This window comes from Scardinius erythrophthalmus (genome assembly GCF_964197995.2).
Source record: "Scardinius erythrophthalmus genome assembly, chromosome: 20".
Classification (NCBI taxonomy): domain Eukaryota; kingdom Metazoa; phylum Chordata; class Actinopteri; order Cypriniformes; family Leuciscidae; genus Scardinius; species Scardinius erythrophthalmus.
In genome coordinates, this window is record NC_138240.1 from 19,932,222 (window position 1) to 19,993,169 (window position 60,948).

Below are 60,948 nucleotides of genomic sequence, written 5' to 3' on the forward strand. Positions count from 1 at the left end.
CAGATTGGGTCAGGCCAATCACGTTGTGTATAGAGTAGGCGGGGGCGGGCTTAACATACACGACAGAGTTGCGACGGTTACCTGGCTGCTGCTACTTGAAAACAAAGAATGGCGGCTGCTGATGGAGAACAACGGTCTTTCGAATCGGCTTTGGCCGCGACTCTGGAGGACTTGGAGTTAAGTTTTTCTTTGAGAAAAGAGCAAAGAACGGCACTTAAGTCATTCTTTAAAAAAAGGAAGATGTTTTCGTCGTTTTGCCGGCCAGATATGGCAAAAGTTGAATCTATCAACTAAGCTCCGCTGTTGGGAAAACGCTCTGGTTGGTTGAAGCGCTGTCCTATTGCATGCAGAGGGAATTTGAAAGACAGCCGTTTATCCCGCCCCTCGGAGTGAGCCGTGACTATGGTGAGTTTCCAGACCTAACATCTTGATGTAGGTCTGGCTTGCCAGGCTACAAGACGACATGAAAGAGAACTCAATTCAGTATTCACGCACTGACTGAGATTTCTGGGTGTGCGCTTCATGAGTGTTCATGCACAAAACTCCTCTCACAGTGCATGAGTATGATCGAACTGAACTCCGAATAGAGTGCCCTTTCACAAATAATAAGCTAAATAACTAAAAATCAATACATTTCTTATTTTAATTCACCCTCTCAGCACCTTTTTTTTTTAAGAGCGAGTCGTCATTTACTCACCCTCATGATTTTCCAAACCAAAACTTTGTTTCTTCCATGTAACACAAAAGTAGAACTACTAGAGAATGTACAGGCCTCTCTATTCCATATAATGAAAGTGAATGGAAAACCAAGCTGTTTTATTTGGAAAAAAAAGTGTCCGGAACATTCTTCATTTATTTTTTACTGTTCCGCAAAGAAAGGCCTTAATGTTGTTCCAAACCTTTATGAGTTTGAGTAAAAGATGACAAATCTTTCTAACGAAGTCTAAAATGATGAAAGACATAAAAGAAAGTATTAGTCAATCAGATGTCAGAACTTGCCAAGCCAGAAAACTAATTTGGCTCTTTCCCCAGCCACCTACCACAGAGATAATCTGCAATGTGATCTTAGTGATTCTTCCAGTTCAGTTAATCAGGTAATGAGTCATGAAAGAAAGTAACAAGGAGAGTCTCCTGGTTTTACTGGTCTGGAGTGCACAGTGCAGTCACCTGGTTAGGATTAGGCGGTCGAGGTTGATCCTTTGTTGTTTGGCAATCCAGGCTGCACGGTAGAGCCTCTCTGCTGTCTTTAGCACTTCATTGTTGAGACGCTGGATGAGCTGCTTCTCTGATGCCACGTACAGCCGTTCCTGCTTCAGGTGGTGGGCCAGAGTGTGAATGTCTGGCTTCACCATCGTTCAGCTCAGCCACGGCGCTGCAAATAGACAGCAAAACAAGTAGGCTAAAGTAGAAATATTGAAAGAATTGTCACCAGAATATAATGTAAACACTAATGTAAATTCAATAGAAGAGATGGGCAAAGTATGAGTAACAAATCTGAGCAGTATAAACCACACTATAGCAGACATATTTATAGTGTATTACTTTGAGTCTTTTGTTAACTCAAGCATTGCGTAATGTGAAGCTGTGTTTGATCTGATGACAGATTTCTAATTCATGTAATAAATAATCATACCTTGTAGTTTGCATACATCAAGTCTCAAATAAAGAAAATAAAATGAGATGAACTTTTCATTTATGAACATTACTTCACTAAGCGATGGAAAAAATAAGTAATACATCAATGTATTTTTGGGACACATTTTTCTTCTAAATTAATAACACAGTTACCATGATAAAAAAAAAAAAAAATAATCACTCATTCCATGAGTTTTTTGGTTTTACCACCCACCCCGATGGGAAACTGACAAACTTGAGGAACTGTTTTCAAAAGGGGTTCAGAGACAATACTGATCAAAACACAATAGACTTCAGTTGGAGCAGATGCCATAATTAATTAGACATGAATTAAAAAAAAGAGGCTGTGAGTGACAGAAGAACAGACAATAGTCATTCTAGTCAACTGAATGAGATCTGTCTGTTGTTCAAGACAAAATACATCAAGTTGACTAGAATAAATCTACTAGACATTTTGCATTGACCTGGATAAAAGTTTCCACAGATAGTTCTCTAAATATGTCATTGTGTATTAAGTTCAACTGTAATGTGACACGTCTAACTTTCAGTAAACTGTGTTTAACAGTTTGGAGTTTTTTGGGTTTTTTTTACTAAACATTTGGTCACACTTTAGTTTAGGGTCCAATTCTCACTATTACCTAGTTGCTTATTAGCATGCTTATTACTAGAATATTGGCTGTTTATTAGTACTTATAAATCACATATTAATGCCGTAGTCTGCATGGCCATATTATAGATCATTTAATCCTGCCCAATACCTAAACTTAACAACTACCTTACTAACTATTAATAAGCACTAATTAGGAGTTTATTGAGGCAAAAGTCATAGTTAACAGTGAGTATTGGACTCTAATTTAAAGTGTGACCAAACATTTGTAAAGAGCTAGGTTATGTTAAAATGCATGTCTAATGCAAAAGTATGATGGACAGGACATTTTCATTCACATCAAATAAAGCTATTTTGGCCAAGGTTCTCAGGCCAAAGTTGTTCACATTTATACTTGTACTGACAAAAACACATTTATATTTTTCATTAAACATTGTTTACTTGCCAAATCTAGTGTGGATGTGTCACACACTAGGACTGGGTGATATGGATCTCTGTATTTTTTGGCTGAATGGAGATGCATGATATACATCACGGAGGGTATTTGGATGATAACATATAAGGCATCTCTCATGTTTTGGACAATTTGGATTATGCTTTTTCCTCGCAACTGCTCAATCCGTGTCCTCTGCAATTTTTCAAAAGCGCTCGTATTATCAAACTATTGTATATCGATAAACTGTATTGCCTCATCCTATATCATTTATAAAAATATACTGATATATCATACAAACTCAATATACTGCCCAGCCCTATGTCAAACCGGTCATCACTGGAATAAGAGGTATAATTACTTCTGGGAAGTAAGCAGAAGTATTTATCCTGCAGCAGGTTTGGTTCCTTTGGAGTGTAGTGTCACTACAACATCTAACCCTAAACTGGTCCCAACAAGGATTGAGTAATACACCCCCATTATAACAGCTGGACCGCACATCTCAATATTACACATAACTTATAGGACAAAAGCACGTGGGGCCTATTATGAAAGTAAAATCACTAGAGATAAAGTCAATAAACAGAGCTGCTGAATAGCGCAAATCCAACTGTGTAAGACAAACAATCAGGCTTAAACAGGAAGACTGCTCTATTTCCTCTGAGACAGGAGAGAATAGAGCAATTTTCGTACAGGGAACTTATGAGACTATAAACACGGGCATACAGCATAAAAAAATTGCACAAATTTTATAAGGTCCAAAGGGCATGCTGAAGTAAAGCATTTTTTAATTACTTCACCTTTTTAACCCAGAGTCAGCACACAGCAATGGCAACTACGCACTTAGCTTCGATGCGTTTCATTTAACCCCCTGAAACTGCCGTAAAAAGAAGCAAGGCATGAAATGCATCATTTCTGCTTATTGGTTTTGTGTGCAAAACTGATGCCATGCACAAACTCTGCCATAATCTTTGACCAAAACCATTCTACACCAATGCAGCTAAGAGTATTAAGGACTTTGCAACAGTTAAATCCATTAATAATCCATTGTTAAATCATTCACTATAATGACTAACAATGCAAAGACCACATAAAATGCTGTCTTTTAGACAGTATCCTTCACCAGTTATCACAGCCTGAACACAAACTATTCAGAAAAAAACAAACACATGCTCTCTGCATGCAATTTGCTTTTGGTCACCAATGTATTTTAGGGCCCAGTTCAAACTACATTTCTAATGTTACTGAAATACAAAATCCATCATATATAAGTGAAAGATAATGTAATGTAAAGTCAGTTACCATGCAAATAAGCTCAAAATAATACAGTGAAGGACCAATCAGAGTGAAGTGTTCCAGAACTATATAAAAAATAAATATGTAAATCAATCAGTGTTGTTAACTAAAACTATTAAAAAAAATGTTTCTGATAATTGAAAACAAGATGATAAAATATAAATATTAAATCTAAACTAGATTTTCAGAACTAGATAAACAGAAATGCAGCCTTGGCAACTAACTGAAATAAATACAAATAAGTAGGCTACTAAAATTACTAATACTTTTAATTCAATTTGAGTAAAGCTGAACACAAAAAAAAGACTAAATCACATAACAAAATTACTAAAATTTAAATGGTAAGACTTTACAATAAGGTCTCAATTGTTAACATAGTTAATGCATTAAATAACATTAACAAAGTGTAATAAATGCTGTAAAAATATTTTGCGCGTTGTTAAAGTTAGTAAATAAAAACATTCACATTTATGTTAATTCACAGTACATTAACTATGTTAACCAATAAAAATTCTGATCTTAAAAATGTAGTAGTAGATTGAGATTACCAGCCAGACCTGCAGGCACTTTGTTTTATGAATGGCCAAAAAAACAATATGTAAATCACATTAGTCGCCTTCGCCTTCTCACATAGCGGAGGGATGTAGACAAACAGAAAGCACATGCAAACATTCAAACAAGAGAAAATGCAGAAAATTCTAATAATTTCATGGACCGTTCCTGAGACACAAAGAGGTCTTTGTAAAGCACGGTTAGACAGGAGAACGTGGGATGAAGAGCAGCCCCGAGATGCCCTCGATTGAGCCGGGCCCCTGCGCATCCGTGTAGCAGCCCACAAATACACAGAGCGGAATATCAGTACATCCGCGGAGGCCTCTTGTACCACTCACTCCTGAATCAGCTCAACCTCTTGTCATCCTGCCAAATAAAGCACATCAATGCACTCACTGTGTTTTGTGGTTGAATGCAGAGGTATGTGGAGATTTAGCCTGGGGGGCAGAGGAAAAGGCCACCCTTTCACTTACTTTCTACTTCTATTCTGAGAAAGTTTAAGGTAGCTGTATTGGCTTTTGTGCTTTACTGTAAGTGTCAATATAGGCTTATAAATAGCAAAGGCATGTGCTGTGTTACACTGAGTAAGCATTAAATAAGCTTACCAAAGAAAATCTATGAATCAAAGCAAACAACTAGGTCTACTTTTCTAAAGATCTAAACTTAGCTTAGTTGGCCATATGGTATCAGATGGTAATAGCATTATATTACCATTCAAAAGTTTGGGGTCAGTTAGATTTTTCTTTTTAAGAAATGAATAAAGACCTTACACATAGTAGGCCTATAATGTTAACTTATAAAAGAATTCTATTTCAAATGAATGCTGCTCTTTTGCTTTTTTTCAAAATCATTCATACCGACAAACTTTTCTAAGAAAATATATTTTTTTAAATGTTTTATGACAAAAATATTTTATAATTTAGGCTAACCTCCAGTACTACAGAAACAGTGAGAGGAATGCTGCTTAGATAGCAAGATGCATCATTAAAATAAATAGTATCTCTATTTTGAACTATGTTTTGAAGACAGTAATGGCATCTCTTATTTATAATTCTTTATTAAAGGGATAGTTTACTCTAAAATTAAAATTAAGTCATAAATAACTCGGCCTGGTGTTGTTCTAATGCCGTACGCCCTTCTTTCTTTTATGGACCTCAGAGAAGAAGGCATGGATTGTATTTCGTGTCACGTTTTTGTATCTTGACTTCTCACAATTTGTGTGCTTTTTCTGGGCGAGACAGAGTGAATTGTTGCGCTAATTGAGTCTCAAGAACACGCATGTCGCGGAACCGTGCACTGAAGACCATCAGCCAAGGTCAGGATTTTTGTTAAATAAAAGGCTACATTGTTACATATCGTATAGCTACCCTCACAACACTTGGAATATACGCATGCCGCATGGATACCTTATGTCGCTATTCAGCTGGACATTTAATTTACATGAGTACTTCGTTTTCATTTTATGGTGAACTATCCCTTTAAGATTGACTTTTATAGTTCAATCATTTATTTTAAACCAGTAAAAAAAAAAAATTATTAATTGTGCAAACAGAAAAGAAACTAAAGGTTTCCAAATATCTATCATCAAAATGGTCCCTTTTTTCTCACACTAAACATATTAGACAAAACATCTGCAGCCATGCAGTGAGGGAAAGTATAAACTGGACCATAATAGGACCACAGAGAACTAAAAAGAGGCTTTTTAACTAACACGCTGCTTTTCTTGCAGTGCCAAATTTCTGGTACAGGAAGTTGAAGCAGCCAAGAGTGTTTTCAAGACGCAGTCGCCCTATTTCGATGATCAAAAATATCAACAAAGCATCAATGGATCTATGAAAAATGGAAACGTTTCACATCTTACACAAAAGGACACAGGCTGAGATGAATAAGTTAGTCTGCAGCAGTGTTTCTAACATCTCAGGGATGTTAGGTGGTAAGCATTAAGATAAGACGCACTGCAATCCTCTGACTCAGCGTCAGCAGCAATAAATTCACAAGCAACTCAAACCCAAAGATTAGTCTACTTACACTTTTTTCAGGTTTTGGACTGCAGCCGATGCTGTTTTTAGCAACACATAGAAAGGCACACTTTCTAAAAGCATTGGGAACAGGAGGAAGGTCCTTTTTTCAGTTCCTCTGTTCTCAAGAGCAGCATTTGGATTAGATCTGACAGCATTTGATCAGGTAGAGCAGACTCAGTCACTCTGAGGAGGAATGGAGAGAGAGATGGATGTGTGCTTAGTGTATTCTTATGCAAGAGAACAAAATGTCAAAACGTATTCAAGAACATAGCCCAGGGGATTAAAGTAGGGATGTACAGATAACGTTTTTAAAGGTCAAGTACAAATACCAATAAATTATTTTGGGGTACTTGCTGATATTTCAGTACTGTCATATCAATTACAGTCCAATGCTGTGACAGTTACAGTTCACTAGGCTACAATTTTCTTGTGATTAATTGACTGATCTCGCTTTCATTTGAATGAAGAGGGTACGGATTGAGCAAGCCGATAGCACTTGAATGCAACACACAGTACACTAACTTGGCATTAGACTTGGTGTCTTCCTAGTCTAAAGACATCAACCTTTCTCAAAACTTGTTAAACTCAAAACTGTACTTTTTATTTATAATTTTTTTTTACTTTTGACAAAAATATTCTTTGAATATAATTGTTATTTTACCATGTCAATTCATTTTATGCAAATTTACTCAGATTTCTGATCTAATTTTAGCTGATTAAATCATTTTATATATTAATTTGAATTTGAACAAATGTATTAATATTCAAAAGTTTGGGATCAGGAAGAGTTTTAATTTTTTTTCATTTTTAAAGTCTCTTAAACACACAAAAGCTGTATTTTTTTGATAAAAATACAGTAAAATAGTAGTAACGTGAAATATTATTAATATTTAAAATAACTGTTTTCTACTTCAATATACTTGAAAATTAAATGTATTCCTATGACGGCAAAGCAGAACTTCCACCAGTCATTACTACAGGCTTTATAGTCCTTCAAAAAATCATTCTAATATGCTGATTTGGTGCTCAATTTTTTTTTTTTATAATTATCAAATGTTGTTTTGTAGTGTTTGTTATAGATGTGTGGGATTAATTTTTTTTTGGGGGGGGGGGGGCAACAGGGAAGAAAAGATAAGAGCCACTTCTGTTTCATGCAACCTTCAATAATAGGCCTATTTGATAATATTTAATAGGGCTGCACAATTAATCGCAATGAAACCACACACAATTTTGGCAAAGGCTGCGATTATTTTATGCGCAGCTTGTCAGAGCAGTGCGGCTGCTCCATCTCAATGCCAGAGGGCGCTCTAAAGCAGACACGCCAAATACGCCCTGCGCAGAAGTAGATAACACACATCATTCCAGAAAATCCCTATCGGGCATCATTGCTGTACCATAATAAACAGAAGATTGAAACGCTTTGAGTAAACATGACTTATAAACACACGACTGCCTTATTCTGGTGTAAGAAGCCACATCATCTCACATAAGGATGTTCAACTGTCGTTATGAAGTGAGTTTGGAGAAAAAGGATGTTATTAAATGTCTTTTGTTGGACAAGAGGTTCATAAATGCTTATATATAACATAATAAAATGGTTACTTTTGAGTACCTGAGCACCGGAAACGAGTACACAGTTGTAACAATCCAAAGTTGTGAATCAATGACAACAACAAAAAAAAAACTCTGTTAAGGGAACATTTACATCAGTAATTTTATAACACTGGTATTCAAAGCATAACTCTCAGGTTAGGTTGGCGCCTTAACGAGGATCCGTTTTTCATTTCTTCTTCCTCTTTGCATCTGGTTGAATCATTGCTCTCAGTGCCCTTAAAGCACAGCATTAAGGAGCTCTGCGGGATATGAATCACAGGCTGGATGCAACATTACGCACTTTCACATGTTTACTACAATGCACAAGACCAAACCACTCATGAGAGAAATTACCCACACATTCAGCAACGAATGCAGTCTGACTCTGCAATGGACAGTATTGTGGAGTGACTGAGCAGATGAGAAATCCAGAGTGGAAGTATACAATTTTCAATTTCATGGCAATTATGAGCACAAAGAGACATCTAAGAAATAGAGGCAGCTAACATGACTAGCAGGGGATGTGATGTGGAGTGGGATACTCTTTCGGTGGCCAAGCATCCCAACCACATTTCCATTTACAACTACATAAATGTGCATGCAAAGAGATAACACTTGGTCAGTGGAACTCTACTGAAAGCCTTTTTAAGGTGTTCGGATCTGCATTTTTCCGCTTCTACTGGCATCTAACTGACCACTGAAAATCCCATAACCAAGCACAAAGTCTCTCTGAGAAATCTATTTCATTGCACCAGCCTGGTGAACATGAGTGTGGGAGTACTGTGCGGAAATATCTCCAACCCAGGATGCTTTCTGCTCTCTTTAGAAAATGTGAAACAATATCTCTGTGGTTCACAAAAATAGTGCACAAAGCAAGTTTGAGTACCTTGGCAAGAATCCGGAGATAAAATAACAACCACATGCACAGTTTAGCAGTCATCTTTGAGATTTCACAAAAAAGTCACCAAACACGAAGGATCTAAGAAACACCTGTGCATGCCATTACATGGAAACAAAATTACACCTCAGAAAAAATTGACTGTTGATGGAATAGCGAGCCAAAAATAGCATGCCTGCCAATAACCAAGTGACCAATCAAAACAAACAGAAGTTCACACACAGATGACACAGCCTAAGCCTCCTGAGAATTACAAATTCAAGCGGCTCTCAGAAACAGTCATCAAACTTCTTGTGTTGTAGATAGAGAAGTTGTTGACAGATCTGAAAAATGTGGTCATGTACGGAAAGAGGAGGCCAACAAATGATTCCTCAAAAATAAAGAAATACAGCAAATATTCCACTCCCCTAAAACTGTGTTTAAAAGTATTTCTGAAGTGGGCATTCATTAAGTCCATTTCACTATTTTTTCTTTATTTTAGCATACAACTGTCATATAAATCCAGTAAAAGTATTTCAATTACCATCAAGAAAATGTATTTTGGAATAGATATAAGCTAACCTAAAACAATAAAGTTGCAACTATAACTGTTATTGCCTTTTAAATAACTTAAAACTTTTTTTATATATATATATTATATATATAAAAAAGGCTATCAGTCATTTACTGGTTATCGGCCAAATAAAATAGGCTAATTATTCCATATCTGTATCTGCCAGAATGTAGGCCTAATAGGTGCATTCTTATTTAAAGTCATCATAGAGCTGCACGATTAATCGATAAACGATCAAGATCTCGATTCAAACACCCACACAATCTTATGATTCGGGATTGATCGCAGTAAACATTCAAATCTGCGTTGGTGCTGCCGCTGACCCAGAAAGAGCAGTTGTCATGTATAGGTATGAAAGAGCTTCACAAACAGTCTTTTCAACCACACACATTATCATTATTTCTGTTTTACAATAATTCAAATTACACAGAAGTCCTGAGATAAAAGTTAATAGTTTGGATATAAACACTGATGTCTATGGTATAGCGATCAAAATAGAGTAAATTACCTTTTAAAAGTAACTTTGACTTTAACTTTGATTAAACAAGTATGGGCTGCATCAGAAATCTCTTGAGTAGGTACTTAGCCTATTAAGAATAAATAATTACTTCACAACCGCTAAAAAAGTATGTTCTATATAGCCTAGTATGAGTGTGCGTAGCATGAATGTAATCCAGATGTACTACATCATGCACCATGCTGTCATTAATAAGTGACGTACCAGCGTAAGTTACGTCGCTTCACTGCCATTCACAAAGTCTCCCCATGGGATAGTAAAGTGTCTATCGTATGCCCACTTCAGAATCTCGCCAGAAGAAGTAGGTCATCCAGGTATTTTTTGCCTACTCTTTTATGAGTACTGTGTGAATTCTGGAGATGGTCCTCAATGCAGAGCATAAAATCCAGGGGGAGGAGTTGGATAAAATCCAACTCCTCCCACCTTACATATACCTAAACCTACCCGTCTCCACCCCCTGATCCCTAAACCCACCCCTAAACCTACCCATCTCCACCCCTAAACCTACCAATCTCCACCCCTTATATAAGATCCGACTCCTCCCCTCGGATCTTGTGTACTGCATTGAGGTGCTACTGGAATTCTGACATACTTCTTTTGTCACATACTGTTTTTAGCCTACAATATAGGATGTTTTTTGCCTACAAATAGTAGGGAAGTATGCAATTTCGGATGCAGCCTAAGTCTTTATGACTGAGTCATTGAATCATTCATTCATTTATTATTCCCCATTCCAAACGGTTTAAAAAAATTATATAACATTAATTACATATTTTTAAAAAAATACTAATTTTGTCAGATTCTCTAGTAAATTACATGTTATTTAGTTTAGTTGTCTATTCAACCCTCTACACTGCAAGTAAATCACTCCCATTTGTGACCAAATTTCACGCTAGACAACTAAAAAAATAATTAGCCAATGGCTAGTAAATTGCATGATTTCACTCGCCTGTGATTAAGTTACAGGTAAAAAAATATATAATTTACGCATCATAGTTTGGCTGAGAGCGCCCTCTGTCGCTTTCTCTCACACACACGCATTCGACGTAAAAGAAAGGGAGGGGCTTACACACACGGCAAGTGACGCATTAGATCCAAATACAGGGCTCAACAATAAGGACTGCCCGATGGACAAGAGTTGACGAAACTGTCACTGTCCCAATGAGGCCAGTGATGCATCATACTGAAAGTTTATCAAGTGAACACAAGTGTTTATCAAGTATTTTTGTGGAGAGCGTGCTTACTGCATGACATACAGGTGCCGGCACCGTCACTTGCATTTAACTTAAAATAGGCTTATGTGCTTTTGTAAAATAATGAAAACAAACAGGATGCGCTTTTTGCAGTCTTGGTCTCAGTCACATCACAAAACAAACTGAAACTCAGTTCATACTTGCCTCACAGACATGAGAATTAAATCTATAGAAAGCTTGAAATATCTAGGCTACTTTTAAACAGCTAGGCGTGTCCACTAATGCGGAGATGACGAGTCAGCATTCATGACTTAGTCCTAATCTCTACTGCCAAAAACACAGAAAACATTATCAATAAATTATTCAAATGTTTAGACAGTCTCTTTCTGTATTTTCAAGACATACTCATAATCATTAAGTTTGCCAATGCGCTGTTGAAAGCTTTATGTGTGTGTTTGAGCGCTGATTAGGCTATGTAATATATAGGCAATTAAAGGCTAATTATTATGATATATGACTTATTAATATAAAAGCGTTAAAATAGCATGAACAACTACAAGTCGACTAGAAAAATCTTTAGACGAGGGCAGCCCTAGATTTTCAATTTATCCAGAATCACACAGCTATAGCCTAAGTCATCATAAATAAATATAATTAGTTCTGGAACCATTGCACCAAACTGAAATAAACAACTTAAATCTCAGAAGAAGCTGAATCACATCCTAATATGTTTACAAGCACATGATGTTCATGAATTGTCAGTTTTCTCAGTTTTGCCAAATACCAACAGCAAGGCGCCAAGAAAAATATGCTAAGGGCCCCTCTGAAATTACTAGATGTGTCAGTGCACTCTCTTTCTCACTCATGATCACACACACACACACTATCTGAAGCTTCACACTTCCTAACTCCTGACCCTGCTGAAAACACATCCTGCTTGACCTCAGCATCACCTCAACAGTTTGTACATTGCCTCAGTCACATGACAGAAAACTGCAGCCTGTTAAAAATGCGAAACCTCCCACTAACACTGAAATGGTTCATCAGGACATAGAACTTCAACATAAGGACATTTGGCAGAGGTAGGAGTAAATTGGCATCACGAAACATTCTTATTGAGCTTTCAAGACAACAGTGAAAGAAGGTGTTGAGATATGAGCCCCAATAAAATAGATAATGCATCAAATAAACTCCAGACTGTTACTCAAAGAGCACCGCTAACCTAATGTCACAGCTTTGGCATGTGTTGAGGAGATGCAATGGGAGGAGCTTCATACCCTCAATATGAGGCTACAAAAGGACAGCCAAACAGTTGGGGGATGAACCAGATCAGAAAAGCAGTCCGTAATGTGCCAGCCACACACAGCTGACTGATTAGAAAACAAGAGCATTCTAGGATTTGGCAGTTGTCTAAAAGACCAGCAGCGCGTGTTTGAGCAAGCAAGCCGTATGGATCAGTTTCCCTCCCCTGAAATTACCCAAAAACCCATTCAAATCTTTTTGGGACGATTTCCATAGGCAATTAAAGTTGCAATGAAATGGACGTAGCAACAGATATTTTCTTCTGTACTGTGACTTACATCCAGTGATAAGGATTATCGAGAAAGAAAAAATATAGGGTGGGACTTGGTTCAATGCATCAAATGTTGAATGGATTTTGACATGGGTATTGCACTCAAAAATGAATGTGATCTTGCATTCAATTTTGGAGGGACTAAATGAGTGGTGAAGTCCTGCATAGATCACTAGAGAGAAGTCTGTCATTTTCACTAGAAGATCAAGTTATGGCAATAACAAATTAACCAACCATGGAAAAATTGTTCACAATAAGATCTATAGCATGCATTTTAAAAAAGATGGGGTGAAATTCATGCCGGCTTTTCCTACAAACTTGGCAATGTCTGTATAAAACAAACTTCTTGCTTAATGAACTGTTGTATAAAGCGACATCAAACTCGCAATAGTGCTGCTGGTCTCATTAACAGTTGAATCACATCAGTTCCCACTCCTGCTCTTGCCATTTTGTTTTTTTATCCATTTATTTTTATTTTAACATTGTTTTTTAAACAATGTTATTTTTCTTACATTTTATAATTCCTATGTAAAGCACGTCAAATTACCATTGTGTAAAAATGTGCTAACTAAACCTACCTTTAGGGGTAGTTAGGTCACTTATTTCCAGAAAAAAGTGACCAGTATGAAAACCCTAGAATTTAGAGATTTGCTGCAAACAACACTGTCGCAGGTGTGCATGGCTGAGCATTTGTCATCCATCATCACAGAAAATAATTTTTCACAATAATATTTTGATCACAATGGGAAACGTCAGTCATATAAGAGCCATCTGTAAACACAGAGATATAGCAGCGCGTGATCTAATAACGCGAGTGACAACAGAACAAAACATCGGCTGTAAATACATGTGCAATTCACATTGAAAGGAAATTATTCAAACCACTTAGGGCTTTACACTGTCAAATAAAACACTGTAGCTGGCATTAACACACCAGCATGACTGTCAATGAGAAGTGCATGACAACAACAAAAGCTGCAAGAGTCGGTGTGTCAGCGACCAAAAAGCAAAAGAATCATCGTGTTTTATAGCGCAACAATAAATGAAATCCCTCGTTTAATAGCGCTTTGAAATCTACAGTCAGGTAACAATATGCCAAGAAATCGAAATATGTTCCTGAAAGCTTAGTTTGGCAAAAAACGAGGTTAAAAAACAAAAAGTGACAACATGACCGAGACAAGCAGGCCAACAAGCAGCTAACGCTCAGTTCGCTAAAGTGTCACATTAACCAGCTCGAGACAGCGCACAACAGACTCACCGACTAATTTGAGGGCTGGGTATGACGTTTTAAATTCAGTCGCGACTGGTACGGGTCGGTTTTTCAGTCGAGTTCTCGTTACAGTCCTCCAAAGGTCCTAGCTGCGAATGAAAGAGATAAAAAAAAGTCCTCCGTCGTGAGATTTTCTCCTCCCTTTAGCAACAGCCACAGCGCACAGCTGTCATCAAACGGGGACGCGCGCCGTGCGCATGCGCATTTCAAACCTGCGCAGACCTGCAGCGTATGGAACTTTTTTAGAGTGTGTTTTTCGTTTTGTATTTACAGTGGGTTTTCCACCATTTATTTTAACATTACATAAAAACTATTTATACATTTAACTACTTTAGAGAGTTAAGGATTGACTGAGAACTCGAGATTCAATGAGACCATTAAATTGACAAACGTATTTTGGATAATAAATTGTTTGATCAGCAGGTGTCGCTACCATCATTTGATTATAGAACAATCGAAGATATGCACTATTTTATGGTGTGTTGTGGAACATTTAGTTATATTTTCTTTTTTAATCTTTCAAATATGACTGCCTTTCTGTTGATGTTGCAATAATAACAATAACTGCTCTTAAATTGCAGAGGGGTGCTGTCTGTGCCTGTATGCATAATAATAAGAACTTAATAATAAGAAATACAATACAGATGAATAGCATTAATTTCTTTATTACTGACAATATGACAAAATACATCCAATCATGTGCATAATGTTAATATCACATTTATAATGACATGTGCAAAGTGAATGTGAACAAATTAATAAAATCTAAATTATTATAAGCTTATGTGCAACTTTGAAAATCATAAACAATTTGAATCTTATTGTAATTTTTTTCAATGTACAAAACATTACATATGCCTTACTGTTCATTTGATTAATACAGTTTGACAGAGCTAAAATACATAGATTAGGATCCTAATCTAGAGATATATTTGTTTCGTTAGTTCAGTAATAACAAAAATCATTCTGTACAATACACTGTATAAAGATATATGATCAATAAGTTTTGACAACGTTTGTTTTTTACTTTGCTTAAACTCATCAAAATAAGTAAAGCAATTTTCAACTTTTTTTACAAGTTATACAAGATTCAACTCATGTTTCAAGTCAGTTTAATGTCATTTAAGTTGAAATGACTTAAACATCCAAGTTGATTGTACTTAAAAATTTAATGCAGCAACTTTTTTTTTACAGTGATGAAATGTGATACATTATAGCACACAGGTGATAAAATAAAAAGATTGAGAGAGTTTAATTTAATCTGTACCTCATCCTGTATATTTTGTCGCAATGTCTTAGTAATCAGCATTATACATTCACCTCCTCGGTGCATCTATTTTTTTTTCTATTTTTCTTGGTTGTCTTCAATAATTCCATGGACAAACAACACGGAATAGCACAGAAGAGAACACTTGTGCTCCTCAGCTCTCTCCGCAGCTGTTCATATTGAATCATCTTATCTTGTGATCTCTATCATTGATTCTGAAAGTACAGAATGATGCTGGTGTCTCCCCTGACGGCATTTTAATGACCTTTCCCAGCAATAGTATTTGGGTCGCAGACCTCTCTAGCATGCTGGCTTACCCATGCGAGTCCTGCTTCGCAAAGCCTTCTTGACTTTCTGTGCAGGAGGTAGAGAAGGAGGCAACGGCTCAGGAGGATGACTTCTCAACAACGTCGTAGCGCTGTTTTTGGAGGCGTTCTCAGCACCCCAGCCCCCCAGTGGCTCTGAATTGGAGCGGGGCCCCAGGGAAAGAGGTAGGCAAGTTTTAGGTGTGATAGTGGTCATTGTGCGGTTGAGAACTCGTCTCCTAGATGTTCCCAGGGGAGGCATGCTGGGAGGTCTCTGTTTCTTGGTCTCCATGGGATCGACTGTGTGGTTTCTGGGAAGCGCAGTGGGAGTTGTGCGAGCCAGCGCTTGTGTTCTCAGGCGGGTCTCCAGGCCGCAGAGCGCCCGCTCCGTGTAGCTTTGCATGTCGCAGCGAAGCTGAGCGAGCTCCTCTCTCAGATCCTTCTTTAATGTCTCAATGTTCAACAATATCTCCTCCAACAAGACTACACATAATTCTTCACCTCTCTCCTTCTTATTCTCCCCAGTCATTTGCTCTTCTACAGTCTCTTTCTGGACCGCCTGATCCACTGCGTTCTCCTCAGATGAGCTAATCTCAACTGTGTGTGTTGGTTCATGATGTTCCTTCTTGCTCTTCTCCAGTTCCTTGATTTGGTTTACAACATCCATTATGCCCACGCGTTGACCATCCAAACCGGCCTGCGTCCTGATCTGACTCCTCACCAAAGAGAAGACTGAATGGATTCTAGCCTCCTTTTCTTTGCCTGTAACCGCCTCTGATGCTTCATTCTTCTCCTCCATTTCTTCATGAACAGCAGGATCATGTTCCTCAGCTTCAACCTGCATGTTTGCCTCCTCCTTCTCTCTGTCATCTCGGCTTCTCCTCTTTTGCAACCACTTCTGCACAATGGCTGGGTTTTCTGCTGTCTGCTCATTCATGATGCTCGGCTTTCTTTGATCTCTTCTTCACTTTTCTTCGCTCTTCATGCTTGTTTTATAATCGTTTTATAGCTTGTCTCATGTTTTATTATCTCCTTGTTGTTTCTTCATTCTACTCTGATCTCTCTTATGACTTGTGCTGAGATCACATTGAGCTAAGAGAGACCAACGGCGCTGCATTTCCCCTGAGAACTGTATCTGTCCAATCAGCGTCGGCTACAGACTGTCACTGTTCTCTCGAGAAACATACCTCATGTCATGTGCATCAACATCTTTCCCCTAAACGCTCACATATGCTCATTTGCATTTCAGCTACTGCCAGTCTACAGCTCAAATATCTGCTCTCTATAGGTTTGTACTTCTGAGAACACATACGAGTTTCACACTTACATCAGATGGATTCATAGTAACAGTAGCATCGTGATCACAAATCAGTAAAGAGTTTTTTTTTTTTTCTGGGCCACACAAATGTTACTTTATTTCCAAACAGAAAACTGATGTAAATACTTTATGAGAGCTCCTCATAAGACGCTGAATTTATAATAAACATTTATATATATATATATATATATATATATATATATATATATATATATATATATATATATATATATATATATATATATACACTGTAATGAATTGCTGTAAAAATTACAGCATTATTTTACAGCAGCTGGCTGTTTTCTAATAATACAGCATATTGCTGTAAACTGCAATGCATTCTGGGGTCGCTAGGCGGTTTAATTCAAAATACAGAATATTGCTGTAAATTTCAAATCTTCTGAGGCATTTGTGATCTTCAACGGTCGTGTCGTCGACTTTCGGGTAGCGCAAGAGGAGTGCTTCACAACTCTGTGGTAAGTGACTTATTATTTCAGTTTCTTATTTTCAATGTTTGGTAACTCGTAGAATATGAAGGTAATGTTATATTCGCGGTCCATATTGGTTTGGTAACCCCGGATCACACATCCTCCGACCGCGGGGCGCGAAGGAGACTTGCGCCGGGCTTCAGCAGCGCGGACGCGGTAGTATTTTACACACCTCACCCCGGCGCTACAGCGGCTATGGGCAGAAAATCTATGGGCTCCTGTGTTAAGAATTACATGCTTTAATGACAACTGTCGGTATTCACACGAGCTTCGTGTTGATTAGCACACTTCGTCGTGATTATTTTATGGTGTAAATCAAATCAAAATCAAGCCATCTGTTAAAATGGGCGCCGAAATGAAAACGCCGTTGCTAAAGCCTTGCGTCAGATGCGTGTCATTATACGTTAAATTATAAATGATGCTGTAATAAGTTACCAGGTTTGTTGCACGTTTAATATGCCGGTGTAAAAATCCATAGTTGGCTTACATTTCAGTACGAAATGTGTTTTTTTAGCTGTAACCTACTCTGTGTGTGAAATTTGCTTATTGTTTGTTTGTAATGCCGTTTTTAACTTTATGAAAGAGTTCCTGCACTCTGAATACTAAATTATAGTTTAAATGTAAAAAAACGAAAAATAAAAATGGTATAGTTAAAAATAACTATTGTCACATGTTGTATTGTTTTAGGAGACACAGACAAGTGGGCACTGGAAGGCCAAGTTGTGTGTGTGAGGAGGGCTTTCAGCACAGTCTGGCCTTCCCATACTGTTCACAGCATATTACATATTCAATCAGGAGGAGGCAGTACCTTGGAGTTCATTCAAAGGTAATGATTGAATTCTTAACAACCTCAGTACCTGCATTTTACACATTTATTCAATATCAGAACTTGCCTTTTCTGTTGAGGCCTTTAAAGGGATAGTTCGGCCAAAAATTATATTAAACCCATGATTTACTCACCCTCAAGCCGTTCGAGATGCATATGTCAATCATTTTTCAGACAAACACATTTTCAGTTATTTTAGAAAATGTCTTTGATCTTTCAGTGGTTATAATGTGAAGTTATGGGGTCCACTCCTTCAAGCCAGTTATTTTCATTTATAAAGTTTTAAATATGTATATTTTTACGACAAAACCGCACGGATTACCCTCAGAAGGCCTTCGTTTATCCCCCTGGAGCCGGATGGGTTACTTTTGTGAAGGATGCATGCACATTTTTGGGACTTGAAGGAGGTGGATCCCATAACTTGACATTATAACCACTGAAAGATCTAAGACATTTTCTAAAATAACTGAAAATGTGTTAGTCTGAAAAATGATTGACATATGCATCTCGAACGGCTTGAGGGTGAGTAAATCATGGGTTTAATATCAATTTTGGCCGAACTATCCCTTTAACACAATGTTTCTCAACTCGAGAAGAGAGAAGAGTCCAATTTTAAAAACATGATTACAAGCCTCAAAAACTTAAAACCAATCTTAATTACATATTGTCTGTTTCCTGACCCTTTAGGCGCTTTGTATGTATTAATCCGGAAAGAGGAACAAAGAAATCAAGAGAAAATTTGCCATCTAAAACAACAGGGCAAATGGTACAGAAGAAACAGGTTGCAGTGAACCCACATGTTGCCACTCTGCCCAGCAAAGTGATGGATTAACAGTGGAATTTCTGAAATGTAAGTAGTACACACACACAGAGATCTATTTTCCCTTTAATTGTAACCTTTTAATATTCTCTATCTGTCTCTAAAGCCCTTTTCACACAGCGCGATGTTCCCGGGAAATTGCCAGAATGCCTTCTGTGTGAACGCAAACACGACCTGGGACTGATGCCGGGATCGATGCCGGGTTGGGGACCTAGTAACATTGCCGTGTTCAGTCCCGGAACGTGCGCTATGTGAACAAAAGCCGTAATAATGCCGTTCAGTCCCGGAACGTGCGCTATGTGAACAAAAGCCGTAATAATGCCGTGTTGTAGTGATGACGCTGAAGCCGGGATTGTTCGCCAGCTGTGAAACGGTACGTAATGCGCAAGTTTATGATTGAATCAGAGAAAAAAATGCACAAGCGTGGTTTCTTGAGAGAGAGAGAGATCGCAGCTCATAAGCAAACTTAAGACGCTGCTGAGACATTACAAGTCACATCGATGTCATGTGTCTTTACGTGTTGTGTGTGAATGCACTCTCTGATTCCGGAAAATCACTGGCAGTGTGAATGAACCAACTCAAATGAACCTGGATCAAATTTCCGGAATCTCTGTGTGAAAGGGGCTTAACTGTATCTGTCATCCCTGTATCTGTCTTTGACTGTATCATTATGTTTTGTAATATATCTAATATATATTGTCCTCTTTTTTCTTTTCAATGTTTCTAGCCACTCTTTGCATCCTGTGATGGAACAGCATTCTGGAGCTGAATTGTTCTCCATTTTTGATCAGAAGTTTGTTGGACTGACTTGGGGCCTTGTTGTTTGGACATGTTTGTCTGGTAATGAAGTGGTGAGTATTCACCCGTCTCTTTTTGTTTTATTATTATGATCATGTCGGTCAACTTGTGGTTTTAAATGTATGTTGTTTGCGTATTTCTTCTTTGTGTGAAGGGCCATGACGGCTAATTTGTTTCAAGTAATTTAAAAATATTTAATTTCATGTCCATTTAAAAAAAAAATACAATTTTGTGAATAAAAATGAAATCAAAATAATACAAAATACACTGTTTATGACTTTTTTTCATGCAGATTTTAAAGTTATAAATTTTTACCTGTTTTTCAAGATAAGTATGTTGAATTATTTTTTTTTGTTTTGTGAAGTAATAGGGGAATTAAGTTGTGCATTATATAACACTTTATGTATTTAAAAACAATTGTTTAAAGCTTATGTAGTTGATAAATAATTTACATTTAAAATTCAGCTGCCAGTCATTAATACACAAAAATCAGGAAAATATATTGTATACTCCATTTTACAGACTGTTAAAAATTACCTGTAAATTTTACAGTAAAATACTGGCAGCAGGGTTGCCAGCCAATTACTGTATTTTTTACAGTAGCGTTTCTGTAATTTAATTTACAGAATTTTACTGTAATCAGAGAATACAGTAAAATTCTGTAAATTAAATTACAGAAACGCTACTGTAAAAAATACAGTAATTGGCTGGCAACCCTGCTGCCAGTATTTTACTGTAAAATTTACAGGTAATTTTTAACAGTGTATATATATATATATATAGATAGATAGATATATAGATATATATATATATATATTAGGGCAGTCAAAAGATTAATCGCGATTAATCGCATCCAAAATAAAAGTTTGTTTACATAATATATGTGTGTGTACTGTGTATAATTATTTTATATATATAAATACACACACATGCATGTATATATTTAAGAAATATTTGCATACATATACTGTATATATATTTATAAAGTTTATATTATATATAAATATCATTTTTTTATATATAAATAACAAATTTTTCTTAAATATATACATGCATGTGTGTGTATATTTATATATACAAATTTAACTATACACAGTACACACACATATATTATTAAAAACAAACTTTTATTTTGGATGCGATTAATCCAAGATTAAGATTATATATATATAAGCAAATTATTTTAATGTTTTAGTTATTTGCATTTACACTTTTATTCAAAGCCACTTATAAAAGTAATAATTAAAAGTTACATCACACCTGATATAACTGTCCTCAGCAACAACATTGTCACTGCTAATGAAGTCCCCAGTCGGTTATAAGCATTTTGCTGTTTAAAAGGGGGGAGCGGGGGCTGTTACACTAAACGTTATGTTTACCATCATGATGCATTTTATAGTTAGAAGGGGAGTGACAGAGAGGAGTTAGAATTTTCTGTGTCAGTATGACAATGCAATTTAGGCCTACATTAATTGTTACCATACTGAAATTTAACTATCTATAAATGAATTTATAATACAATTTATAATAACTTAATTTTTTTTTTTTACTGTCTAATGAAATAGGCTACGAATGCACATTAAAAAAGGGAATTAATAGTAAGTTTAAACTAACTTTTACAATTCTACCTCAGAGAGAAAAACATGCATCAATCTTCATGACTCCTGTACTAAATCGTTAGCCATACTCGCACTGAAAACTACAAACGCAACTCAATAGCCAATAGGGTTGAAGGACCGTGTTCCTCCTCTTTTGCATGGGAGACAAACATCTAAAGTTACAAAAAACAAAACCTCACTAAAAAACCGCAGCAAGTCTTTTAAAACGGACAGAAATCCAAAGATCGATTATTCTGTTGTACACTTGACTGGTTTTGTATTTTTAGAGTTAGATGTTTACATTTGACTTGCTTCATAGACTGCATAGTTTTAAAACCATAATAATTATATATTATAAAGTATGTTATATTATAGATTCTAATAGTGTATCAGTCTGTAAAACAGTAGCTTTGTCAACAGCAGAGCATCATGCAGTGGCGCTCTCGTCCTCTATGGGCGGAGTCTCACACACAGCACTACAAATTCACATCTGGAGCATCTGCACTCACCACATCACCTCATTTCTGACACTGACCCAAGAAGAAGGTGTCTGCAAGAACCACTAAAAGATGGTAAAAACTTGATTTTTAAGACATTTTAAGATTTTGATGCATTTGATTTGCTAACTGACCAAACAATTCAAACAAGCCTAAATTTCTCATTTCTTTTTCTACAGACATCCTACACTGACAAAGGTGAAAAGGTATGATAGCATTATATATGCATGCTTTAAGAAATGTGTACAGATATTTTACTGCCACCTGCATGCTGAACTTTGCTCTGATTCTGATTTTACTTGTAGGCTACATCATTATACTCTTCAGACTCTAGATTAATTCTGCTTATAGAATTGAAGGTTAGTACATCACAGTCGTTTCTGCTTTTATATGTCAACAGCACGAGCAGGGCAGGTTTCTCTGCTTCGACCACATCACTTTCTGGGTTGGAAATGCCAAACAGGTAATTCTTTAACACCATAAGTTTGTAGATTTAGTTTGTTTTATTGAATATTAGAGGAGGTGTCCAGTAGGGAGATGCTATTGGCTCTTTTCAGGGGTGGAGGCAATAAGCTTGCAGAGGCAGAGACCACCATCCTCCACTCACTAATTTCTTCCATATTGAGACTTTTTGGGCACTTCTGTGATTTCCCCAGTAGATGGAGCCATTATCCTACTACACATTTTGAAAAAAACAAAAACAAAAGATCTTTCACTTTGAAGATTCAGTGAATAGTTTGTTTCATTTAGCCTATATGAATGTTCAAAATGTATGTACACCGATATAGATATCATTTTATTACCCATATTTTCTGTGATGAATTTGTTCAGATCTCCCCATCTTGTCATTTTCTCTGTTTTCCTCTCTGTGCTGTGATGCATCTCAGGCGGCATCTTATTACTGTAATAAACTGGGGTTTGAGCCCTTGGCGTATCGTGGGCTGGAGACAGGCAGTCGTGATGTTGTGTCTCACGCGGTGAAACAGGGGAAGGTGAGAGTCAGGTTGTGTCCATCCTCTTCATTCCTTATGCATTGTGAAGCCTGGCCAGTTTGATCTGCTTTGGTCTGAATTTTAAAAAGCCACATAGAAGTGATCGCTGATCAATGTTTTCTATACCCAGATTGTTTATGTCTTCACCTCTGCCTTGAATCCTGGTAATAAAGGTAAGACTGATAAATGAGTATTGCCATTTTTGGTGTTTGATTATCTTTAAAACCACATCCCGTACTGTATAATCTGTCCTTTTCCTTGAACAGAGATAGGAGATCACCTGGTGAAACATGGAGATGGTGTTAAAGATGTAGCTTTCACTGTAGAGAACTGTGACTTCCTGGTAGAGGTAAATGCTCACTGTAAAAAATCAATAAGTTTTGACAACATATGTTTTTACATTGCTTTAACTCATTAAAATAAGTTAAGCAATTTTCAACATTTTTTATGAGATTTTTTTTTTTTTTTTTACAGTGCTGATGGTTTCTCTCATGTTCTATCTGTTAAAAAACACCTGGGCATAATTTGCAGTAATCACCTATTGGTTTATTCATTTTCTCTTGCAGAAAGCAAGAGAACGAGGTGCCATTATCGTTAAAGAGCTTCATGTTGTGGAGGATAAGTTTGGCTCTGTGAGGCTGGCGGTACTTCAGACAGTATGTATAATCTCATGTGTTTATAAAAGTTTAAAATATAAATTAATACTTTTATTGAGCAAGGATGCATTAAATTGGCCAAAATTTACAGTAAAGATATTTATAATTTTACAAATGATTTATATTTCAAATAAATCCTATTCCTTTGAACTTAATATTCATCAAATAATCCTGAAAAAAAAGTTTCACGATTTCCACAAAACTATTAAGCAGCACAACATTGATAATAATAATAAAATATGTTTATTGAGCACCAAATCAGCATATTAGAATGATTTCTGAAGGATCATGCAAGACTAGAAGTAATGATGCTGGAAATTCAGCTTTGCCATCACAGAAATTGATTACATTTCCACAGTATTCTTGTTTAACTGTATAATAAATTCAGCCTTGTTGAGCATAAGAGACTTCTTTCAAAAAAAAAGTTTAAATTCTACGGACTGTAGTGTGTGTGCATATACTGTACATATATATTTAAATCTTTAAAATTTTTGTCCCACTTCCGCTCTGATTCCTCTTATTGTTTTAGTATGGTGACACCACTCATACTCTTATAGAGCGGACAGGATATAATGGGCTCTTCCTCCCAGGATTCCATGCTCCTCTGTTCTGTGACCCTTTCTTGGCAAAACTGTGAGTGTGTTTATGTGTCCTTGTCTTCTTATATAAGAGGTTGCCTGGATGGATTGTTATATCATTGTCCTTTTCTTTGTCAGGCCAAGCGGGAAGCTGGACTTCATTGACCATGTGGTTGGAAATCAGTCAGACAATGAGATGGTGCCAATAGTAGAGTGGTAAAAATCTTTTCTAAACACATTGTTGAACTTATTTCAGCTGCGTAATTGTGAACAGGCAGACAGCATCAGACCTCTGAGCCAGTGTTGTCAAGACTGAAAAGCACAAAAGAAGTCACGAGGGGTACTAGCTTAGAACATCGCAAGTCTTTGGGGGGAAACTCCCTATCCGTCCCATCCAGTCAGAATTCAGAGAGCCCTTCCCCCCAGTGATCAGCAGTGTGTCTCCATGGTGAGGATGGAGTAATGACAGAAAGGAAAGATCAGAAGAGACTCAGAGAGAACAGACAGAGACAGCAGATGGGGTGGTTGCATTTCAGTCTGTGGTAGTGGATGACTGAATATTATGCAAGAAAACTCCTTAGTAAGTATGACTCAGCAAAATTACTTTTCAAAGGATCTGAGACACCATCTGGAGACAGTTAGACACAGTGGGGAGGGGGAAAAGAGGGTGTTGAGGGGTGGGAATAGAAGAATTATCTAAACCAGACCCCATCCCATCATGTCCAGCTCTTGTTAAAACACTGCACAAATAAAACCAAACTCATTTTTTCTTGATTTCCAATGCAAACATCTAAACATTCTTAAATCAAGATACATTTACTTGAGAAGCAAAATGACTTAAGATACTAAAAATAGTTTATGCTTAAAACAAAATTTGAAAAAAGTATGTCAATGGGGAAAGAAAAAGAAACAGTTGTTTTTTTTTTGTTGCTTTTGTAACCATTAACTCTTTTAAACTGAATACATTTTTAAGAAAACAAGACTTTCTATTTTAAGTCATTTTCCATCTCAATTAAATGTATTTTGAGTTAAGATTTTTTTTAATATAGAAAAACAAGACAAACATATTAAGTAAGAAAATCTGTGAAGATAGATTTATTATAAAACAAAATATCTAATTTTGTTTTTAAAATGAAAATGCATTTGTTTCTAAAGGAAGAAAATGCATCCCACAAATAGGCCTAAAAGCCTCATATGACTTCTTTAACCTTATATGACTTCTCCAAAAGTATTTATAATCATTTGGCAGATCATAAATTGTAACTCACATCAGGATCACTGTGTTTAACTGACCTGTAATGCATGTTTATGAAGGTATCAGAGGAACCTGCTGTTCCACAGATTCTGGTCTGTAGACGACAAGCAGTTACAGACTGAATACAGTGCGCTGCGCTCCATAGTGGTGGCCAACTATGAAGAAACTGTGAAAATGCCGATCAATGAACCAGCCATGGGAAAGCGCAAGTCCCAGATCCAGGCACGTGTTACAGACATCTACTGTACTTTCATCTATCCATCCATGCATTTGACTATCTTTTCTCCTTTTAGGAGTATGTGGAGTACTATGGTGGCCCAGGGGTTCAACACATTGCCATGAACACCTCTGACATCATTACAGCAGTGAGTAAAAAAAGCTTTTCATCCAAGGTTTTACAACATTGATACAGAGATAAAATACATTTGTAGAGTGAAAAGGGTTGGAATTGTTCTTTGTGAAAACTGAAAAGGTTTACTTTAGGTATGTATATTGCATTGACAAGGATATGTTTTTAGATCCGTAACCTAAAGGAACGTGGAATGGAGTTCATGTCAGTGCCTGACACTTATTACCAGCGGCTCAAGGAGAATCTGAAGCTTTCCAAAGTCAAAATTGCTGAGGACATGAGCATACTAGAGGTACAATACAGTAATCAAAGTGTTTAATCAAACAATTTTAATCAAACAACTGTGTTACAGTAATCAAAGCTTACTATCAGAAAAGTGAAACAATGCAGAGTTAAAATTTTACATATGTTATTTTGGTTGAAGGAAATGCAGCAGAGAGTTATTGGCCACCTGATTTAACAGGTCTGAAGCAGAATGTGAAAAATAATGTGGCATTGTTTATACAGGAACTTAAAATCTTGGTCGATTATGATGACAACGGCTACTTGCTCCAGATCTTCACTAAACCAGTACAGGACAGACCCACCGTGTTCCTAGAGGTCATCCAGAGACACAACCATCAAGTAAGACTGCTATTATAAATCTCAGAATATAGCAATTATTTCAGAAATAATTTCAGAACATACATTCATATTTAAATTTGCAATGAATTGATCAAATCTATTGTTCGGAAATGTCTCCTAAATGTGTAGATATACGGTAGTGCATTAATAACAGAAAATCCTCTACTTTTTCAGGGTTTTGGTGCTGGAAATTTCAAATCTTTGTTTGAGGCTATTGAAGCTGACCAGAATGCCAGAGGAAACCTCACCATCCTTACACCCAATGGCACATCTGAGAAACTCTGAATAGGCTATTCATAATAAATGCATGGTACACATATATTGAAATATGCACAGCACACTTGCTGACGACTTTGTTATATTTTTTATGGTTTTCAAGTATGAGCCATTATACTGTATTATGTACCCAGAGGTGTAAAGTCCAGGTTCAGAAAGTAAAAGTCCTCCTAAGTATTTTTTTCCAATCACCTGGATTTGCTAATAGCACATTTTTTTCAGCCAGGAGATAGGCTAGAACTAATTAGTGAAATCAGCTGGCTGAGTTCATGGGTGGAATAAACATATGGCATGACTTTTACTTTCTGACCCCTGGACTTTACACCTATGTACCCACTTGTTTCTTTGCAAACAGTCACTTTTGACTATGTGGAATTTTATAAAAGTCCGGAATCATGAACATTCCCACCAGAGTATCACCACATCTCAAATTTATTATGCTTACCAGCATAGTGTGATGGAAATAAATGAAGACCAAGTGGAAATTAGATTTTTTGGAATGAAATCTCCTTCGTCTTGCCAAGGCTAATTTCATTGTTAGCATTTTATGTATCACTACACTGATGCATAATGTGACAAAATTGCAGCTTGATTGGAAATGAAGCGCAATAAAAAAAATCCTTTTCATGAAAATAGCCTTCCTTGATTTTTCTTTGTTTCACGTCTTATTTTTCGTCTCAAATTCTTAACTGACTGCCTCCTTTGAAAACAAGCACACTAGCCTGAAAACTTTTTGGCCAACATTGTGGTGGAAATAACGCCGCTGCAAGGACGCAGTAATTTACGTTTAAAAAAAATATAATTAAATCATGTATCAATCAATATACGACCAAAAAATATATTTATTCGATAAATCGATTCGATTTAAATTGCCTGCTTTAGACGCCTGCGTCTTCAACGGGGAATTAGCTCAGATGGTAGAGCGCTCGCTGCGCAAAGGAAGGGACCCAATCTTTGCGAGAGGTAGCGGGATCGATGCCCGCATTCTCCAATGACATTTTTCCTTGCGTCAAAAATAGTCAAAGAATAAAAAAATACAATGTAAAGGCTTTACAAAGCTAAACAGTGTTCAGCGGATAGCCGACTAACTGAGGCACCCATTTTTGAAGCACAAAACAAAAACTAAAAGTAGCGAAATTAATTCAAAAACATATAATTTTTGTTTTTACATTTAGTCTATAGAGTTTGATAGTAGGCAGAAAATAAAAACATTTATTTGTAAAAATACACGTTTTTATTTTAATTTATATTTCACAATAAAACTCATGAAAGCATATTTAACTTGAATCCAATTCAAACCTTCCAACAATAAACATGATGAAAACTAAATTTAACCAGTGATAGCCTGTTGCTCTGAACATTTTCCAAATCTACACATGCAGAATATAAAATTTGAGTTTCTGGAGATGACATAAACTGCTTGTGTATTTTCATGTTAAACTGTCATTGAAAAATGTCTGCGAAGGTCAGGAATATGTTATGTCCTTGTGAATTAAAAATCCATATTCCTAAAAGACTGCCCTAGTGAAAAATAAATATGCTAAAATGTATTTGAAATATATTTATTTTATGCTAAGTATACTACATGTACATTCACATATTTATGTACTTCATATAAATACCCTGCAATTGTACTTTTAGTTTACCAAATTGGTATACTTTAAGTCTGCTAAATTGGAACAAATTTGTACTTAATGCACTTTAGTTATCCAGAAATAGTGCTGAGGTCCAACTAAAGTTATCTTTGATTGTGTATTTGATACTTTAGGTACTTTAAATATCTTACATTTAAAGACTGATATTATACAGAGATCATACTATCACTAATAGTGATGTTAAATCACATTTTAGGCTTAATATTAAGAAATGTGCATTGTGCAATAAAGAAGTATTCCAAATAAAGTTGAATTATAATATTCATATCAGTAAGTCTCAAGCGATATGTCAGTGAATATGTTAATGGATTTGTAGTATACTTCGAATGAAATAAATGTATTTTAAATACAGGAGTTTGTTCTTAAAAAATAAGTTCATGTACAGTCTGAAACTTGTTTACTGCTAATACTTTGAAATTGTGAGAATAGTCCTTGTCTAGTTGAGGGTTCCTCTACAGTTCTCTGCAGCACACAGGCAGGGGATCTTCTCATCCTCAATAGGGAATTTGTAATCGTAAGTGATCTCTTCATTTACAGCAATAGGTTGCCGTGAGTAGATGACTATCTTCTTCTGAGCTTCTACAGCGATGACTTTGGCATAGCAGTTCGGCTATGGAAGGAAAAACACATAAATGAAACCAGTAAGCACAAAATGTTAAAAAATGGAAATGAATTAAATTCATAGCAAACACTAAACAACAAAAGGAAGCAATTCTTAGGCATATTGACAATGTATTATGAATTAATGACTTACATTGCAACTGTGATTGATGAATCTTGCCAGGTTACCCCACTTGGTTGCATCAATTATTGTGTCCTGGTCTACCCGAAAAAGATAGCTGCTTCCAATACCCTCGTTTTCATAGCGCCTTTCACGCATGTCTGCTATCACCTAAAGACAGGATTTGGGATATGATAATAATATACAAATACATTTGTGATTATCAATTTACTGCTTGAAAAAGGCCGTCACTGATGTTTATACTCAGAAATGACTGCTGAAATCTTAAAAACTTTCTTTTGTGTATTGTGTATCTCACCTGCCGAATGCTCTGGCCTACATATTCAATTATCATTTCATCTGCAGCAATAGGTTCCTCTGCAAACAGCCCCCAGTCATGAATACGACTCTTGCCAAAACGCAGCCTCTTCTTACGGAACTGTAAAGAGGGAAATATAGTTGTGCTCCACGTGGACCATACTGAAAAATGCAAAACTGGTCTGTTGTGGACTCTTATGGCCCATTCACACCAAGGACGATAACTATAAAGACAACTATAATTATAACTATATTAGTGTCCACACCAATACACTATATCGTTCTGCACAGCAAAAAAAAAAAAAAACTGTCTTTCTCTGTATTTTTTCTTTGTTTCCAGTACAAATATAAACATTTACATGAGAAGCAAAATTACATGAAAGTATTTTTGGAGTCATTTTTGGTATAGTTATGGTGTGGACTACCGTATCCACATTGAATTAGAACGATTACACGAAACGAAACTTTATAATTATTGTATATGGAATCTTGTTTCCGCCACAGAATAAAAAGTAAAAAAAAAAAAAAAAGGTAATTGTGAATTGTGATCTCGCAATTCTAACTTTTTCTCAGAATTGTATAATATAAACTTGCAATTGTGACTTATAAAGTCAGGATTGCGTAAAATAAAGTCACAATTGCGAGTTATAAAGTCAGAATTGTGAGATATAAACGTACAATTCTAAGAAAAAAAGTTTTTTTCCTCAGAATTGGACTTTATAACTCGCAATTGCTAGTTTATATTTCACAAAATGTTAGAAAAGAAGTCGGAATTGCAAGTTATAAAGTCGGAATTGCGAGATATAGACATGTTTTGGGAGTTTATACCAAAATTCTGACTTTATAATTTGCAGTTGTGAGTTTATATCATGCAATTCTGACATCATAACTCACAATTGCGAGTTTATATCTCGCAATTCTGACTTTATTTCTTGCAATTCTGACTTTATAGCTCGCAATTGTGAGCTTATATCACCTAATTCAGAGAAAACATTCAGAATTGCAAGATGTAAACTTGCAATTTTGAGAAAAAGGATGCAATTATCTTTAAATTGTTTTATTCAGTGGTGGAAACAAGCTTCCATAATTGTTATAGTTATCACACCCTTGGTGTGAACACACCTTTAAAAAATAATAATAGGTTTTTGTGTTTCTGGTGGCTCTAGCATCTCATATGTTGTGTTATGCTGTTGTTGGGACAGCTGGCCTCACCTTGAGCTGGTTGAATTTGAGGAGGTCACTGTCACAGCTGAATGAGGACAACAGACGACGCTGTTCTGCTCTGAGTTCTGAACCTGATCTGGATGAAGATGGAATCTGAGATGGCACACTATTTCCCTGCATAGATCAGAACATAATTCTCAAATTACAGTCAATTACTTTTAAAAGTGCAAGTACTTTTAAACTTGGTCTTGGATTTTATACTGACACCCACTGGTGTGGATGCATGAAGGTTTTGACTAAATTTGTCAAATTGCACAACACACCTGGCTATGTCTCTACATTCTGGTCATGGTAAAATAAAACAGCCTTTTCTAGGTCATTGATATAGTCTTCATTTAATCCCTCAATATATATTCAATTATATCCCTATATAAAACAAAGTTATACTCCTCAAGGTAAAAATTACTTAGTGCACCTTTAAATCACTTCATGTAAAAGCACACAGAGAAACATGAAGCAGAGAAATAACAGAAGGATGATGTTTACAACTGAATAGCAACCTTTATGAATGGTAACAGTCAAATAAATGTTTTTCTTTCCAGTGTTATTTTTGTATCATTTATATACTATTATAGTATTTATTCATATTTTGATTTTTTAAATTTAAAAAAAATTCAAAATAAAGTTATTTTACTATTTATTAATACTTAATTTATCAATTAATACTTTGTTTTTTTAATTACTTTTTGTTTTTTATATAGCTTTAATTTATCGTTTTTCAGCCCATTGTATTTCAAAACTTAAACGAGTTTTAATGATTTTAGTTTTAGTTAACAATAACAACACTGTTTCTTTCTCACCTGAGTTTCTACAACAAACTCATCACAGAGATATCGCAGCTTTTCCCTCTTGCTGATGAAGTAATATCCCTCACTACGTGCACAACCTGTCATGTGATTCCTGACCCCATCCAGCCATCTTCCTGGCCAGTCGTCAGGACTGCTGGTTGGTGCAGCAGAGTCAAGGAACAAACAACAGAGCAATGTGCATTTGGAAAACAAATTCGACACAATGTTTTATGACACCATCCATTGGATACAAATTACATTATCAAGTATTCTATGACATGTTTACATGTGTATTATGTGTTTAAGGATATGAGGATGTGGGATCCAGCGTGTTCTCCTCAACCAATCATATTCTTTATCCTGCACCACAAGCCTCTCATAGGTGGCCTTCAGGTGCCTGATCTCCTCCTCATTCACTCCTTTAGTCCACACAGCATGGACGATCAACTTCTCTCTTCTCTCAGAGCGTGGAGAGAAGATGAGGTGACGCCTGGATGATGATTCTCTCCATTTTCTCCATAAACATGACGACTCCTGAACCCTTTGATTCTCATTTAGTTTACGTTTGTCTTCTAGCAAACGCTTCTGTCTGTGAGCCTCTGGTAGTGTTTGTTCTGTCCTGATATCTGAAACACAATCCAAATGCCCCAAAACCTGATTTGAAGAAGATTCTGTTGTCACATTGTTCACTTGTAAGGACGAATGAGTATTTATATTTGGGCATTGTCTTCTCCTTTGTAATTCAATCATTCGTTTCCTCATTTTAAGCCGTGCTCGTCGCCTTTTTAAGCGCGCCGAGTCCAAACACTCTGTTTGACATGAGGGGATATGGCGGTTATGAGGTTCATGACCATTATCTATACTAAAATTGTTAGTTTGTGCATCTGACTGTGCAAAACCAGAGTTGTGATGATGGAGTCCACTAGCCCACAGCTCTCTATGCTGAGCGTTTCTCTCTCCGTGATTTAGAACAGGTGGAGATGGAGACATGTCTCTCCCTGGAGTCCTCGGGATCATGCTTTCAGCACATGGAGACAGAATGGAGTTAGAGGGGCTTCCCATTCTTAGTAAAGCCTCTTGCAGTAATCCCGCTGGTGTTATTCCCTCAGAGTGATAAACATGGGCAGGACCATTGAAGCAGCCTGGTGTTTTTGGTGTTTCCTCATACGCTGGGTATAAGAAAGAGAGAGGAGGACAGTGGAAAAGGGGCGAGGAGGGAAGTTCCTGGATGCCTGTGGGAGAGGGAGGAGGTGGTAATGGTGTAGGAGGTCCTGGAGGTAGAATATGACCCTCAGCCTCCTCCATTTCCAGACATCCACCAGGTGTGTGTGGCAGCTCCAACTCCTCAACTGCAGGAGGAGAAAATCTACGCCCAAGCTCCATTTCAGGGTCACTGTCAGACAAGGATCCAGTAGGTGTGATGGGTCTAAGGTTCTCAGAATCCTCCAGTGTTTCTGTAATGACTCTCTGGTACTCTGAATCTGTAGAATATTGTGTCTCCAAATCATCTGAAAGCAGAAAAATCCATGAATTCTGGAACTAATAACTATATGATCTGTTGATTTTTTAATCTGATATTCCAAATAATCAAATCATCGCTGTTGGGCGGAAGCCTCATATCTCCGTATTTTGTCCCCCCCATACATCATTACTATTGGTCACCTTTTACATCTGTCTGTGGGTTATGCAAATATTTAACCAATGAAAAGTATTAAAAAGAGTTTGTGACTAATCCTCATAACTCCATTAGATCCTCAAACTGTCAGTAAACCATCAAAACTCTACCCAGCCTCTATCGCGAATGAAGTGCTGCACATATTTTGGGCCGTCTCTGCTTGTTTGCAATGCAAGGGTAAATAATGAACTGGTTCTTTGAATAAGCAGAGCATTTTTACTATATATTTTGTATATAAAGGCTAAAATGTTTTAAGCTTTTGAGGAGAGGAGAAGAGTGTCTTAGTCTAGCATTTGTCTTTGAGACATTGCCAATACTATCTTAAATAGCCTTAAAAAAGCACTTTGTCTTTAATAACATGAGATTTTGTCCAAATGCCAGAAAAATGTAGGGCCCACATAGCTAACATTAAACTTTATAAACTGTAAAACATAATGCGATGCACTTACTTTCTCAGATGCAGACATTCTAATGACGGACAAAACACGCATGTCCGAAATTTGCTGATCAAAACCCTCTTAACTTAATTTGAGCTTGATTTGGGTAAAATGTTAACAATATTATGACACATGCAAGTGTCGGACCATACATAAAGCCACAATATCAACTTTGACAATACTGTGTTTAATTATTAAAAAAAAAAAAAATGTTTTTCACTTTTTTTTTTTTTTATGCGAACCACACTTTTAGGGCTTTTTTTTTATTTGCATGTTCACACTTGAGTTTACAAGAACTAACCTTATATTATATATATAATATAAATATATATTATATAAACCTTATATATATAACCCTTTTTCAGTAACCATAAAGTAATTTAAATCCTTCTACTTGAGTTTCATAGGGCACTTCTCCAATGTTTCTGACCAATTCAGTATAAAATAATAATAATAATAATGAAAATAATTGATTTTTACTGTTATTATTATAAAATAATAATAATATATTAAATAAAATAAGAAATATATTGTACGATTGTACCTGCTGTACTATAAAATAAGAAATCGAGTATTTAATAAAAAAGATATATTTTACTTTAACTGTAAAATTACAAAACAAATTTTTACGTCTTAATTTCATTTTCAAACGTTAAACAGTGCTTTTATTTTGACAAGTTGTTGGCAAATTGATGTCTTCGCTTTAAAAAAAAATAACATTTACATTTGTGTTTCAATATTTTCTGTAAGTTGCTGTTGAAAAATGTGTATTGTCAATAATTGAAATTGAAAAAGAGTTGGAAATGTGTGATGGATCAGTGAAGGTGATTTTTGATCAGTGAACCTTACCAGACAGTCCTCTGTATGTAGGAGATGGTGGGCTTGGCAGCTCTGACTCCTGCTCTGAGAAGAATATCACTGGGTCTGGGAGCTTAAATTTGTTTGTTAAACAGTGTTTAACTGGGTCCTGCAAGGTGTATCTGAAAGGCTCAGATAGTTTCAGACCTTGCATGTACACTCTTACACTCAGTTCCTCTTCTGGATCCTCTGATCTCCTTGGATTTAAATCTGCAAGAGCAGAAGCACAAATTACATTTAAAATAACATGAATTACAAATTGCATCAACACTGATGATATAGACATTTCTTAAATGTTCTGCTACACCAACAGAGGTCAGAAAACTATCTCTGACATACAGTAACTACAAGAAATTAAGAATTATCAGAAACATCTACGTATGTAATGTAAACTTCAAATAATAAACCACTGGTATTAGAGTGGATATTTTTTATTACTAAATGTCCAGTTCAAATTAAGTTATGACCTATAATCTCTAAAAAAAGATCAATATACAGGTAAAAAAAAGTATGTCTTTGTCTTGTTGATTTGTGATTTATGTGAAAACAGAAAATCAATGAACTAACCAAACAAGTCATGGTCTACAGCACTTTCAACTGAATCTGGGGCAGAAGGGGTCACAGGAGGGCCGAGATCTTCTTCACAGTGTGTGAAAGACAAGTAAAATGGAGTGTGAATCATCTCTTGGTTTTCCTTATTATCCTCATCTGAAGAAATCCATATCTCTTCTTCTATTCTCCTGTCCTCATGTAGAGTTTCAGGAAAAGATCTTTCACCATCCAACTGATCTTCCTCCCCAGAAGAAATACTGTCTGAGGAGTCGTCGCTTCTGTCGTCTGAGGAGGCAAAGACAGATCTAGAGGAAGCTGAGGAGTCAATAACAGATGGAGAAAAAGCTGAGGAGTCCGAGACAGTTCTGGGAGAGACTAAGGAGTCGTATCCTTGGCTTTTAGAAGCAGACGAGTTTGAACTTGTATTGATGGTATCTGGAGGATAAAAAGAGGACTATAAAAAAGTTGTCATACATGATATAGAAAATATAATTATTTTAAAATTGTTAAATATTATATATACACTACCGTATTAAAGTTTGGGGTCAGTAAAAATGTATAATGTTTTTGAAAGAAGTATCTTAAGCTTGCCAAGGCTGCATTTATTTGATGAAAAATACAGTAAAAACAGTAATACTATTACATATTAAACTAACTGTTTTCTACTTTAATATATTTTAATGTAATTTATTCCTGTGATGGCAAAGCTGAATTTTCAGCATCATTACTTCAGTGTCACATGATCCTTGCGGCTCAAGAAACATTTCTTATTATTATAATGTTGAAAACAGTTGTGTTGCTTAATATTTCTGTGGAAACCATGGTGAGTTTTTTTTATTTTTTTTATTCTTTGATGAATAGAAAGTTCAACAGATCAGCATTTATTTGAATTATAATTCTTATGTAACATTATAAAGATCTCTACTGTCAATGTTGATAATTTTAGAATCCTTTGTGGGATAAAAAAAAATCATTAATTTCTTTATTTTTTAACATACTGCCTCAAACTTTTCAGCGGTAGTGTTTTATATTTGTATGTAAATTAAATATTATATACATTATTATATATAATATATAATTCAAATAATTATTTTATATAATAATTAACAGTTATCAATGAAAACCTGAATCTGAGTAATCTTCATCCTCTATTACACAGGCATCACTCTTCTTATGTGTATGTACTTCATCAGCTTTCATCTCATCACCCTCCTGAAAAACACAATAGACACCAAACATGTTCATTATTGGCAGCGTTCAATCATCAACTCTCCTAAATACAGTGTTATCTCCCAAGCAAACATCACAATTTCTGCTCAAAAATCAATATTTATTTTTATACGTGCATCTGCATTTCAAATAAGTGAAACAGTACCTGAGCAGACAGATCAACTTCCTTAGATAATGGATCCTCCACCTTCTCAGAATTCTCTTCATCTTCTTCCTCCTCACTTTCTAACACCATTGGCCTGGAATGCCTGCGTTTCACCATGGTCTCTTCACTGGCATTTTTGGTCATGTCCTCTCCAACATTATCTAGGGCTGTTTGCTGCTCTGGCTCTTTAAGAAATAAACGTTGAGCATATTTTGTATAAGATCTACTTAAACTTTATACTGTGAGATATAAATTCACAATTGAAAGATACGTCACATTGAAATAAAGTCAGTTAATTAATTTCCATAGTTAGATCCTTTTTCCACACTCAAAAAGGTTTTTCTAACTCCATGTGAAAAAGCCAATGCCAAACTGACCTTCTTCCTCAGTTTGTTCAAGACCAGGAGAAGGACAGATCCTTTTAACATCAGTGGAGTCCCGACCTAATGGATCCTTCCTTTTTAACTGAGCATAATGGAAAAAATAATGAAGTCACACAATGATTCTCAACCAAGCAGCCTCAGCAAACTTTCGAGGGGGCCTCAAGAAGACTTACAATTATAGAATATAAGACAAAGCAATCCCTAAAGACAACTGAAAATCTAATTCTAAATACTTATTTTTTTAATTCACCCCTCCAACAACCCCAACACCTATATTTTTCTTTTTCTTTTTCTTTGAAGAAGCATGGCTACCAGGATCTTGAAAAACCTGGATAAACAAGGTAGCCTTATTTTTAAACGTATGATTTCTAGATTTGGAAACGTTAGGTGAATTAATCAAATTGTGTAACTCCATGGTAATAATGTATATTCATTTTTGTAGCCAAGCTGTAAAATATTTTATTGGGTAGAAACCGAGGAAAAAATATATCACTGGAAAATTCATGTTTTTGTGGACAATGGTGTGAAAATTTTTGAGAACCATCTCTTCATTATTCATTACAGTTTTAAACCTCTTATAAATTTCCATTTCATTATAGGTGTTATTTTTTATCCAAAAATAATAGTGCAGGCAATACCAAAGTGTTAAGCATGCACTTCTCTACAGAAAACATACTAAATCAGTTCTTCTATATTTTCTATATATATATATATATATATATGAAGTACCATATTTGTACCTTAAATGATGGTAGTTTAATGGCACCATGCAGACTCATTATTTTTCCTGTGCCCAATACAGAGCCTTCTCTCTCAGCAGTCATTCTCAGGCATTGCCCCATCGCTTTAAGCTTGATGTCTTTATTTCCTCCTGATTTAACAGATGGGGCAGATACCTGGGGGCGCACAACATGATATATATGAAAATAATGTTGAAATGGTAATGGAAGTATAGATCGACTCTACACAGTCCATCACTACAGTTGAAATATGAAACAAATCCCACCTTAGCTGCCTGTTCTTTGTCATCCCACCACTCATCAAACGCTTTGTAGGCCACAATCTCAATCATCCTGCGATGTATGTCTTTCTTTACGATAGCCCGCAGCTCTGCAGCAACAACAGCTAGAACTCCATCCACTGTGGCCTTTTGGGGCAATTCTTTCATAGGGACGTACCCCGGTGGGGGCACTGAAGGGTCAAACCTGGGCATAGAGGGAGGAGGCCAAGGTGGTCTGAACCTTAACATGGTAGATGAACACCCAGCGGAAGGGTAAGGTGGGCGATGAGTCATGAAATTGAAAGGTGGGAAGGGGGGTGAGAATGAGGTTTGCACTTGTGTTATTCTAGTTGGGATAGGAAGAGGTATTGCACTACTCTGCCAGTTAGGTGATCTACAGACTTGTTTGATCTTTGGAGGAGGGTACAATGAACAAGAAGTCGGAAGAGTGTATCCAGGTAACAATGGAGCCCTAGGAGAAGGAGGACCCAGTTTTGTTGTCATATTAGGAGGCACAAGGGAGGGGTAGTGAGTAGATGGTGGTATAAGAATTGGATGTGGGGGCATTTGAGGAATTGGAGGGGGTAAAGAGCTCCTGTTAGTGCAGATCACTGGTATACTAGATGGCTGATCTGAAGTATCTTCATCTTCTTTTAGGTTGACCTAGGGAAAAGATTCATATTGATGTAAATGCTTAGGGTTGTCTGCAATTCAGATTTGAATTGAGAATTCCTTTTATATTTTAAATCAATTCCAGAATTTGAACTAAGGCAGCAAACAAAAGTAGATGGCAGTCTAGTTCTATATCAATCACTTACAGTAGTGCTAGAGGATATCTTGGACAAAGGCTTCTTGATTGATTGAAGTTCATGTTCATCTTTTGCCACATCACAGAGTGGAATGAAACTCGCATCCTCAAGGCTTTCTCTTGGATGAGAGTATGTATTGAGATGGGAGCCAGTATTATTTGCACTAGACGATGTTTGGTCACAATTTAGGACAACATCTATGGAGCAAGAAGGAGAGTGGCTGGGATCATGCTCTTCGGTAGAGGTCTCTGAGTCTGAACCCTCTTGGTTCAAAAGGGGCAGAACTGGACTTCCAGCACTAAGAAGCATCTGGATGCGAGAGTCTAGGCTTTCAGGCTTTGATTCCGGAGCAGGAGATTCAGGAGAAGGACACTGCACTATGGGGTCTGAAAGATCTTCTGTGGTTTCAGAGGAAGGGCACAGTTTTGGGGTATATGAGCGAGAAGATTGGGCTTGTGGTGGACAATAAGTTTGGTTCACCTCTTGAGTTTTGCAAGATACTTGGGAAGCAATTCCATTGAAAATATTTTCTGAAGCATTTGCATTTATCTGCATATCAGAATGAATGTGATGAACATCCACTCCAATAGCCTTTTGCTGCAATTTTTCTAAATTTGGAAGTGATGGTGGATCTTCAGCAACAGATCTGTGATTAACACTGAGGCCCTTGACTGAGTCAGTAAAGGTTTGGACTGTGAGCTTATCTGAATGTGATGGTGTGGCTGGACTTTCCTGAAATTTATTAAAAGGCACTTGATTGGCCATAGGTACAGAGCGGTGGTGACCTCCTCTGTATACAGGTCTATGTATATAGTGGTGTTGTGGCCTACGGTTGTATGCGTTTTGGTACTTGCTCTCGAGAGGTCTGACCCGGTGTCCTCCACGAACATGGTTACTAAGGTGATAGTTGCGTCCTGGAGTTCTTTGCCTATTCGAGAAGCTACTGTTTTGCGAGGGAGCTCCACCTAGCATCCAAAAGTTTTGCACAGCACCTTGAATAATGCTAGGTTTATTTGAGACTGGTTGAGTCAAATTACCCGACTGTTGCTGTAAAATGTTTGGGATGGATTGTTGAATAAAAGGGACAATGAAGGCACTGGTTGTCAACGCAGACTCATTTGGTGTCCTTTCACACTGAGATGGTGTGCCTGGTCTACTGTGGGTTATAGAAGGCGTGCAAGGGGTATCTTGGTATTGAGGGGTCTGCCAGAAGCTGTTAGGAGTATCCTGATGCATGCTGGAGTAGGCAGTATCCATGGATAAAGGTGTAGAACAATCCAATGACGGAGAGCCATTACATAATGAGGATGATGATGATAGTGTGTACGACAGCTTCTTCAGTGGTCCACACTCCTGAAAGATTGAAAGAGATTTACAAGTGAACTAAAACAATTTTAGACAAGTTTCAATATAAAAACCTGAATTTGCAAATGCACTTTCTGTATACTTTGTGAGAATTTCTTCTCTAACCATTGTATGTCTCTTCTGATGTAACAGCAAAGTTTTAAACCATAAATGTTAAATGTTAAAACCAATATAATATAATATAATATAATATAATATAATATAATATAATATAATATAATATAATATAATATAACAAAAAGAGCTATAGTTATACAGATATAGTAAATGTACTTAAGCCAGAGGGATTCAATTAAAGTTCCAAGAGGTCAGGTCTCTATATTTCCTTCCCAGCTGAGGTATGGACAATACTTTTTTGGAATTGTTATTTTTATATAGATTTTTTTTTACAGTAAGTGCACTTGTGTGTAAGAAAGTACTGGTTAACCCTCAGAGGTCGGAGATCACGCCGGCGTGATCTGCTCGCTTTTTTCCTTATGAGTTGAATTGAGACCCCAAATACTCTTTTGACTTTGATTTTATAAAACAAGTTTCATACATCAATCGATTCTGTTAAATGTGTATTATTTTTGTGTATACTCACAATAAAAACAAAATGTTGTGCTTTTTGCCAAATAAAGAAAAATAATCATGAAGCGAGTTCTGCCTTCTCTCTGTCCGTGTAGTCCATTCTGAAACGCGTCCGAAAATTAATCATAACTCAGCGAATACTTCTCACACAGGCACGTGAGATATGTCTTTATGAAGCTTGAAATCTCCTCTTTTAAATGAAGTAATTTATATAAAAAACAAATGTTTTTAACTCATGTAATCCCTTTGAAAGCAAGGAGAGGTACCGTTTTTCCTTCTCCCTTCATTATCTCTAAATGAGCTGCAGCCGCCCCGCCCCCGGCGCGATTCACATGTAAATAGTTTACCTGATCTAGTATGCATCGCATACGCCCCCCGATCAATGCCATAAAAACACAGTTTGTTCATCAGACTTCAGACTGATAGTTCATCGCGTTTTGAGTATGACACGCTTCTCCGGTAATAAAGACTCCCTTCAGATGATTCTGGACAGCGAGGAAGAATGCACCTTTTCCTCAGAGGACGAACGGCAGCATTTTGAAGAGCGAATTCCGCCGAGAACACAATTTCAGAGTAAGTTTTACTTAAAAGTCTTTTGTCTTTTATTTTTCGTGTTCGCATTTATGAGGAAAAAACAATATTACGTGACAGTTCTCCATTATGGACGCGAGCGCTCTAAAAAAAGCACTAAAAGACTTTCAAACTTTCACAGAGACCTCAAAACAGAAAGTACAAATCCTTTCTTTAAAACGAATTTCGTTTTGTATCAATTGTATCTTAATTTTAATAATTTTTTCATTAACAAATTTCCTGGATTTAAAGTAAATATAGGCTAGCAATCACAACATAAGGTGCTTGAACTGGAGATCATCATGAACCAGACCGTAGCCTATACTCGCCTCACATGTCTAAAAAATGTGAAATATATTTACAGAAAGCTGGTTCTAAACAAACCATCCAAAACACTAGCCTACTGCGAAGATCGCGAGTCAATAGCCTATCGTCAACTTCATCTTTGCCAGAAGTTAAATTTAAATCGCGTGTGTGAATGAATGATGATGTTTTAGCAAACTGAATTGCTACTGAGATGAGTAAAAATCGACTGAAATATGAATACATAGATAAAATGTAGGCCTATAATCTTTTTTTTTTTTTTACAAAGAAAGAGTACACTTGAAATATTGTTGAAATTGTAATTATTGTTGTAATTGTAACCTTTTTAATAAAATAGCAAAACATATTTACAAGATAGATGTAAGCAAAATCTTAAATGGTCAATATAAGTCTTCTAAATATATCTGTTGTTCTTGTATTGTGGCTCAGTCAGTTTCACACCTGAGTGAATGGCTCATCATTATGCAAAGTGGGTGGGACACTGTAATCTAAGGTGTAAACTACTCCTCCCCCTCGCATATTGGCTTTCCAAGCAAAACCTGTTTTACATCAATTTAAATCAATGTATGGTTTTATGTGAACGATAAAGCAAGACTATTTTCACATAATTTTGAAGAAAAAACACTAGGCGAGGACATCCATTTGTCAAAAGTCTTATTGACACATATTTACTATGTGTTTTGTGGCCTTATTTCAGAATTTTTATTTTTTATTTTTTTCAATAACCACGCATAAACATTATTCTCTCAAAAATGAAAACATGTACATACACATGGCTCACATATTATGGTAGCCCTGTTTGTGCTTTATAGAGTGAATTTACACCTTTGCCATTAATATGTTTATAAGCAACTGAAAAAAGCACAAATGTCAGGGCATGTCAGAACATCTCAAGGGCCCCAAAAACAGCCCAGACCCCAGAGGGTTAATATAAGGTAACGACATGGGTTATGGTTAGGTTTAGGTGTAGGTTCAGGGTTAGTACTTATTACCCAGTTGCCAGTTATTGTAATAACTATAAGTACATAGTATGTACATGGGGAACAGGACTGTAAAATAAAGTGCTACCATGTTTCCACCTGGGCAACAGTAGTACTTTGTAAAAGAAAAATATCTAAAACAAAATAGTCATCAAGGATGAGGTTATTTGTAACGTTTAGGCAAGAATCTGGTGAGAACCCAGTTGCAGCAGTATTTATTGAAAACAAAAACAACGATAATCCAAATACAGGATTAAAACCAGGAACCGGAGCAGGAACATGAAATATAATTAAAAGAGAAGGAACTCAACAGCTTCACACAACATGCAAAAACAACAGACAAGACTGAAACACAGGGGTATTTATACACAGGAAGAAACAAGTTAACGAGGTAACGAGACACACCTGGGTAGACTAATCAACATGGAAAACTACAAGGAACTACAACATGGCACTCAAAACAGGAAGTAAAACACAAATCCCAAAACCAACACAGAGCACATATGACAATATTGGGTCCCAGGAGACAAAACAGTTGTGTCTGAGAATTAAAAAAATTAATAATATTTCATCAGTTGAGCCCAATTGGATATGAATATTAAAAGGCAAGATCAGGTGTTGTATTAGGCTATTACTATTTTACATTTAGATACCTATGTATGGCAGGCCATATGATGTGAGTGGGTTCAGGTTTTTCCTCTTGAAGTCTGGACCATTTTTATATTTAGCTTAAAATAAGTATCTACTAAAAACAAACAATGTACATAATAATCAAAACGCTCTCATTATGAGCAGAAAACAAAGTTAACTAGTAATTCCAAAGTTTTAGTTGTCTTTCCTTGCCATCTACAAATAATTTTCCCAATTATAACATAGTTTATTATAAAATGCTCTTAGCATGCTAATTAATAGGCCTAATGCTACATGTCGTCACAAACCTGGTTTAAACGGTCGGAGCCATATATTGTATGACAGATAAAAATAACTATATTTACTGCATTCTCGTTTTATGAAGTGTTTTATCGAAAGCATAAAAAAAAAATTTGTTGATAAAATAACCGAGAGAGAAGCAATGCCCATGGAACGGAAAGGGCTTGAATGAAACACGTTTGGCTTTAGATAAAATATTAGATGAGCGTTTGTGGTGTGAACTGCTCCGTTGTTTTGATGCGCTGCCCACTTTAATCTGTGGAAAAGTTTTTGTCTCACGGTCCGGTTCGAACCAAGCCAACAATTTAACATCCCTTAAAGATAAATTATTTCAGCAAATGTGAAAAGAGATTAAAGAATCACACATTTTTAAGGGTGCTGAAAGATGAGATAGCCTATCACAGATTAATAGGGGCCTGAGAAAGGGGGTGAAAAAGAAAAGAAATGCCTATGGTCTTGTACTCACAGTGAAAGAGTCAGTGATGAAAGATGGTGACTGGGGTCCCCAGGCCTCTTCTCCAACAGGGAGAGTAAAAGGTGTATATAAACCACTAACAAGCATCTGGAAGTAACGGTTCCTCTTCACACCTAAAACCAGTCAGTCAATAAAGATCATGAATTACATAATGCATGCAAATACAGTAAATGTGTGTGCATAGACATGTTTATGAAAACCTTTATTTGGAACTGATAAGGTAGCAAGAAAAAAATTGAGAATTAAGAGATGGAAAAATGTATTTACCTTTGGGGTCAAACTCCACATGAATGTTGTTTCCCATCACAGAAGTGTTGTGGAGGTTTTTTACTGCATTATTTGCTGCCTTTACAGATTGAAAAATGACCTTTGCTATTCCTAAATGCTTCTTATTTTTCGGGTTATATAAAACTTTCAAATCTTGAACCTCTCCAAAGTGTTTACACATTTCAGACAGGAATCCATCTCTAATGTTGTCATTAAGCCTTGCAAATGTCAACTCCTTCGGCGCTCCAACATAATGCTCATCAACCTAAAAAAGAGATTTACTGACATAATATGGCGGGGGTTTTTTTATAAATCCTAGCCAATGTAAAACAAACATTATCAAATTCATTGTAACACCACCTACTGTTTATTTACATGAATTGTATTGTATTTTTATAAGTGTTTTTGCTCTGGTCAAATTCATGTTACAAACACAATGTTACAATACTTTATCACAATACCACTTTGTGATGAATAGTTCAATAACAATATCTGCCGGAAGGGATTTTTATTTAGGTCAGAGAAACTAGATAGATTTAAATAGATTAAATATATTAAAATAGGTTAAATAGGAAAACAACAGGTTAGTTTAGCAATTATAAATAAAACAGTAGCCAAATAGAACATTTTAACATTTTTTTTCTTTTGGACTCCAAACATAAAGAATGTCAATAGAAAATAAGGGTTAAATGTTTATCATTTTAAAAACGTTGCTTTTACTGTAGGCAAAACATTACAAAATGCATTCATTTTATGCTGTATCTAATACTAACCTTGAATTTGGGGACCAGGAGATCTGTTTCTTTGAATTTTGTCCAAAAGCGAGTAATTCTGGGATCTCGAACAACATCCACAGGGAAACATCCAGGATGCTGACAGACAACAATTTAGTAAGCTTCAGTTGTACAATGAAAAATACAACTAGACTGTGTAAATAATGATTTATTGAAAATAATGATATAGGCTAGGTCATTAAGTTTGATAACTAAGCATTATGTTAACGTATAAATATTAGTAGCCTAGGCTATTGTTGTTCGCCTTGAAATCATACTCACCGGTGCGCTGAAGTGCTGTCCATCATATCGGTACAGTTTCTGACTTCCGTTGCTCAAATCCGGATCAATAATCAGTTTGTAACAACTCCAGTTTGGAGTTGCATCTTCCAGAGGATCAAAACAACCAGTTTTTAATAATGTATCTAAATTGGAGAATCACAGCACACGATGAAAGGGACTGTTTCCACACAACGGAAACAGCGGTTGAGTACCGCATATATAAGTAGGCCTAAGTTACATTAACACATATTTTGATACACCTTTATTTCTTACCGTTATCTTTCCGTTGACCCTCCTTTTCGACGCTTTCGAACATGATTCGCAGTCATTGTACAATGTTAGTAAATTTCTCTTTATAGGACGCTGATTAAAAACGATATTTCCTGTAAGTATCAGAAGGCTGTTGTCAGGAATACACTGTAGGTCTTACGTGTCCCCCAAGAGAAGCAGTACATCACTGCTGCACAACAGGTGGGAGGAACCTGCCGCCACACCCGCACTGTCATCAGGACAGATACAGAAGAAGAAAACAAAAAGAAAATTCACTGTGGATCTGCAGAATCCTGCAACTGATTTCAGTAGGCATTATGAACAACACAAAATGTAACCAAGACACAAATTCTAACGAAATCTGCTAGCGTAAAATATTGGATACAAACATTGCAATAATTATTAGGCCTGTTTGTTTGTTGGACACACGACTGTTCATATAATCTATACAATAATAATAATAATATTGATAAACCTTTATTTTTTTACATAGAGAGTTAGAACAACTACTACCTCAGGAGGATTGTGGTCATGTGTGAAATTGATTTTGCTAATGTGATTTGGTAGCTGGGTAACGGTGTTAAATTACTTAATGTTACTACATTTGATCTAACTGTAAGGATAAAATCTCCTGGGATGGGGAAATGTGGGTACTTTCCAGCACAGTCACAACATGGCTAATACACTCTCCAAAAAGATGTTGTTGGAGGATGTAATGAATGGCCATGAAAATACTTTGACTGGCTGATTATAAAACAATGCATTGCATGACCATTCCCTTTTGGACCACATTTAGAATAACATAATTGTTACATATACTTTTTTGGCTTTATTATGACTATGCCTAAACAAAAACAGAATTGTAACTTGATTCTTAGCCATATAATATAGGGCCAATTCTGCATCGTCCAAAATTGACCATGGCTGGACCATGTGATTGTTACGGAATGGCTGTGTCAATGAAGCACACGACGAAGGATGATTCCAGAAAATAGTCTTTTAATCAAAACCCACAAGGAACAGGAAGAGAAACTCAAAAACAACCATCCAACAAAGACAATGACAGACAACTAGACAGAACAAGACTTAAATACACAGGTGACAGGGAGGAACTGATTGACAAGATAACTGACATGCAGCTGAACCAATAGAACTAATGAGGGTTACCATGGGAACAAATGAATGGCGGGAAACTGAACAAAAGAAACAAAGAAAAGAGTCCAAAAACAAACAGACATGTAACAGTGATCATGTTCATTTCTTTCCAACAAACTCTGTCAATGTCTGCGCACAATTTTCATTTCATTTGGCCCTGCTGGTGTGTGCAGATTTGGCTACTATCTGACTGAAACCAAACTAAAACACAAAAAAAAACTAAGGGGCCGTTTACACAACACTGTTTTCAACTAAAACGTGAAAACTTTTTATGCGTTTTGGCATTTTGGGGGTCTGAATTTGCAAACTTTTTAAAATGGGTTTCAAAGTGCAAGTTTTTGAAAACAATACCATTATTGTCTCAGTGCAAACTACAAAAACGTGAATTTGTGAAAACAGTGACATCATGCACATGCATATTACGTCATGTGTTCAGGCGCTTAGTTTTTCTTTACAACGTGACATCGCCAACTACTGGCCTGGCATGAATAATACAACGTTTTTAATAAAAAATAATAATAGGATCAGTGTGAACAGGGATCATTTTAGTTGTCTTACTTCTGTACTTAAAAAACAGTTTTTTGTACATTGTTGTCGTGTAAACGTGCCCTAAAGACATAGAAATAACCCTGACATTACGGCTGGAGGTGGAGCCGGGGGACTGGGCGGAACTGGAGACCGGAAGACCTGAGGCAGATTCACAAGTTATGGATGACAGCATACTCACATCAGGCTAGCTTATATACATTTTATTAGAATAAATGAAACCCTGGTTTCACAGACAAGGTTTAAGCTTATACGTTGGCCAAACAAAGAATCATTGTCCGATATATCAGCATTCATATCCCCTAATCTATAAATATACTTGTATCTACGCTCTCCTCGTAAAATAACTTATAAGCATGTGTAACCGGTATGTAGTGCGCCGTAGATACTTTTTTTCTTTGTGTATCATAAGCCAGGCTTATTTCAGTTAGTCTGACTCATTGTCAAATGATTTGGTTTCATAGCTAATTTAGCATATAGCTCAGGGGCGTCGCTAGACACCTTTTACTGGGGCACGTGCCCCAGTATAAATCTGCTGTGCCCCAGTAAATCTGAAGTTTGAGTTTAACAATTTATTGTATTCGTCAGTGTATTTAATATGAATTATATTGTAGGGTAATAGAAATTCTCTATTTGCAACGCAGTAATAAAACAATCAACGCTTGTAAAAGCAACGCAGTTTAACCGAAAACAGAAACTGAACCGCGCGACAGAAATCCATGTCCGCGAGCGTCTGTTTCCAAGCAACTGCAGTGCAGCGCGCACATATTTGAACACACTGAAGTCCGGTCAGGTGTTGGCACGCTATTATAGGCTATGAAAACATTACGAAACAAAAGTTTGTTGATAATACAAATAATCTTATTTTTATTCATTATTGGCTTCTGTAGATGGACATCAGACTTTTTTTTTTTGTACGAAGCAGGGACAGGGAAGCAGAAAGGAGAGATGATTAGTTTGAGGTAAGACTTGATAAACAATTTACATCATCAGACATCAGATGCAAAAGCATCAAGCCTCAGAAAAACCCATATGAAAAACCTCTGCCAAGAAATGGAATTGCACTTTACTATAGGCAAAAAAAACTTTTATACAGAAAAAGAGTGCACTAGTCTCGCATTAGCCTACAATGAATGAGAGAAGTGCAACGTGCATTATGGCGGAATAAGTCCCGTATTTTGTTCCGATCAGACTGTAAAAGAAGACGGACGACGCCGTAGCCTACTCTCTCTTCCATTGAAGAAAAGTGACGCCTTTCTTTGAGTCTGCGCAGTAGTGAGCGTGAAGTGAGAAACTTAGTTTTGAGAAAGAAAGAAATCATTTTTACCCCCTTGAATTTCTGTTTATATGCATTCTGTTTACATGCATACACACACACACACACACACACACACACACACACACACACACACACACACACACACACACAGAGACAGTGCTTTAGAAATAGAGTTGAGTTTCTGACTTGCCATTTTTGCATATTCAGTGTGTGTGTGTGTGTGTGTAGATCCGTATACATATATGAGCTACAACCCAGCAAACACAGAACGTTCCCCTAACGTTCCCGTTTGGTTCCCATTTGGTTATTTTTTGGGAACCAAACAAGAACGTTCTGGGAACGTTCCCTGTAGGTTATTTTTAGGATCTATGTTTATAACATTAAGGGAACGTTCCCAGAACGTTCCCTGTAGGTTATTTTTAGGTCTAAATTTATAACCTAAAGAGAACGTTCTGGGAACGTTCCCTGCAGGTTGTTATTTAATAACCTAAAGAGAACCTTCCCAGAACGTTCCCTGCAGGTTATTTTTAGGTTTAATTTTTATAACCTAAAGAGAACCTTCCCAGAACGTTTCCTGCAGGTTATTTTTAGGTTTTATTTTTATAACCTAAAGAGAACCTTCCCAGAACGTTCCCTGTAGGTTATTTTTAGGTTTATTTTTTATAACCTAAAGAGAACCTTCCCAGAACGTTCCCTGTAGGTTATTTTTAGGTTTAATTTTTATAACCTAAAGAGAACCTTCCCAGAACGTTCCCTGTAGGTTATCTTTAGGGTTAATTTTTATAACCTAAAGAGAACCTTCCCAGAACGTTTCCTTGCAGGTTTTAGGTTTTTATTTTTATAACCTAAAGAGAACGTTCTGAGAACGTTCTCTGCAGGTTATTATTTTAATATCACTTACTATTAACAGGCAGATTCGACAACGTCGTCAGTACGGTCCCCTAAGGTTATAAGATAACCAACAACGTTCAGATCTATTCGCAATAACTTTTTATTAATGATATTTTAAATTATGTTATATATTTTAATTCTATATGTTAAATGCTGCGTGACTTTGAAGTGTTTTAATGCGCATGCGCGTGATCAAACACTGGAGCACGTGCGCTGCGCGAGAGCAGATGGAAACGTCATCGACAACTGACAAACAACAAAACTCCCGTCTCTCGCTGTTGGTTTCACTGCTTTCAGGTAAGTTTAGACAACAAAATCTCACAAATAATACACACAAACGCCCCTGACACATTTCTTACGTGTAATTGACACGCTTCTGTTAAATATTTATTTAAAAAAAATGGTTTTATGTCTTTGAAAAAGTCCGTTAGCATCTACGCTAGCTAACCGTTTTCAAAAGACAACGTTAGGCCTAAGTTACGTTAAGTTGAGGTCTTATTTGTGAAAGTTTGGGTTTTTAAACACATATTTAGTGTAGATAACAGTTTTTGATAGTTTTGCTGGTAATTTGTCAATGGGAAGTAAGCTCATTTATTTAGGCTAACCTAAAAGAATGCACTGTATTGTTAACTTAATCAGTGACGTCACTTACCATTACCAATATTGCTAAAATGTGATTTCAGAATAGCGAGAGAAAAAATAAAACTTTACAACAAGGGGTGAGTTATTGTTTAATCATGATGATAATTCCATATGCATTTATTTCACAATATATTACCTTAAGATTTGTATATTTATCTTTTATGCATTTCACCTCTGTTCTAGCTTGGTTCCTTGTAATAAACCTATCACATGTAATATTTTTGGCTTTGTGACAAACAGCATGTTATGTTCCTAGATCATCATGCTGTGATGGCCTGCTGCACTCCCTGTCCAAGAAAATCTCTATGAACCATATGACTAGTGTTGGATTACATTTTTATTAAAAGTTTAATTTAGTTTTTCCACTGCAAAACACTAGTAAGCAAAACCACCTCAAACATGCAGTGCACTGCTGTTCAAAGGTTTGGGGTCTGTAAGATTTATGCTTTTGAAATAAGTCTCACGTTTTAAAATCATTAACCCCAAGTTTTTTCAGTGAGATTGTCCTTGAGAACCCTGTAAGCTAAATAATCAGCTAAATAATAGGCGACTAATACAATATTATAATGGTCATAGTTATAATAATTCATTTAACTATTATGATAACATGATATCCTGATGATTACTATATTTTATTTTATTTCTTTAGGTCTGTTTTGAATTATGTTGGCCAATGAGACTGACACCATACTGTCCAACTCAAAGGTATTTATGTATTTTTTTTTTATTGATCAATACTGAAATTCTTTGTACTTTTAAATGCGGTTCAGGGGGTCGACAACTTTAGGCAGTTATTTTTCACAGATTTATTTATTTAATGTTTATTTGACAGGGACAAATGCATAGAACATTGCTTTATAAAAAATTACAAAGTAGATGCCATGCATACAGGTTTATAGCCATGACTAATTTGCAACCCCTTGATATCTTGGGCAGCTGTGGCTCATACTCTTAGCCTTTAAAAATGTTTGAATTGATATCCCAAATGCAATATCAGGGGGTAAATATATCAGTAGAGTTCTTAAAGTTATGGCTTTGCTCTTGTTACCAGATGAGATAAAATCCCTATTGTTTGGCCCTGTATTCTTCAGGACAAGACCTTGATGCCATCCACAGTCAGTAGATGAAGAAGGTGAGTTTAGCCGAATTCAGTTCTCTTTCACTTTTTTTTTACAGACACGTGCACGCAAAATGAAGTCAAAATGGCGAGTTTCCTCTTGTCTTGTGTTTTAAACAGAAAGAAAACGGATGCGTGTCATTTATATTAGTTCTGCGCATTCGTCTTAAAGGGACAGCAGCCTAACGTACCCGCAGCTGTTTGTGTCGCCAATGGTGATCAAACATCAAAAGAGAAAATGACTTGTAGCTTTAGCAAAGATACATTAATTTTAAAGACTTATTTTACATTTTGATAAATCAATTTCTGTACCTGATAAGTTAGATTTAACTGAAAAACATAATGCACTGCTTATTTCAACTGTGTTTTTCTTCTATTGTATTTATCTATGCTTGTTATCTATTGTAATTTTCTATGCAGGTTCACTCCTCTACAAAATCCCCCCAATAGGGGTTATGAGGAGCGCCCAGCGGTCGAACCGGAAAGAGGTCTAAGCATTTCCGCTTTTCACTTCCGTACACATCTGCAGCGGTAGGTGATCTCTGAGTTTACTGTTAATTTTTGCTTATTACACTAAAATTCTTACTTCTGTTTTCTGCTCTATGTCGGGGAAAATGAGTAGTACAAATAGGTTCTGTACTCATAAAGTGACGTCAACATCAGCAGTAGCATTCGCCGTCAGGCAAGTGTTATTTAAATAAACTCCTGATGTACTTACAAACTTTCCAATGCCTCGTTTAATGAGTACAGAACCTATTTGTACTACTGTAGTAGTTTGGTACCATTCTGGGCATTATTAGTGGGGTAATTTACCAGATACAAACCTGGAGCCGTTAGCGCATGCACTAAACCATACGGCTGATATCTCTAAATAAACTCTAAATTTTTCAATATCGTGCAGCACTAATATTGAGCATATCTTAAAGTGAACCTGGAATGATAATTTGTGATACCAGATGAGATGTATGTATGATAGATTTTGAACTGTACTATTTTTTTTATTTCAGGTTCCAGCGGAAGGCATCAAGGCATCAGACGTTGGCCTGGACAGATGCACCTGTAAACTACACCGACCTTTGCTTTTGCATGGATGGCTGATTATTACCATGTTCTGTGAGGGTTTCATTATAGCAAAACTGAGCACCTGTGACAGTGGAATTTGTAGGTGTAAAGTCACAGAGATTAAAAAAAAAATTGATAGCAGTTTCAAACTTTTTTTCACTTTCTTTCTCATAAACAACACAGCAGTTACAGGTTTTCAAATTCTTCATTGGAGGTGAGACTTGTACATAAAAGGTAGAGCGAATTCGCAGGTCAGAGTTCACTAGACTTAAATATTATTTTCTCTGTTTTTTATTTGACTTCAGAGAGAGAGGCTTAATGGGTACCCTTACCCCTATATAAAACATTCCTTTTTTGATTTGTAGTCTGAAATAATAAATAGTGCAATATAAATAAATGCAATGTAGTGTTTTGAAATATATAAATTTTTCTATACACATTGATGCTGAAATATCTGAATAAATACATGATACCAGCAGCGCTCGTGCTCTCATATCTCCTACAGCTTGTGACACACAATCCCACCTCACTCTTTTCATTTGCTCCAGATGAATATTAATGCCATTACAGGGCTTGAATTTTGGCATGGGATTGTGTGTCCATGTAACACGTTGTCTTTTTATTTTCTTGTTAAATTTGCAGATGGTGTTGGGAGTTTAAATGTTTTGAGCGGTGTGAAGGTTGGCACATTCATGTATATTGTATATAAATAAATACTTTTTCAACTTTTTAGCCAAAGTTATAGGCTACAGTTTGCAAAAGATAGTTTTAATTAAAATGTTTGTGCAGTTTATTTATTGAAATATTTTCATGTTTGAAATATTAAATGTAAATTACTGTTCCTGAATACATTTTGCTAACGCTGTTTTTAATGACTTATTTTAGGTTGATAATTAAAGAATTAACAAAAACATGGATTGTGTGCTGATTTATTTAATACAAACTGATTGATTTACTTATTAATGATAGTTTCTGTAAATTCAATTTATTGTAATAATATATTCATAGGATTCGTAAGTGTTTGAACAATAAACAATGTAGAATATGTTTGTAGACCTATAATTTGTGTACAGGCATATCAGGATGTGTAGACGTTAGGAGAACGTTCCGAGAACGTTCTGGGAACCTTTCGGCAACGTTCCGGGAACGTTCCCCTAACCTTCCGGGAACGTTACGAGAACCTTGCGGGAACCTTTCGGGAACGTTCTGGGAACCTTTCGGCAACGTTCCGGGAACGTTCCCCTAACCTATAGGGAACGTTCTATTAACGTAAAGAAAACTTTCCTGGCTAACCAATAGGGAACGTTCTTGGGAACGTTCTGGGAACCAAAAACTAACGTTCCCAGAACGTTCCCAGAACGTTAAATTGTTAGCTGGGAATATATTGTTTCAGAGCAGCTTCACAATAGTAACAAATTAAAAAATCGCCTGAAAAGCAGCTTGGCCAACAAGCCAATAGTGTCAATATTCAGTTAATAGTCACTTCAGTGTTGATTCAGTTCAGTTCAATAACTGTATCAAACATCCTGTATAATATATAGTGTTTTTGGGCACATACATGTACATGTGACAAACTCCCATACACTTCCACTGCACACTGAACAAGCATCATCCTCATTCATTGGATCATTCATTGCAACATTTATCCTTTGTTTAAGAATCTATTATCTGCTTGATAAATAATTTATGCTATGCTGCCCACTAACATTCTTTTAAAGCTATTGTTATCAAATTTTTTGCCTTTCAAACACCTTAAAATACACATATGTAGGTCTGAGAAATCCAAATTTTCTCGGGGGAGCATGCCCCCGAACCCCCCTAGGTTAGCCAACTACCCAGCCTGGTGTTTTTTTTAAAACAAAACACCCCTGCCTGCAGCAATGTATAGCACAGAAAATACACTCAATGTTGTGTTCTGTACTACTGTCTTTGATTGTTTGTGATAACAATGAATCATTCTTTCGGATATCGGTATGCCACGGCCTCCTTAGTTACTTTTGCTATCTCAGACAAAAATGGGGGACCTGTGCCCCAGTAGAGCTTTATGTCTAGCAACGCCCCTGATATAGCTCAAACTTATGCTGGGAACTTATGCTGGGAAATAACCTGGTCCAGCACAGGCTAACTCTCAGGCACATCCTCTAACAGAATGATATTACCACTGACTCTCTCGCATACCATTATTTGACTTTATTAACCACTATCAGTCCAAAAATGAATACTGTACACAGAAAATCAACTTAAATAAGGCTACAATGATAAATCATACAATATAGACCTACAAACGTGTTCAATTATGTTGTATATTACGTTAACGCTGTATATATATATATATTTTTTTTTTTTTGTTAACGCTCTCTATATATATATTAACATAAACCATTGATATTATACAATAAAATTTAACACGTTTGTAGGTCTTGCAAAATGTATCATTGTAGCCTACAAAGTTTATATAGCCTACATATACATTACATACATATACATGCTAAAGGTTTTCTTTTCTTACTGGCTGAATGTTTTGTGCCCAAGATTTAATTAGATTGTTTTAAAATATATGAATACATTTCTCTCTGGTTTTGTTTGGCAGCTGTAGTACATTTTATGGTTATTAAAAGAACATTAGAACATTACAATAAAAAAAAAAGTTTTTTAAAGCAGAAGTTAAAATCACAAAATAAAAAATAAAAAAGCATAGACTAAATTTTAACTGATAAGATGAATCTGAGCTTAATAATTGGCATACAGTATATTTGATTTATCCCATTACAATATATATTTAATATACTCTATTATGTCTTTCAATTCAAACACAAATATACAATTGGACATTTCATTAAATAATTGTTCCTTATTTTTCCTTCTACTCTCTTTTCCTTTATTTTTTCCCTTTACCCTCCACCAACACATTAAAAAAACACACAATTAGAAAAATAAACAATAAGTACATAGTTAGACACTTTTACATATGAAAAAAGGGAAAAAAGAAAAAAAGAGAAAAAAAATGAATAAATAAAAAAACAATTAACATTCACATGTATATCAAACTCTTATAATTACACATAATTCCTAATAAGGAATTCAAGTAATATTATTTAAACAACAAATAATAATAATAATATTAAATAAAATAATAAATAAGTAAATTAAAAGGGAGGGAGGGTTAGGCCTAAATAAAAAAGGTAATTAATATATATTCATTTATTTAGAATATTCTTTGATTTAAGAGGTGCCCATATCAAAATTTATACTTTTGCTCTTATAATTTCATGTTATCCTCTCCACTTTAGAAACTATAAGTCAACATTTTAAGTGGATCAAAACCTTTAATCAAAGTTATACATGAATTTTGAACAATACCCGTTCTTGTCTTAGTACAACTTTGATGAACTTTTTTGATCCACTTCATATGTTGACTAAATCTAACCAATCATTTAAAATTGCAGGGGATTCTTGCTTTCTCCTTTAAAAGCTGTAGTAATTCTCAGTAATCTATGACTAATCTTTATATAAGTATTTGTATTTTTAATTAGCTTAACTTAAATTTGATTTTAGGTTGATGTCACTTTTTAATCTCTCTTTAGACAGCGCCCATCTTTTGGCAAATGTCACACTTTGATTATTATAGTTATTTTAATTATTTTGATGCTCATAATGCAGCAGAAGGACTTTGATAACTCTACACATAATATAACTTATTTCAGTATTTTGAGTTAAAATCTAATTATTGCAAATTATATATTTTTTTCTGATCAGCTCAATTCTGACCTGGGTTACACAAGCCTATTCATATATTTATTTTCGTTTTAACATTAGTTAACTACGCTACATTTGTTAACATTAACTAATAATGAACAGCACTACAGCATTTATTAATCTTTGTTAATGTTAATTTCAACATTTAATACATTATTAAAAAATAGTTGTAGGCTATTTGTTAATGCACTGTGAAAATGAATAAAATGTATTTTTATTAACAATAACGTTAGATTACAGATTATAGCCTACAGTAACAAATATAGGCATATTGCTCATGGTTAGTTCATGTTTAGTCAATACATTAATAAATGAAACCTCAGTGTAAAGTATTATCAAAAAGTCTCTTGTATAGGATTCAAAGTCCACATTGCGCTTTATCGCCATTCGCCAACACTCCGACCCAAGCACAACCCACGCGAGATAGGCCTAGCCTCTTGGCCTAATCTATGACACTATAGGCTCATAAATCATATTCACAGTTTTATTACAGCAAAATTATGTAGGCCTACTTACCACCCACAGAAGTGAAATTCGAAATAAAACGAAAGAGGGTTAACACGTCTTGAGGAAGAAAATTTCACTGTCTTTTAACTTTAAGCAGCTAGTTATAGACGATAATTATCAAAGAACATAGAAGTAGGCTACACGACCGATTTTGCATCGACTTGGGACTTGCACGCACATCTTTTTTTTTTTTTTTTTGTACAGAGATTATCCATAACACATGGATTTTCTCAAGGTTGCGTATCTGCTGTCATGCTTGACAGTTGTCAATGCAGGTAAGTTAATTTAATGCTTTCCTATCCACCTTATTTTGCAACGCGGAAGTAAGATTTTAGGAAGTAAGGTAAGGATTTTCTATTAATGTGTGTGAGAATAGTCAAACTATTTGTGCTACAAACAAGTGTGTTTATAATTATGACAATACATATGGTAGCCTAAGAAATAGGGGGAGAGCGGGACTCAAACTAACGCGGGGCTATAGTTGTTACACACCTGTTTTAAATACTTCCACACATATAGCATGACGAAACTTAGTGTTAGTTGCCATATTAACACTATAGCCGAAAAATCACGGAACATTTATTTTACCATAGCAAAAGTAAATTTCTCATGACTTATGTTAATTTTTCATGTCATTTTTTAGGTTAAAAACTGTGTTAGAACAATGCTATTCTTTTCATACTTTTATGAATTCTATTGAGAAAACTTGAGAAAAAGGTGAATAAAGATTGAGTCAATGTTCAGAAATGATTAATTATTATTATGTCTTGAACTATGTTGTATAGCTGTGTTTTCCGGTGTGTTAGTTGTCAAACTCAAAAACTGTTTTATTTTTAATTATTAAATATGGCATTATTTTATATTAAAAAGTTAATAATATTATTTTATTGAGAAAATATTTTAGTTTGATTAGATCAGATAGCATTTTAAGCTGTCATATGGTCATGTTACAATGTGCCCCTCACTTGTTACAATGCACCCCACCTATGGGGCATGTTGTCACATTTCACTTCCATTCTTTCAGGGTGTATCAAGAAAAAAGTATACACTATCTTAAAGTCCCCGTGAAATCAAAATTGACCCTATTTACTTTGTTAGCGCATATTACTAGTCTTGTGGTGAACAATTAATCCGTGCAAGTAAATATAAAAAAAATAAACATTTTACCATGGTAATCTTTAGTCAAAATCTGAAAAGTTACTTCCGGTCTGGAATGGCGTCTTTTTCTGATGACGTAGGCTTGAAGGCTTGGGTTTAAAACGCTTAACCACTCCCCTCAAACCGTTAGTCTACTATGAGCGAGAGATGAAGAGGAGGAGCGCTAAGTAAAACCCTGCCCTCTGTTCAATATTCCGTTTCACTGGGAAATACATCATAACACTGGAGAAAAGTCGTTTGCAACTTCCCGTTCATGGGGACTTTAATAAAACAAAACGACACTCGGTTACTAACGTAACCTCGGTTAAGTTTAGCTTACGCTACGGGAAAACTCCTTTTCTCGAGAATACGGAAGGAAAAAATGAAGGAAGGAAACTGAAGGAAAAAATTATCCTTAATTTTTAGAATGTAAAACGCATTTGCTGCAGCAGGCAGACATAGGCGAGACAGCTTGCGCACCTATTGGCTGCTCTGCGGCAACTGCTGCAACCTATCAGTGCGTCAGACATGACGTCAGCGCCAATGAGAGGCTCGCCTCACGCTGTCGTCATGGCCCGCCAAAAGGGGTGTGGCTTCAGCCTATAAAAACCCCTCGCCCAGGTTGCACAAGTGATTTCAGTCGACTGGAAGCGAAACCACAGTGCAGCACAAGCACGGCAGGCTACGCAACACTCGTTCCCTCTCTAGAGAGAACCGAGGTTACGTGAGTAACCGAGTGTCGTTCTCTTACGAGAGTACTTTCGTGTTGCGTAAGTTTAGCTTATGCTACGGGAACCCTATAAGCGCTGTGCGTGCTGAGTTTCCAACACTTATGTCCCAAGGGCAGTAGCCCGGGGCTCATGTATAAGTGAAGTAATCGCAACGGCAGAATAGGGCGGGATGACTCGGTGTTATGAGATAGGTGCATACACATATATACACAGTTAAGGCAGTATGACCACCTTAAACTGCATAAGCCCACAGGATGTTGCAGCATATCAACAGTCTAATCAAACTGGGTTGGGTAGACAATGTTAATAGCATAATCAGACTGAGAACAGTCTGGCCTGTAAGGCGGGTACTTCCAGGTTATAAAACCATACAAATGTAGACATCGAGGCCCAGCCTGCTGCCATACAAATGTCATGAAGTGAGACCCCACTTGTCCATGCCCACGACGGTCTACTATCCATCTGGACAGGGTCTGTTTCGAGACGGCTAGCCCTTTGATGCGGCCACCGAACGAAATGAAAAGCTGCTCTGTTTGCCTAAAGGCGGCAGAGCGCTCCACATAAATCCTTAAAGCCCTTACCGAGCAAAGGAGGTTAATCCCAGCCTCACTGTCAGACGCAGGGAGGGCCGATGGGGAAATAACTTGCGCTCTAAAAGGAGTCGCAAGCACTTTTGGGACGTAACCGTCCCTTGGTTTGAGGATGACCTTAGAGTCATTAGGCCCAAATTCCAGGCACGTAGCGCTCACCCGAGAGCGCGTGCAGGTCGCCCACCCGTTTTACTGAGGCTAAAGGCCCGTTCACACCAAGGACGATAACTATAAAGATAACGATAAAGATATAATTCTAAAAATCGTTCTCCATATTAAAGAATAACAGAGTTCACACCACAACTATAACGATAAAGATATGAGGAACGATATCGTTGGGATCACTTTCAAAACGATTTTTTTCCAGCTGTCGAACGATAAAACACTGACAGCCAATCAGAATCCATTCTAATTTAAAGGTCTCGCACATTTAAAATGGATCTGGATCATCAGGGCGCGTGCGTGCTTAGAATAAAAAGACCGTTATCGGCCGCTGGTGTGGACACATATATAGTTATCTTTATCGTTATCTTTATAGTTATCGTGCTTGGTGTGAACGGGCCTTAATGCCAGTAGAAAAGCGGTTTTGAATGACAGGTATTTTAGCTCCACCACGTGTAATGGTTCGAATGGTCCACCTTTCATGGCCTCTAGGACCGTGGAAAGGTCCCACGCTGGAACCGAGGGTGGCCGAGGAGGATTCAGCCTCCTAGCACCCCTGAGAAAACGGATTATGAGGTCATTCTTTCCCAGCGACTGGCCATTTACAGGTTTTGTAAATGCTGCTATGGCCGCCACATACACTTTGAGCACGGATGGGGTTCTCCCGCTATCCAACAGCTCTTGTTGGAAAGAAAGCACCACCGTTACCTCACCATCTAGCGGGTTTAAGTCATGAGCTGAGCACCATTCAGCGAACACTGACCATTTGGACGCATAGAGCCATCTAGTAGACGGAGCTCTGGCCTCTGTGATCGTTTTCAGCACTCCCTCCGGGAGGTGAAATGGTGATAGTTGATCGCCCACACATGTAGGGCCCACAGCTCGGGGTATGAGTGCCAAATTGCGCCCTGGGCCTGGGACAACAGGTCCTTCCTCAGTGGAATTGGCCATGGAGCTATGTTCCCCAGTTCCATCAGTTCTGGGAACCAGACTTGATTCTCCCATAGCGGAGCTACCAGGAGTATCGAGCATTTGCTCTCCTGACTCGATTACTCGATTCTCCCTGGCTTGATTACCTGTGGTAACAAGGCGACCAGAGGAAACGCATAGAGAGGGCGTCTGGGCCAGTTTAGGGCCAGCGCATCTCTTTCTTTTGAAAAGAACATTGGGCAGTGAGCATTGGTTTGCGATGCGAACAGGTCTACCTCTGCTCTGCCGAAAATGTCCCAGACGTTTCGCACCGTCAGGGGGTGCAGGGACCACTCCCCTGGGGAGAGTTTTGCCCTGGATAGCATATCTGGGCCCACGTTCAGGACGCCCGGCACATGCGCCGCTCTCAGTGAGCATAGATTGTGCTGGCTCCATATGAGGAGGCGTTTTGCTATAGCAAGAAGGCTCAGGGACCTGAGGCCGCCCTGGCGTTTTATGTAGGACACCACTGACGTGTTGTCCGTTCTAATCAGAACATGGTTCCTCAGTGTGGGGAGGAAGAACTTAAGGGCGTTTTCGACCGCTTTCATCTCTAGACAGTTTATGTGTAGACGCTTCTCCGCGTCTGACCACAGGCCCATTGAAGGTCTCCCTTCGTATAGGGCGCCCCAACCCGTGTTGGAAGCATATGTCGAGACTACTTTGATTCCTGAAGCGATGCCCAGGTTCACGCCGGACTGGTACCAGCCGGTTCTCATCCACGGTTTCAGAGCTGCTACACATGTCTGATTCACGTGAGACGAAGTAGACCTGATGTCCACGCTCGCGCTGGTACCCACCATCTCAGCCACAGCTGAAAAGGGCGTATGTGCAGCAGACCCAGCCGCAGCACCGTCGAGAACCATCATCCTCTGAAACACTCTGAGGGGAAGATTCTTCCCTACAGTAAATGTCGCTGATAGGCGCTGGATCGCTGCCGCGCGTTCTCGCGTCAGGCGCGCGCCACCATAGAGCTGGAGTCCAACTCTATCCCCAGAAAAGATATTTCCTGGCT

The 60,948-nt window shown here is 36.7% G+C and overlaps 3 protein-coding genes and 2 long non-coding RNA genes across 12 annotated transcripts in view; 3 read left to right on the forward strand and 2 right to left on the reverse strand.

Annotated features, from left to right (window-relative positions):
- Window positions 1-14,287, reverse strand: part of gapvd1 (GTPase activating protein and VPS9 domains 1) — a 45,172-nt gene extending 30,885 nt beyond the window's left edge. For 4 of the 8 annotated variants that reach the window (XM_081349611.1, XM_081349609.1, XM_081349608.1 and 1 more), the window contains exons 1-4: window positions 14,130-14,287; window positions 6,552-6,727; window positions 3,476-4,889; window positions 1,168-1,372 (exon numbers count right to left, since the gene is read on the reverse strand). In XM_081349611.1, coding sequence (XP_081205737.1) covers window positions 1,168-1,352 — 185 coding nt within the window. In that variant the 5' untranslated portion in view covers window positions 1,353-1,372; window positions 3,476-4,889; window positions 6,552-6,727; window positions 14,130-14,287. The remainder of the gene's footprint in view (window positions 1-1,167; window positions 1,373-3,475; window positions 4,890-6,551; window positions 6,728-14,129) is intronic. The other 4 variants (XM_081349610.1, XM_081349607.1, XM_081349606.1 and 1 more) reach the window with 3 other exon arrangements.
- Window positions 14,288-18,218: 3,931 nt separating this feature from the next.
- On the forward strand, window positions 18,219-19,401 carry LOC308680373. The gene is made up of 3 exons (XR_014028912.1): window positions 18,219-18,345; window positions 19,033-19,195; window positions 19,272-19,401. It is a non-coding gene; the product is annotated as an uncharacterized lncRNA (long non-coding RNA).
- Window positions 19,402-22,060: 2,659 nt separating this feature from the next.
- Window positions 22,061-27,914, forward strand: hpdb (4-hydroxyphenylpyruvate dioxygenase b). Its single transcript, XM_081348498.1, has 14 exons — window positions 22,061-22,133; window positions 22,238-22,264; window positions 22,459-22,521; window positions 22,946-23,050; window positions 23,181-23,223; window positions 23,317-23,399; window positions 23,617-23,706; window positions 24,236-24,339; window positions 24,423-24,500; window positions 25,599-25,761; window positions 25,833-25,904; window positions 26,058-26,180; window positions 26,396-26,512; window positions 26,687-27,914. The coding sequence occupies exons 1-14, from the start codon at window positions 22,131-22,133 to the stop codon at window positions 26,795-26,797; spliced, it is 1,182 nt and encodes a 393-aa protein (XP_081204624.1). The 5' UTR covers window positions 22,061-22,130; the 3' UTR covers window positions 26,798-27,914.
- A 965-nt stretch (window positions 27,915-28,879) lies between these two features.
- Window positions 28,880-45,435, reverse strand: setd1bb (SET domain containing 1B, histone lysine methyltransferase b; the record flags this gene model as incomplete). Its single annotated transcript, XM_081348612.1, has 19 exons — window positions 28,880-29,053; window positions 29,198-29,335; window positions 29,484-29,603; window positions 30,695-30,820; window positions 31,507-31,648; window positions 31,781-33,002; window positions 34,456-34,674; window positions 35,032-35,451; window positions 36,141-36,228; window positions 36,392-36,576; window positions 36,769-36,850; window positions 37,515-37,670; window positions 37,781-38,437; window positions 38,593-39,936; window positions 43,789-43,910; window positions 44,065-44,329; window positions 44,838-44,936; window positions 45,120-45,262; window positions 45,393-45,435. The coding sequence occupies 19 exons, from the start codon at window positions 45,433-45,435 to the stop codon at window positions 28,880-28,882; spliced, it is 5,745 nt and encodes a 1,914-aa protein (XP_081204738.1).
- Window positions 45,436-49,453: 4,018 nt separating this feature from the next.
- Window positions 49,454-52,984, forward strand: LOC308680397. The gene is made up of 4 exons (XR_014028915.1): window positions 49,454-50,607; window positions 50,994-51,034; window positions 51,440-51,550; window positions 52,027-52,984. It is a non-coding gene; the product is annotated as an uncharacterized lncRNA (long non-coding RNA).
- The last annotated feature ends 7,964 nt before the right edge of the window (window positions 52,985-60,948 follow it).

Coding starts and splice junctions, on each gene's coding strand:
- hpdb (XM_081348498.1), top strand. Junction 22,522..22,945: donor GGGTTGGAAATGCCAAACAG/GTAATTCTTTAA, acceptor GATGCATCTCAG/GCGGCATCTTATTACTGTAA. Junction 25,762..25,832: donor AGCGCAAGTCCCAGATCCAG/GCACGTGTTACA, acceptor TTCTCCTTTTAG/GAGTATGTGGAGTACTATGG.